This window comes from Palaemon carinicauda, chromosome 1, assembly GCF_036898095.1.
Source record: "Palaemon carinicauda isolate YSFRI2023 chromosome 1, ASM3689809v2, whole genome shotgun sequence".
Taxonomy (NCBI): Eukaryota; Metazoa; Arthropoda; class Malacostraca; order Decapoda; family Palaemonidae; genus Palaemon; species Palaemon carinicauda.
Window position 1 is genome coordinate 120,159,382 of NC_090725.1, and position 72,089 is coordinate 120,231,470.

The 72,089-nt window shown below is 41.6% G+C and overlaps 1 protein-coding gene across 5 annotated transcripts; it reads left to right on the forward strand.

The window, feature by feature from the left end:
• Positions 1 to 1,864: 1,864 nt before the first annotated feature.
• LOC137651306 (Y-box factor homolog) lies at positions 1,865 to 34,020 on the forward strand. 5 transcript variants are annotated; one of them, XM_068384579.1, is made up of 7 exons: positions 1,866 to 2,039; positions 15,129 to 15,364; positions 17,701 to 17,962; positions 27,296 to 27,543; positions 32,430 to 32,504; positions 32,547 to 32,654; positions 32,942 to 34,020. In XM_068384579.1, exons 1-7 carry the CDS (start codon positions 1,967 to 1,969, stop codon positions 33,029 to 33,031), a joined length of 1,092 nt encoding a protein of 363 aa, XP_068240680.1. In that variant the 5' UTR covers positions 1,866 to 1,966; the 3' UTR covers positions 33,032 to 34,020. The 5 variants fall into 5 exon arrangements, with proteins under 5 accessions (XP_068240698.1, XP_068240679.1, XP_068240680.1 ...); XM_068384597.1 differs by having other exon boundaries at positions 1,865 to 2,039; positions 32,430 to 32,654; XM_068384578.1 differs by having other exon boundaries at positions 1,865 to 2,039; positions 27,317 to 27,543; positions 32,430 to 32,654.
• Positions 34,021 to 72,089: the final 38,069 nt, after the last annotated feature.

The window sequence follows — 72,089 nt, forward strand, 5'->3', positions numbered from 1 at the left end:
TATATATATATATATATATATATATTATAAAATCTTCAAAATAACAAGAAGGGAAATAATATAAAAGAGTGTGCTCGAGTGTATCCTCAAGTAAGAGAATTCTACCCCAAGACAGTAGAAGATCATGGTACAGACTACAGAGGCTATGCCACTACGTGTGTGTATGTGTGTGCAGTATATAAGTAAACGTATAAAAAATTATTTTTTTAGAGTTAATTTCTTGTATGATGATAGAGTTCGCCAAACAAAAGGTTAATGGAAAGAAATTGTGTATTAAAGAAGCTCTAAATAATTATATATGCATGAGATGGTGTATTAAAGAAGCTCTAAATAATTATACAGTATATGCATGCATGTGTAATTGCAATGATATTGTTTATCAAGGCATACGCGCTGTGTTGGGTGATGTCTGCATCTTTAATGGATCTAGTTAGTCGTTTTCAATAAACATTTTAGTTTGGTAAGGGAAACGAATTTTCCATGGTACAATATTTAATTTTCCTTTCATCGGTTATTTGTGAAATGTGCAATGATTCCATTAGTAGAATTAAAGGTAATAGATATTATTAGTAGTATAATGAAAGCTTAAATCTTATCTTTAAAAATTGCTCAAAAGAGCTACGAACCCTAAGCAAGGGTACGACGACCCCCAGAATCACATGTCACGCATCGACCCTATGGATGCGTAACGGAAGACTGAATTCTATTTGTATGTCAATGCCTTTCTTTAGAAATTAGCTATTGTCTTTAGCTAAGTTAAAGGTTCATCCTAACGTACGGAACGGTTTTCAATGTGGGCTACTATGTAGTTACATGTTTCAGAGCTAATTTCTTGTATGGTGATAAAATTCATCAAAAAAGAAAAAAAATCACTGGAGGCAAATGTGGATTAAAACAACTTTACAAATTACACCCTTATGTAAGGTGTAGGCAAGATTCAAATTACAGAATTACAACGTCAGTGAACCCTTGCGTTTCTTGTCTCATACAATTCTAACCTTACTGTATCACTATTGCAAGATTTGTTTTTATATGCTTAGACGGTAGGGTACGCTGGATAGCACACGTACGGCTGCAGTGTTGCCAGAGGCTTAGTATTCTCGGATTTACGCTTATTTGCAATTGAATGATTAAACTGTACAATCTTGCCATTATATATTTTAATGAATAGTGTTAAGACCCGTGTGTTTATTGAGGAAGCTTATTTAAAAGCACCAGTTCTTTACACCTGTAAAAAAGCTGGTTTGTCGTACATCTGGAGTCTTTAATAGAATCGATATTTCTGAAGGAACATCATACAATAATGTACCTTTTTCCCTTAAAACGAATGAAAAACATTTTGTAAATAAATAGTCTTTCGGTACAAATATTAGTAAACACCAATTTAAACACCAATAAAATGTATAATATTTAAATACTGAAGCATCATATTTTGTAAATTCGTGATTTTGTTTACGTCAAGTAAAACTATTTTGTGTTCAGTCTTCAGTGTATACATTTTTTAAAACTCAAACTCTATTTGAAAGCATTTGTATTAGAGTACTAATTATTGAAGAACTTAGACCACGCCATTGGTTTAGATTATCCAACAAATTAAAATAACTAATAATGATTTTATTTATGATTATATATGATTCTCTTCTGAAGTTTAACCCTAATAAATATTAGCAATTATTTAAGAAGTTGATTTGGGAACCCGTACAATTTTGACTATCATCGAAAGCGAACATAGTACAATTTGATATACTAATGGAAACCCTTGATACATGTACATAAGGCAGTGAACCAATGGGAGTTCTCGTACTGTATCCCCTAGGGAGGGTGTGACCAATCAGGAGCCATCTTGACCGAGGTGTATTTGGGGCTCCCTCATGCCGTGTTGGCTGGAAGAGCAAGAGCCAGAGTTGGGAACATCAAGGAGAGGGGTTGCACCCAAATAACCACCCATTTTCCATCTTTTACCATCATGTCGGACCCGGAGAATACTGTAACGAGCCCAGAAGAACCTAAGGCACCCGCCAAAGAAAAGGAAGTCCTTGGTGAGATGCTATGTCTTTTATTTAAAGTTGAAATTGGAAATTAATGTTGGGAGGTCCTACCGGTAGGCGGCCATGCTAGCGTGAGAAGCACGTGGTGGATTTCTTAACTATATAATTTATGTCCTAAGTGTTTGTAGAAAATTAGCAATATACTATGGATGCACCGGAGAAAACATCGTCTTTATGGCTCCCTGTGTTGAAAGGAGGATTGAGGTAGGTTTAAAGTGTTGTGACTGGAGCATTGTCGTTTCATGTCAGCTGATGAGTTGTAGAGGATGATCACCTACTGCACCACCTTAATGGACAGATTAAATTTGTCCATATATATATCCGTGGTTCAAAGATGTTTTTTCCCCCTCTGGCTTTGATGATGGTTTTCTTACATATCTCTGTTTAACAAATCGAACCTACTTGCTAAGTTCTAATCATGTGCGGTAATTAAGGCGTAGCCTGTGAGTAGGTATGTGTAAGTCATATATACCGTATTTATGTAGACTGATTAATGCTGTTATTGAATCTATTTTGTCTTGAGGTAAATACCTACTTAATATCTGGGTACATCAGGTTTTTTGGTTGCATGTAATCCTAATTCTTAGTATTTGGTTAATGTTACCTTTAGGTAGAACTAAACTATACTGTATGTATTTGTGGCAGAATGGGACGAGGGAAGGACAAGGTAACATTTTCTATACCATGAAAGAAAAAATGTTGCAAACAATAGAATACCTTCATTGTTATGGCTTTACCCCTGTACATCCTGTTCTTAACAGCCGTTTTCTTATACATTATGCTGTTATTCCCAATTCATCACAGGCGACAGGTTAAGAAATGATATACAGTTAGTAACTATTCCTAACACTAGGTAATCTACAATTCATTGGTAATCTGAAGTTACTGCAAGTCTGAGATAGCAAAAGTACACTTAGCTTGTTTAGGAATCTTTTTTTATTTAGTAAAGTACCACACTGAAAATGACAATTAAATAGATCTAAAAAAGCCTGAAATTTTGAACATCGGTAGTGTAGTTTAATTCGTTTTGCACCTGTTTTCATCTTGACTGTTTTAAAAGTTCCTTACCGTTGAGAAAAAAATTCTAGTAGATGCTTCTGTTGAAATGCTTGTTCAGAGTCAAAGTTACTATCGTTCAAGTTTGTAACCTCTAGAGAGTCGTGTCGGTATGGACAACGTAAGGTATTTGTTTACGAGACCACGCTCTCCATTTTAACTCAAGTTATGATGCAGTCCTACAGCTTGCCGCCTCTTATAGTAATTAGGTGGTTTTTTAAATGCTTGAAAAGCAAAAAATTACAAGGTATGTTGAATTATCTGGAAGGAGTTATAAATAACTATCTTAATTTCCGCACTAAACGATCTGGAAGCGACATTGTCAACCTAACAGAAGTTTGCGATTCCCGCCTACATTTGATTTACTCTATATTCGAAATATATGATTAATAATGGAGCAATTGCTGTCACTATTTACTTGAATATACATCTAGTTTACGCTGGCATCACCAACATCTGTTTGTGTATGTCGCCCTCATGAACTTCTGTTAGGTTGAGTAATTCCTATGTTGACTGTTAGTTCCAGGTCGTTTAGTGAGGATTACCCCCCCTTGTTCAACATTTCTTGCCACTCTTTGCATTCCCAGCATTTAAAGACCCTCCTAATTATACTGTACAAAAAGAGGAGAGCTCCATGAATGCCTTTGTTGGGAGTAAATGGAGAACGTGGTCTGTAAATAAATACCCAACATAATGTCCTTTAGTTGTAGGATCAAAACCTTTTTGATATAATTTAGTGTTAATGAGGAAATGGCGGAAACATGCCAGGTATTGTAGTATTGTAATTGTGCTATTTTGTAGCCTGGAAGTTAGTCATTTTGTAAACTTAAGTAGGAGCTATCTATGACTGGTGTTTAGACCTAGGGTGAGCTTGGAAAATATTGCAGTGGTTAATGTAAATTAAGTCAATCGTGAAAATAACTTCATATAATGGTGTATCAGATCAATATAAAGAACATTTTACCTTAAAAGAAAAAATTAAGATCGCCTGTCAAGTACTACATTCACCTCACAAAACCTAAGAGATCAATTGTTAGTATAAATTTAGAATTACGAACTGAAGTTGACAAAAAATATATAAAAATCGGTGCATGCCTAGTTTAGGCATTTGTCAACAAAACTTAATTTTTAATCGAGGCAAAGTAGCAATTACTAAATAAATGAATATCAGGAACGTCAAACCTTGAAAACAAATTATGAAGCCTGTGTACATCAGCGGCCAGTTCCTCCCGCGTACGTAGAAAATTGGAATTTTCTTCCCTTTCTCTAGTCGTTCTTGAGTCTTCTGAAAAACCTACACCACTTGACTTTTAACTTCCCATACCTAAAAGTTGTACCCTTGCTTACTTGAAGGGGGAGCAACATCTTAGACTACTGTATTCTTTGTCGGCAGTTGTCGTACACACAAGTGGCCGCTATCGTACATGCAGCCCAAAACTGAAAGTTGAAAAATTTCCTATGGTACTGTAATTCTGTACAATAGCTCCGTTACTAGTAATTTTTTATTTTTTATTTCCCCGCCTGATGAGTTAGTGGTTTATCTAACGCTGGCTTTTGGGGGGAACCAGTATTTTTACCCTAATTGTTATCTTGTGTAAGGGGGGGGGGTGTAATACTATACAAGAGCTCCGCCACTAATAATTTTAAATTTTTTTTTTTTTGATGAATTACCTATAGTCTATTTTTTATAGCGGTGCATATTTGCACCCACTCACAGGGGTGCCCTTTTAGCTCGGAAAACTTAATACCTGATAGGTCGGAAGTATTTTTGTCCGAACACCTTCATTGTTCTCGAATAATTACCAAGTAATGAGAATCAAAACTTATTTATTAACCTATATTTCTCCATCAGATATGTTAAATAAAAAATGTGAAAGAATAAATATATTATAAAGAATTGTCTTGGTAAGTAAATTTAATAACACAGTCCCCCGAAGTCAACGACAGCAGCTTGTTTTCGGATGCAAGCTTTGTAATTTTGTAATTTTTCACATTTTAACGCAAATTGGGATAAATTACACTCGGCATAAGTTAAACTTATTATAAACTCTTTGAATACCAGAATTTACCAAAATCATGGAATTAATAAAACCCGATATTTGTGAAAACTTATGGGGAGGTAAAAGAACAGCCTGTAGCGTCCTGGCGGGAAAACGATCCCTTCTGACTTGTAGACGCAGTTTTTTTATTTCTTTCGTAATATAGTTCGGCCTATTCCTTTCAGTTTAAATAGTCTTGCATTGTTTCTCTTCGTATTATTTTGCTTATTATTTTCCCACATTCTTGTTCCTCTGGTTACGGTTCATTTTCCCTTTGCCTACATACACACTGAATAGTCTGGCATATTCTTTACATATTCTCCTCTATCCTCATACACCTGACAACACAGATTACCAAACAATTCTTCATCACCCAAGGGGTTACTGCACTGTAATTGTTCAGTGCCACTTTCCTCTTGGTAAGGGTAGAAGAGACTCTTTAGCTATGGTAAGCAGCTCTTCTAGGAGAAGGACACTCCAAAATCAAACCACTGTTCTCTAGTCTTGGGTAGTGCCATAGCCTCTGTACCATGGCCTTTCACTGTCTTGGGTTAGAGTTCTCTTGCTTGAGGGTACACTCGAGCACACACTCCTATCTTATTTCTCTTCCTCTTGTTTTGTTAAAGTTTTTATAGTTTATATAGGAGATATTTATTGTTGTTACTCTTCTTAGAATATTTTATTTTCCTTTTTTCCTTTCCGCACTGAGCTATTTTCCCTGTTGGAGCCCCTGGGCTTATAGCATACTGCTTTTCCAACTAGGGTTGTAGCTTAGTAAGTAATAATAATAATAATAATAATAATAACATGTTTAACTTATGCTGAGTGTAATTTATCCCAATTTGCGTTAAAATATGTGAAAAATTACAAAATTGCAAAGCGTGCATCCGAAAACAAGCTGCTGTCGTTGACTTCGGCTGATTGTGTTATCAAATTTAGACTTACCAAGACGATTCTTTATAATATATTTATTCTTTCACATTGTTTATTGACAAAACATATCTGATGGAGAAATATAGGTTAATAAATAAGTTTCGATTCACATTACTTGGTGATTATTCGAGAACAATGAAGGTGTTCGGACAAAAATACTTCACCAGGAACCTTTCCGAGCTAAAAGGGCACCCCTGTGAGTGGGTGCAAATATGCACCGCTATGAAAAATAGACTAAAGTGCTTTTTTTTTTTTTTTTTTTTACCGTATTTATTAACCTTAACAATCTTGGTTTTCTTTTTTATTTTAATTCTTTTTTTCTTTTTTTCCACATCTGATTAATACTGTATATTCTTTTCTTTTCTCTTCCTTCATTCTTAAACAGCACGTTTCCTATCTTTTCTTCTTCGTGCGGCTGCTATAATTCTAATATTTTCCTTCTCTCTTGGTTGGGGAATGAATTAAAGAATGTTGAACATACAACTAATGGCACGTAGAACTAGCAATGAACAAGGCTACCCAAGCAAACTACGCAAATTAACCTAACCTATAGTAGAACCTTTACTAGTGAACTTGTCACAGATGCAACAAAAATATAAAAAATAAATTGATTTTCAAGGAAGCAAAGGAATCTGGGGAAGAATTTAGGGAACCTGTTTTAGGGAAACGAAAAGATAAAGGTCGATAACTGTAAAAAATGTGGACGATTTTGGTTGTGGAGTTTTAGGACGTTAGATAACTAAACCTTTGTTGTAAAAACTTTGTCCATTAATTGAATAAATTCTACAATAATACTATCACCAATGTTAATATACTGTATTAGTTGATTAAATCCTTTGTATAGAATCCTGTATTTTAATCAATCTGAATTGATAAATTAATTTTATATCAAAATTAAGATTTTCTGTTAGTGGTAATTTTTAATAATTTGCTCATTGATAATCTAGAGTTTCAACTTATGTCACCACGTGATTGGAAAAAAAAAGTGAAGGAAACAATGTAGAGTATCAAATTAATGGATTATAATCTTACTGTTCAAATATGAGTAAATGGCTTGTTAGCTGACACTTCGGCTTTTATTGGCTCGCCCGTAGATTAAAGCGGTCAAGACGGGTGTCCTTGTGAAAATTACCCAAGAGAACTGGCAATGCCGCTAATGGGCTCAGAGTTCGCTCTAAATTTGTTTGACTATAGTAGCCGTATCCTTACCTAGCTGGGGCCTCTGTGACACCCCCCCCCCCCTTACACAGCTATATTAAATATGACAGCCTAGAACTTTTGCGTACTTAGTTTGGAGGGTAAAGGTGAGCTGCCCCTTTCAGACTCTATGCCCAAAGCACAATACCCTCACAAATTCATAGCACCAGTAAAAACTAGCTTTATTTTCACTTTTTTATTTCAATATGAAATGTGTCTTGTCACACTGAAATGCTTATTTGTTGATATAAAGTCGGCACTTGGAACCACATGTTGGGCAAGTAGTGTCACTTACACCTTTAATAGCACCATAATCTTGGCAGTATTTTACTGTATTCTTTCGTTGTTACCACAATAATGACAAAGTCTTCATAAATAATAATTGGGACAAGATCTTGGGAGAAAATCCACAGAACTTGATGTGAAAGATGGTAAATGAGAAACCGCACCACAAGTTGAAGGTTCACACACCTCCATAGCTCACAAGACTGAAAAATTAGCTGAGAAATTATGTGAAAACTCTTAAAGTGTCTGCTAGGAAAATTGTCACCTAATTGTATATTAGTCTGATAATTTTTTTAGTGAAAGTACTTTGAATTTAATAACTTGCTGGCAGAGCTATTGTATAGAATGACCTTGTCTATTAAGGCTGTCTACCGATATAAGTCACTGCTATGTGGGTGCCAAACTATGAAAAACCTTTGCTTATATTAACAGCTTCCTTAATTCAGTTTCTTATTTGACACTGGATTTACTTGGGTTCCAACAAACAAAACTTTGTTCATGAATTTTCAATATCATTAATCAACAAATCTCAAGTGCTTTTAGCGAATAAGTTACCTTTAATTTCACATTCACTGAGTGACTAGTAAATATGCTTATGTGGGCTTGGTATTGTCAGCATTAATCTGTGAATAACACACACACACACTCTCTATTTGTAAAAGTAATTGATAATCTAAATTATTGGGGTGTACTGTTTGTTCTTACACAGTCCTTTGGGCTCCGCATGGTGTTGTCCAACTATTGGTTTTCTTCATAATACAACAAAAGTGTACTTGCAAGTTGCCTTCTACATTAGAAAAGATTTTTTCACAATCGAACACAATTGTGGACTTGCTTGGTATCCCCTTAGAATTTTTCACAATTGGACACAAATGTTGACTTGCAAGTTAGTCTCCTAGTTTATAATAGATTCTTCAGTCAAACACAAATGTGGCCTTCCAAGTTGTCCACTTTAAAATAGATTGTTTACAATCAAACGTAAATGTCAACTTTCAAGTTTGTCTCCTACTTTAGAAACTATTCTTCAGTCGAACTCTGTGGACTTGTAAGTTGTCTCCTGCATAGATTTCATTTATTATCGATAAATATGTAGACTTTCATGTTGTCCTACTGTAGAATCTATTCCACATAATAGAACACTAATGTGAACTTGAATGTTTACTCCTACTTAAGAATAGATTCTTCACAAACAAGAATGTGTTCTTTCAAGTTTTCTTTCTCTAGATTCTGCTCAATTGATCACAAATGGGGACTTGCAAGTCGTCTCCTACTTTAGAACAGATTCTTTACATTCAAGCACTAATGATTTGCAAGTTCTAATTTAAAGTAGGTTCTTCACATTGACACAAATGTGGACTTGCAAGTTTTCTCTTTAAAATTTTTCTTCACATTCAGACAAATGTGGACTAGCAAGTTTTCTCTTACTTTAAAATTTTTCTTCACATTCAGACAAATGTGGACTTGCAAGTTTTCTCTTACTTTAAAATTTTTCTTCACATTCAGACAAATGTGGACTTGCAAGTTTTCTCTTACTTTAAAATTTTTCTTCACATTCAGACAAATGTGGACTTGCAAGTTTTCTCTTAGTTTAAAATTTTTCTTCACATTCAGACAAATGTGGACTTGCTAGTAGTCTCCTACTTAAGAACAAATTCTTTACAATTAAACAAAATTTTGACTTAAAAGTTGGGTCCTCCTTTAGAATATTCAGTCTAACACAAATGTGGACTAGCAAGTTTTCTCTTCACAATCAAACAAGAATGTGGACTAGCAGGTTCTACTTTAGAAACAATTCTTAACAATTGAACACAAATGTGGACTTAGGTTGTCTCTTTAAGAATCTAATTTACAATCTATCGCAAATGTGGACTAGCCAGTTGTCGCATACATTAGAAACTTTTTCACAATCTTAACACGAATCTGGACTTGCAAGTTGTCTCCTACTATTAGAATCAATTCTTCACTATCGAACACAAATGTGGACTTGAAAGTTGTCCTACTTTAGAATAGATTATTTACAATCAAACGTAATTGTGGACTTGCAAGTTGTCTCCTACATTAGAATATAGATTCCTCACAATCGGACACAAATATTGACTTGCAATTTTTTTCCTACTTTAGAATTTATTATTCATTATCGAACAAATGTTGACTTGCAAGTTTTCTCCTACATTGGAATTGATTCTTCAATCGAACACAAATGTAGTGTCCTACTTTGGAATAGATTCCACACAATTGAGTACATGTGGTCTTGAAAGTTCTCCCGCTGTAGAATTGTCACCTATTGTGGAATTATTCTTCACAATCGAACTTTGGAATCCATTCTTCACAATCGAACTTTGGAATCCATTCTTCACAATCGAACTTTGGAATCCATTCTTCACAATCGAACTTTGGAATCCATTCTTCACAATCGAACTTTGGAATCCATTCTTCACAATCGAACTTTGGAATCCATTCTTCACAATCGAACTTTGGAATCCATTCTTCACAATCGAACTTTGGAATCCATTCTTCACAATCGAATACAAATGTGGACTTGGAAGTTGTCTCCTACTTTAGAATGGAGTAGAAGGGTTCCATGGCGCGCTATTCGGGCACCAACGCCAAATACAGTACATCAGTCTCGAATCCACACAGATACTTTATATAGGCCAGCCAGATTGCAAGCCTGTAAATAAAGGGCATACTTATTGTATGAAAAAATACCCTGTAGAATAAGGTGTTCATTTGACATACGACATGAACTGAAGAAAAATATGCAAAACGAACGCAATTCTTATCTTCGCTATTTTGCGAGTCCAATAAATTACCATATGGCGTACTATTTACTCAATCTTTGTAATGCATGAACCCTACTAAAAACTCTCACCTACTGAAATATTACCGTACTGTATTTTTTTCATGTACATGTATTTTTAAGCTAATAATGCATATTGTTAATTGCATTGTTTGATAACCACAATAGAATCTTTGATTTTTAATGTTGTTGATTGCTAGGTCCTTAAACTCTTAGTCAGACCTTTGTTGATGAAATAGCTCTTTGTGTATTTACTAAAGGGTATTATTTTACTTATGGACATTAATTGCTTTCAACATAAAATATAGGTTTTTCTGTTGTATTATGTGATTTGAATGATTTTCAAGTTTATTTCCATCGGAGAATCTATTACAGTATAATAAAACACCACAGTAGAACTACAATAGCAAATATGCTTATCTTCCCTAAAAAGTAATGATTTCTGACACTTAGGACACTGAACACTCAAAGGTAACACAGAATGTTGACGGAAAAAATCATATGCATATTTTGCATGTTCGGCATATGCACCACCATGATATTTGCCTATTACCCAAAATTAATCGAGCTCACAAGAGTCTCGCAAATGCATTTCACTATCCATACCTTTAAACTGATGGCACAAAAGACAATCCTTGGTCTGTTGGAACCGTATTTTTGTCTGATTGGTTAACAATGATAAATAAATTGATAGCCAGTTACATAAAGTATGACAACTGACATCATCTCTTTACCGAGGACCAACCAAACCATAGTATTTTGGAGAGAATCGGGTATGTTTGTAGATGGCAGTTGTAGATTGGCTAATTGTCAAAACAGTGGCCTGAACCACCTGTCTTCGAATGGCAAAACGTCAAAAGTATTACGTAATTCCAAAAAAGATTGTTATTGGCTGAAATCAATAAGAGTTAAGCCACAAGAGATGAAACAGGTGATTTGAGTGGTTGTCGATAACAAACAAATGAACAAACTCAGGATACTGATGATTGGTGTAGAAGGAAAGTATTGACTTCATAAAATTATTTCCAATAACAGAAGTTGTAAGGTGGAGCCAACAACCAAAACAGATTGGTTCTATGCGTACGCATTGAGAAGACAAATTTACCACCTACTAGAATGAGATTTACGAACCTTCTACCCAGTAGAATGAGATTTACAGAGCTGCCTGTGCCCATGAAAAGAATAACATTGGACTTCAACTTTTTCAGGTGAACTCGCTAATGTTTTTCTTGATTTATATAAGAACTAGGCATTTGCGACAGATAATATTACACAAATACTTCGATAGACTTCCTTGACGTAGAGAACCAAGTTAAAATACGCTACATTATTAATGTCCATAAATAAAATAATACCACTAAAAGACTTAATCAGGTAATTGAACTAGTTATTAACAAAAATAGTCGGCTACTGTAAGTTGTCAATAATTATCACAAAGTAGCAAATGTTACCATATAACCTCACATGGTACTTAAGTAACTCGTCAGAACTAGAAGTTGGGTTGTAACAGTTATAACAGTTAATGACATTACAGTTCACCTCACTACTGCCAACTATCACCACCGACAACAAAGAACAATGAAACAAACCAATAAAAGAATTGCATATTAATGGGTTATGAAATGACTGAAATCTCTGCTACGAGACGCAATTTTACGAAACAACTAATGCTGATAGAACGAACGAAATTACCAAAATCTTATGAAGAGCAGTCTCAAAATTATTAGATGACCATACTAGATTGATAGGCTACAAATTCACCCTTAATTAAATGTATTTTAAAAGTACAGTGATCTCATTTAGGTCTGTACAGCAACAATTTGTAGTTAGTCCAATGAGTAATTTTTAGTAATAAGTTCATTAAGAATAAGTTTTAATCTAATTTATATCATATGTCTGGTGACTTCATATTACGGCGCAAAGTGGCAGGGCAATACTGTACATTGATATCCTTCCAATAGGCTTAAGATTAGTATTGGTATTTCCATTGCCTACCGATAAGCTTATTAGTATTCCCATTCTTAATATAAAGTGACCACACAGAGTATTTTGTGGGTCTGTCGGTTATGAGTATTACGTAAGTTTTACTCTGCGATAGTTTTATTTGATCTGATGATAGATCTAGAATTACTATAATAGGACAAATATTTTAAATATATTTCCTTTTACATTATGGAAATAAAATTAGTTTGCTTTGTAAGTTGGTATTTTCTTTAATTTCTTATAAGGAAAAAAGATGATTTACATAAATTGCAAGTCATTCTTTGCAGAGTTTGTCACACCTTGTGATTTCAGATTTATGGCGTGAGCGCTGGAAAACCTAATTAATTCGGTTTGGCGTGTTACCTAGTAATATTACAGTACAGTATTCCCATCAGTGAAATAGAGTAACGATATAAAGTTTGTGGTCTGTATCAGTAGTTATGAGAATAATACAGCAAGTGACAGTGATTTCCTTTCACTGTTACTAATATTCCCATAATCTAAACCTCTAGTAATGATACAAAGAAATTTTAATGTCCAAAGATGATGTAACTGAATAAAAAAATCAAAATATGGAGGGAGGAGAGAGCAATTTAATAATTGGCAATTACTTTCGATTTACTTTTGGTGAGTGGATAGTCTTTTGTGGTTGGCTTCGTGGAGGTGATATCTCTCCTCTCAGTGACGCTATTCCTGTAATAGCAGTGTTTTTATTTATCTTCAGGACGAAAAACTTTCGGTCTCGGCGGTGAAAAGCTCTGCCTTAAGCCTAGCCGTCAGATTGATTGGAGTGTACATTTCCTCTTTGTTGGAACTTCCCTTATCCTTGCAGTGTTATGAGATCTCTTGCCCCCAGTCGGAGGCAAGACCTCTTTGGATCGTGGTTCACATCTTGAGGTCCTTGAAACTACCTCCCTTAGAACCAGTATGCCATGCAACATGGTTGTTACTCTGAAGACACCGTTCCTACACGTTTTAGCATCAACTAAGAGAGTTTGTGAACTACATGGTGTCGTACATCGCCTATTCAAAGGGGTTGGGAAGTGACTCTGCTTCATCCCCGGGTTTGTTGCAAAGTCTCAAAATCCCCTGGGTGCTAGGCCCTAGATTTGGGCCCCTTCAGACTAGGAGTCTACGTGTGTAACCAAATATCCAGATCCGTTGTTATGCCAGTAAGGAGTTTGAGGTACTACCTTAAACGTAAAGCAGCAACTGGGTCCCGACTAACAATTATTTTTGTTATTTCTGGTAGAAGTAGGAGGATCACGGGAAGTGTTTTCAGCTTGAATACGCAAGGTCATTGACTATGCAATCGATCCTAAACATCATCCGGCTCGAAAAACTTGAACTGATGTCGGGTATCGGTACATCCCTGGCATTCAAACGCAACTTCTGTGTTGCTAATTTTACAAGCAGCTGTTTGGAAACTTCATACTACTTTTACAGCGCACTATCTACGACGTAACCCAAAGGAGAGGCTTGAAAGTTTTCTATCAGTCCTGTGGTGGCCGTTCAGCAAATTGTTTAAAATACCTCGGGCTCCTTATTGGACAGATAGCAGTTGGTTGAAGGCATTGGTTATTCGGGTTGAGTCTGGGATGGAAGTATGTCTGGCCTTTTCATATCATCATTTTCCCCTCTCGAGGTACAGCACCACAAGTCCCTTTGCAAGGTAGCTTGTACGGCAGGTAATAACCATTTCCCATGTGTAGCCTTGTACTATTTGTATTAATATACTCTTGCGTCCGCAACATTTCTTGCAAGGTAAAAATTGGGTAACAGCAAGATTTTTGTTTAGAACTTTCTTTCCTGGACGATCATATACTATATCTCGTGTCAATCATTCCCTTTCATTAATATGCAGGGTGGCAAGGTTTCCTTCTTATTACATTGTAATACTGTACTAGGCAAACCTGGATCAATGACTATGCCAGGAGTCTGACTAATCCACCCACCTAAGGATTAGTCATTCATATATATAGATAATGGAAGGTTTAAGTTATGTGAACAAAAGACAAATTCGTAGATAATTCATATTTTTCCCTAGCTAGTACAAGCCTGGAATTATTATACACAAGTGTCCCGCCATCACCTGTCCCCAATAAGTCCTACCTGCGAAGAAAGTCACTTGGTTTCACCACTCCAGGTATGTATTAGGGAAAAATACAAATGATCTATGAATCTTATTAACATCTTCGAAGGGAGGAGGTGAACTGGACTAGTTTTTAGTAATGCCAAAAAGAGAAAAAAATTAAACGTAGAATAATTAAACCAGAAAAACTGCTTTCTTCATTGTTACCAGACAAGTCTGCAACTGCCTGTTGTACAGTAGTTGGATTTTGGATTGGGAGCAATCGCTAACTGGCAGAATTTCAAAGTTTTCTTTTTTTTCTCTCTAAGAGAATACTTTATTTAAAATTTCTGCATTGGGGAGACTATGCTAAACTTCATTTTCCTTATTCCTTTCTTGATCTCTAATGCACAAACTAAACATTTTTGGAGAAACTGCAAATTCGCCATTGCAAATACTGTACTGCGCAGCCCACCACTCAAAAACTGACTGAACAGTTGGCTTCCAGATTTTACGGAACCAATTCTTAATCTTATAATTTTCGTGATGAAAATTAGGAAAATGAATTAGATAATAAATATCTCTGTCAAACATGGTAGTACTGTAATTGCTATTTATGGTAATGTTATTTTAGGGCCTTAACATTAACTTTAGGAACTTTATTCTACTATATTTCTTCTTGAAGAATTTTTGTTAAATTAAACTTTTCTTTTCAGCCACCAAGGTAACCGGAACAGTAAAATGGTTCAATGTGAAGTCTGGATATGGGTTCATAAATCGTCATGATACTAAAGAGGACGTATTCGTCCACCAGAGCGCTATCACTAAAAACAACCCAAGAAAGTATGTAAGAAGTGTTGGCGATGGCGAAGACGTTGAATTTGACGTTGTTGTTGGTGAGAAGGGCAATGAAGCTGCCAATGTCACAGGGCCCGGTGGTGAAGCAGTTAAGGTCAGTGTTTTCTCTATTGTTTATAGAATTTAATATAGGTACTGTATTACTTCGAGCCTGAAGACTAGATGAATGGAATCGTTGCCTAGAAGTCTTACTAGAGTCCTTAACGATTACATGGTTTTTATTTATAGGTGTTAACATTAAAGATCAAATATTAGGTATAACCTTATGTAACCTTCAAATCACAGACTGCATAGTTATTTCATGTATATTGTAATTTGTCAGAAACATGCTAACATTGAAAAGATAAAATGTAAGGTATGTGTAGCGTAAGTGGCTGTGCATGGGTTAAGTAAATATAACTTACAATTTTGTGTTAGGCATAGGGAAGGATGATTGAGACTGAAATTTTTTTCCTACAGACAAACCTTCATTATTTAGTGTTGGTATACTGCCCAAACTGGTACAGCCAATAAAGAATAATCAAGGATCTTGCAACCAATGTAGCATTCCCTACTTGTCCATGTGTCTTTTCGATAGGCTGTGGCTTTAAGCAGGAAACTCCTCAATCTGGCTGTGCTAGCGTTTAGGCATGGTAGAAGATGAGATTCTTCTGCCCACAAATAGCTGGGCACCACTCCAACTATAGCCATGCCAGCGCCTGCCTACTAAAAGCAGGGTACCACTCAAACTACAGTCGTGCTAGCATTCGGACATTCTGAAGACTTGGATTCTAATGCCCACTAAAAGCAGAGAACCGCTCCAACAACAACCGTGCTAGCGTCTGCCAACAAGAAATGGAACCACTCCAACTATAGCCATGCTAGTGCCTGCCCACTTAAAGCAGGGTACCAATCAAACTACAGCCGTGCTAGCGTTCGGACATTCTGAAGACTTGGACTCTATTGCCCACTAAAAGCAGAGAACCGCTCCAACAACAACCGTGCTAGCGTCTGCCAACAAGGAATGGAACCACTCCAACTATAGCCATGCTAGTGCCTGCCCACTTAAAGCAGGGTACCACTCAAACTACAGTCGGGCTAGCATTCGGACATTCTGAAGACTTGGACTCTATTGCCCACTAAAAGCAGAGAACCGCTCCAACAACAACCGTGCTAGCGTCTGCCAACAAGAAACGGAACCACTCCCAACTACAGCCTTGCTAGCAATCAGTCATCCTGAAGACTTTGATGATTCTGCCCACAAAAAGCTTGGCACCACTCCAACTACAGCCATGCTAGCATCTGCCAACGAGAAGCAAGAAACCACTCCCAACTACAGTACAGCCGTGCCAGCGTCAAGACGTTCTGGAGACTTTGATTCTAATGCCCACTAAAAGCAAGGAACCGCTCCAACTGCAGCTGTGCTAACGTTCAGACATCCTGAAGACTGATTCTATTGCCCACTATAATCAGGGCACCACTCCAACTCCAGCCTTGCTACCATTTTGACATTCTGAAGACTGATTCTAATGCCCACAAGAAGCAGGGAACCTCTCTTAACTCGAGCTGTCCTAGCCTTCAGACTTCCTGAAGACTGATTCTATTGCCCTCCAATGGGGAAGATGCCTCGCCACTCCTTTCTAGAGTCGTTGAGCGTGCACAGACTGATGCCTGCCTTGCGCCAGCTGGGAATTGCCGTCTACCATAATTCTCGCCACTCTTAATGCTGACTTGGGATCTCAGTCCTTATGTTATATACCTCTGGGTTTGCCTTTTGGGGTTTGTTGAGCAGGATCTTGACCTTTCTCATGAATGCATGCACAATCATACACCTGAACGAACGCAACCTTTACCACAACAGGTTTAATCGTGAACCTCGCCTGACATATTCCATTGCTTTTCTTGACATCATCCTTTAATATGATCTTGACACCACTCTAATGTGTGTTACGATGTCTAGCCTCACGCTTCCACCTCGTGGACCACTACCTTGTGACTATAAGGGCATGTCAACGAAATCTAATCTGTTAATGTCTTTGAGAGTAAGTCATTCTTTTGACTTCCCGCCGCCCTCAGCATGCAAGTCCCAACCGTATTTAGTGGGTTAGCCTTTTAAGGTAGAGCCTGTTGAACCAGCCCAGATGAATAGGGCATACTATGTTGGTTGCCAAATCCTCTGTGATTCTACATTGACTATACCAGTGTGCACATGGTCGTAAAGGTGAGAAAAAATAAATTTTGATATGTATGAGTGGCTAGGGCTTAATAATTTCCAGCTTTGGTAATGAATCTGTTATCTTTTATCATTGGTGAATGAGACTATTCATGTGCAACCCTGCAAGTTCCATGAAATGAACCATAGGCTTTTGTGATAGTTCTAACTGTAGTCAATTCTTGTTACATATTTGATATGCCGTTTAATTTTCTAATTTATAAATCATATCATTATAGGGTTCCCCTTATGCTGCTGATCGCCGTCGTGGCTACCGCCGTCGTTATTATCGCCGTGCTGCACCAGGCGAGGAAGGAGAGGGTGAGGGAGAAGGCGTTATGCCACCTCCCATGAGGGGCCGCGGAAGAGGGGGCGGTTTCCGTGGTCGTGGTCCAAGAAGATTCTATCGTGGCCGCTTCTTTGGACGTGGACGTGGCCGCGGTGGAAGAGGTGGCTATGATCAACCAGGATACATAAGTTATGGGGATGAGGGAATGGAAGGTTAGTAGAAACTCTGATTATGTTACAGTAGGGTAGTTGAATTTACAAATTTTGTTTGTCCAATATTTTTGGGGTCCTGGTATAAAACTTTCGTTAAATAGAAATATTAATTTCCATATAATTTTGGGGAAAAGACAAAGATGAATTTAATATTAGAGTAATTTAGTCATTTAACATCCTAGAGATGGAAAATGTGGAAATTAGTTACTTGGATAAAAACTTTAGAAATTATACTAATATAAAATTACAACTTTTATAGTAATATACTCAGAAATATTGATAGTAAAGTAAGTGTTAGTATATACTTGACAAGGTGCACAGATCTAAAATCTGTCTATATCATTAGTCAGCTGTAAACCCCTTAACACCAGCTTTAAATCCTTTTGCCATATAAGATACTGCAATAACAACCTGAAATTTGTATTAAGAATTAATGCTGGTAAGCAGAAGAACAACCCATATAGGTTTACAGAAAGATATTCTGTACTAAGCTAATGTTATGTTCACTTTCATTGTTAGTAATGCTGTCCTCGGCTGCCATTATTTTTTATATTGCCTATGGAAATTTTTGCCAATTTTTTTTTTTTTTTTTTATAAATTATTAGTGTATATTTAAAGTTCTTAGCGTCACATGCCTGGTAAAAGGGATATTTTTGTAGAAGGGGGTGCTATTCTAAAGCTTTTGGTTTTCCAAATCCTGCCGTGAAAATAGAGTATAGTTTTAATGAGTGTTGTTGCATAGGGTTTTGTAAAAATCCTTCTATTTTCTTGATAGCTTGACACAGCACATTTTAAACCTCTGGTAATTTTTGAGTAACAATGAAGTACCAGAATTTGATTAGCTTTACACTTGAACATTTTAAATTTCCTCCATTGTAGCATGTCGGAAGTTGTTAGGAAAGCTGCTCTTCCCACTAGTTTCGTGTGCTCCAAGTGTGTACAAAGATATTGGTTTTCAAGTATTTAATTACTGAACCATATCCTATTCAGTATTTTTCATGTAGGCATTTAAAGTTCATTACCATGGAGGGGTTGGTAGTTGGCCACTGTTTGTTATGAGAAAGGGCAAATGTGTGTAGACGTGCATTTGAAATTGATGAGCAAATGTAAAAAAAGAATAAATACCATGTACAGAGGTTCCTAAAGTTACAATTAGTTCTTGCAATGCATCTTGTGTTTATATACGTAAACATACCATGTTCATACATTTCATGCATACATAGTGTGGCTATTTACAGTTTTTTCCGGTCACGCTGAGCTCTCGTCTTCCCCTCGGTAGGTGGTAGTAGTGATATCCTGGTAATGGGTTTGTGTGTGCATATCTTTGCCAGATATTGTTGTTGGTATGTGTACATTAGTGCAGTGCTAATTAACAATTTATATCCTTGAAAAAAATTCCTTGGCTTTATTCCTGTGATGGGTATGCAAAATGAAAAGTTTGTACGCTGTTGAGAAACTGGGTTATTTAGAGAAAGAAAGTCTAAGGTGCTGAAGAGTTGGAGGTGGTGTTTGAGAAGTTTCAGGTACAGATACTTTTGTCTGGTGGGATTGCATCCTCTTCTCAAAGATCTTTATAATGCCATACAGCATCCATAACCCTACTTGATGACAACTTCATGAACCTTAACTTTCCGGTATCCTGTTCCTTTGTCATTGCTTCCTCAAATACGGCAAAACATTCTGCCAAGGCCATGGCTCTAAATTTCTTGGTCTTCAGCAGACAAATATGAAAAGCCAGGAGCTTGGTAACAAACATCCACCTCAATATCCAGCGGCTTACCAAAGTCATCGCCCTTCTAGGTAACAGACACTACTCTTCAAAGCCAAACTGGGGTCAAAGCTCTTTTTCCAGACTCTGTTCATGGTGCATTGTCCAGCACTAGTAGCCCTTTGAAGGGTAGGCTCCTGAAAGTACAATACCACCAGACCTCGGACATGAATTTACTGAAAAACCAGTCCTCAAATATCGATGCGGTCACCCAATCCTTCTCCTTTGACTTCCAGGTGATGGGATGCTGTCTTCCAACCTTTGTACTTAGAACAACAAACAAAATTTAATAACTCTGACTTCATATCCCAAATGCATGAATTGCTAGGACTAAGCTTAGATTTTTCTCCTCCTTGCCATCCTCTTTCCCACTTTCTTTCTATTCAGACATTGTTCTATGACTGGAGATTGTAGTCTACTTACGTTATATACAACTTATGACTGTTAGACTTATGATTTTTCACGGGGATGATGCCGCAAGTTTATCGGAAATAGTATGCTACGAGGACAAGTATTTCATTGGAAATATTCTATTTTCTTGTATACAAGTAAACTGATTTATCTTGGTAAATTAGTATTTTCTTTTATTGATAGTATAGCAGTATCCATTTTCAGTAAAGAGTACTTGAAGTTTTAATCTGTTGTTCGTAAGTCTGGTGACACTACCGTTGGAAAGTGATCGGGCAATATAGTGATTTCCTTCCAATAGGCTCACGATTAGTATTGGTATTCCCATTATCGAAATAAAAAGTAAGGATGCAAAATATTTTGTGGGTCTATCGGTTTTTATGAGTACTACGTAGCGTAAATTGGACTTTACGCTAGTTTAATTTAATCTCTGATAGATGAAAATTTATCCAGAGAAAGTACTCTTAATAGGACAAATATTTTCTTATTTGTATTTCCTTTTACATTATGAAAATTTAAATACTTTTGCTTGGTTAGTATTTTTTTCAATTCTTACTAAAAAAAAAAAAAGCATTTACATATTTTGCAAGTTATTCTTCGTCGAGTTCACGTTGCGTGTATTGATGCATTTGTGGCTGTGTATTGATGCATTTGTGGCTGAAGCGCTGGCGACCCGAATGACTTCCTTGTGGCGTGTTACCTAGTAATCTTGTTACAGTATTCCCATCTAAACGCAGAATAACGGAATTAAGGGTTTTAGTGGTCCATAACAGTAGTTATGAGAATAGTAATTTAAGTGATGTCATATTTCAGTTGGAGGGAGAGTGGCAAATAGTGATTTTCTGCGGTACTAATATTCCCATAATCGAAAGTTGGTAATAATACAAAGAATTTCAAATGTCCAAAGAAATTTGATGTAACAGTGGAATAAAAATGAGAATACGGTTAGAGGGAGAGAGAGAGAGAGTGTGAGTGAGTTCATATGGCAAATAATGCTAATGTAATATGCATTATGAAGATTTTTTGAAATATAAAACATGAAAACGCTGTGCGTTTAATATTGGTAGTAGGTTGGCCGGGACACCTGCCGCCCGTTGAGATACTACCGCTAGAGAGTTATGGTGTGTCCTTTGACTGGTCAGACAGTACTACAGTAGATCCTTCTCTCTGGTAACGGTTCTTTCCCTTTGCCTACACACACACACACACACACCGAATAGTCTGGCCTATTCTTTACTGATTCTCCTGTGTCCTTATACACTTGACAACATTGTGATTACCTAACAACTCTTCTTCACCCAAGGGGTTAACTACTGCACTATTAATTGTTCAGTGGCTACTTTCCTCTTGGTAAGGGTAGAAAAAGACTTTTAGCAAGGGTAAGCAGCTCTTCTAGGAGGACGACACTCAAAAATCAAACCATTGTTCTCTAGTCTTGGGTAGTGCCATAGCCTCTGTACCATGGTCTTCCACTGCCTTGGGGTTGAGTTCTCTTCCTTGAGGGTACTCGTGCACACTATTGTATCTAATTCCTCTTCCTCTTGTTTTGCAGTTTTCATAGTTTATATAGGAAATATTTATTTTAATGTTACTGTTCTTAAAATATTTTTTTTCTTTGTTTCCTTTCCTCACTGGGCTATTTTCCATGTTGGGGCCCGGGGCTTATAGCATTCTGCTTTTCCAACTAGGGTTGTAGCTTAGCAATTAATAATAATAATCGCATGGCTACCGAAGGTTAAACCAAATAAACTGTTGAATATTGAAATGCTCCCGAAATTGAAAAATAGCATTCAAATATGTTTAATAAACCACAAGCAATTTTTAGAGAAATGAATCCTTAATAAAAACGCGCGCACGCTCGCAGAAAGAAAATATATGATTAATAATAATGGCTATAAATGAACTATATGGAAACTATATCCTGTCGTATACTGTTGCTGACTTAATGTTGATGGTGAATATATTCCAAATAAATTGAGAAATTACATAAACAATACGCCATTTGTATGTGCGGTCTATCTCGATACGGTAGCTGAACCTTCAGATCAACAGCACAGCTGATCACTACCAAAGGTAGACATAAAAGTTGGTTATTGTCGGTTGCTAAAATATTTCTGAAATTGAAAAATTTAATGCAAAAATGCTGTATTAGAGCATATGATAACCTATGGAACAAGAAAATTGAATAATGTACATTAGGAAAATATTGATTTAATGACTTTGATTGCCGAATCATAGTGCAGCCTAATAACTACTTAAGCTACTTCGACATAAGTCAAGTACGACTTGTGATGCGTCTCGGTCCATATCTCCGTAAGTACTGTTCCCTGCATGTGTGAATGTACATACATATACCAAGGCATTTCCCCCAATTTTGGGGGGTAGCTGACTTTAAACAAATGAAACAAAAAGTGGACCTCTCCTTTACGTTCCTCCCATCCTGACAAGGGACTCGACCGAGTTCGGCTGGTACTGCTAGGGTGCCACAGCCCACCCTCCCCCGTTATCCACCACAGATGAAGCTTCATAATGCTAAATCCCCTACTGCTCCTACCTCCGCAGTCATCTAAGGCACCGTAGGAAGCAGCAGGGCCTACCGGAACTGCGTCACAATTGCTCGCCATTCATTCCTATTTCTAGCACGCTCTCTTGCTTCTCTCACATCTATCCTCCTATCACCCAGAGCTTCCTTCACTCCATCCATCCACCCAAACCTTGGCCTTCCTCTTGTACTTCTTCCATCAACTCTTGCATTCATCACCTTCTTTAGGAGACAGCCATTTTCCATTCTCTCAACATGGCCAAACCACCTCAACACATTCATATCCGCTCTAGCTGCTAACTCATTTCTTACACCCGTTTTCACCCTCGCTACTTATTTCCTAACCCTATCAACTCGAGATACACCATCCATACTCCTTAGACACTTCATCTCTTAAAACATTCAATTTCTGTCTCGGTCACTTTCATTCCCCACAACTCCGATCCATACATCACAGTTGGTACAATCACTTTCCCATACAGAACTCGCTTTACATTCACGTCCAACCCTCTATTGTTTACTACTCCCTTAACTGTCCCCAACACTGCATCCTTCATTCACTGACGTACATCTGCTTCCACTCTACCATTTGCTGCAACAACAGACCCCAATTACTTAAACTGATCCACCTCCTTGAGTAACTCTCCATTCAACATGACATTCAACCTCAGACCGCCTTCTCTTCTCGTATCTCTCATAACCTTACTCTTACCCACATTAATTCCACTTCCTTCTTTCACACACCCTTCCAAATTCTGTCGCTTATCGGCCAAGCTTCGCTTCTGCGTCCGCAACCAGTACAATATCATCCGCAAACAAAAACTGATTTTCCTCCCATTCAAGGTCATTCTCGTCTACCAGTTTCAATCCTCGTCCCAGCACTCAAACATTCCTCTCTCTCATCACTCCATCAACATACAAGTTAAAAAACCACGGCGACATCACACATCCCTGTCTCGGCCCCACTCTCGCCGGAAACTAATCGCTCTTCATTTCCTATCCTAATACATGCTTTACTACCTTTGTAGAAACTTTAAACTGCTTGCAACAACCTTCCACCAACTCCATATAACCTCAACATATTCCACATTGCTTCCCTATCGACTCTTATCATACGCTTTCTCCAGATACATAAACGCAGCATACACCACCTTACCTTTTGCTAAATATTTCTCTCATATCTGCCTCTGTAAAAATCTGATTCATACAACCCCTACCTCTTCTAAAACCTCCCTGTACTTCTAAGATTGCATTCTCTGTTTTATCCTTAATCCTATTAATCAGTACTCTACCATACACCTTTCCAACTACACTCAACAAATTAATACCCCTTGAACCCCTTGAATTACAACTCATGCACATCTCCCTTGCCCTTATATAGTGGTACAATACACGCACAAACCCAATCTACTGGTACCATTGACAACACAAAACACATATTAAACAATCTCACCAACCATTCAAGTACAGTCGCACCCCCTTCCTTCAACATCTCGGCTTTCACACCATCCATACCAGATGCTTTTCCTACTCTCGTTTCATCTAGTGCTCTCCTCACTTCCCCTCTTGTAATCTCTCTCATTCTAATCTCCCATCACGGGCACCTCAACACCTGCAACGTCAATTATATCTGCCTCCCTATTATCTTCAACATTCAGGAAACTTTCAAAATATTCCGTCCACCTTTTCCTTGCTTCCTCTGCTTTTAACAACTTTCCATTTCCATCTTTCACTCTCTTCAATTCTTGAACCAGCCTTCCTTAATCTCTTCACTTCTTCCCAAAACTTCTTATTCTCTTCATATGAATGACCCAGGTTATTAATATTTGAGTCTAGGTTGTTTATTCCTATTTGGGAATGTCAATCAATCTATTACAAATGTTTTCGTCACCCATAGACTCCCTGAATGATAAGTGTTGGCTTATTTCATTGAAAATGGAAAATAATTATGAAAATGAATCTTGGGTTATGAAAATTAGTCGACTAATTTCCATCTGCGGTTCTTGCGCGGTTTTTTATTTATGAGGATGGCTTTTCAATCTTTTTCTATCATTGTTTTTTAGCCACAATGTACACAATTGTCTCGTCAATTGCTTATGTCTTTTTTAGAAAATCTGGTGAAATACAGCTCGACGGTTATAGTTTCCGGTCGCGGTTTGTTACCTCAGACGTATTTTGAGACTGTCGCCCACGACTCTGCTACTTTACCAGTTGATTACTGAATATAGACTGTCCACTATTATATCTCTATAAGGTTGTTAGATACATTACTATGGTGGCTAAAGTTATTCGTTTAAGTATTTAATTTTTTTTATGTAAAAATTACTTAATTTTTCCATAATGATCTAGCTGGTATTTTGATGAGATATGGCATTGATTCTCTAAAATTGTTTAATGAACTGTAGCTTTTATTAAGTGTTTGTCTCGGGTACCTAGTCTTGTTACAAAATGGGAAGAATGTAAGAGTTGTCAGTTAGTGCCTTTTGAATGAAAATCCCTGAATGCAGATAGGATTTTTGTTTACTGTACAATGAAGTATTTAAACAGCAGTATAGCTAGGTAGTAAAACTTCATATCTTCTGGAAAGTGTGCTCTTGCTGATCATTAATGTATGCATCAATAGTCCAATAGGATGTTGAGCTATGTTAAAGATGCATATCTTTAGACTAGTTAACCATGATTTAATATTTATGGGGTCAGGGGAGTAAAATGGGGTCATTGTGGTACAACAAACTAAACTGCTGAGGTGCACCACAGGTGGTGGTACTATATTTTGAATAAGTTAGTATCCTTGTTTCATCCTTTACCGAGACAACTTTCTCGATTTTAACGTCTGTTTCGTGCCTTTGGTTGGCTGATAGAAATTTTGCTAAGCTAACATTATGGACTGACCGCTAGAATCAAACTAAAAAGCAGTATGAATCTAATCAGAGGGATGTATTCCATGTAGATGCCTGCTCAAGCAACTAGAAATCTTCACTTTATTATCTGAAAGTTTAGTCGCTAGGAAAGAACAGATGTCCCACACATTGGGAAGAAAGTTGAAATAAAAGTTTAGAAGCTCTCCAAACACTCGTTAGGCTTGCCTAATGAACGGCTCGCTAAACCCATCTCATTTGGCCAGTTAAGGACTGTATTGGTACTAGTAAAAGTCAATCAAGGTATTAGAACTAGGATTTAAGATGCAAATCCCTTCCAGATCATGTCTAGGTATTCACTCGGGTGCAGTTGTGCTGATTGGCCTAGTACTAGTAAAAGTCAATCAAGGTATTAGAACTAGGATTTAAGATGCAAATCCCTTCCAGATCATGTCTAGGTATTCACTCGGGTGCAGTTGTGCTGATTGGCCTACCTGTCCCACATATAAAAACATGAAATTCACATTAAATATATAAAACCTTTATAGTTCCCCATAAAACCTTTATAGTTTCCCCTGAAACTAAAGCCATGAGCCATAACCTGTGTGTGCCTATCCCTTACCAAAATAATTTGGCTAGTCTCAGGTCCTTTATTTGGACATTTTAACAAGAACTGTTAGAAATTGATATTCAACATTTTCTACTGTAGAGCAGAATATATTTAAAAATTAGTTTTCATACCTTCAAGTAATAAAAGAAATGGTAGGACATTTTGTCCAATGGCACCACATGATAAATTTATGTATGTATATAAAATCTAATGGGTCTAAAGTGATAAATCCATTAAAGACGTTTGAAACCATAGAACCAATCCCAGGATTCCTGGAAATTTGGCAGTTTCTTCAGTTTCATATTTTAATGGTCATATTTTGTCTTTGGCATAGTTACACCAACTAAATGCAGGTTTTCACATCACTGCCTTAATTACTTTTGTTGCCTGAGCATACCTTCCTCACCCATTTTGTATTCTAATTGCAATGAGAAGCCTTAGTTTTAGGCAAAAATAATTGAGTTTCATTGTAGTATAGTTTAAATTGTATTAATTCAGAAGTTTAAGTGGTGCACACAGTTAGAAATTATACATCTGCTACAAATTACCTTTTTTGCAAAACAGGTGTCCAAAATAACAGCAGCTTGTTCAGTAGGTTAGTTACTGTAAGAAGGCGTATTGTAATTTATGCCTAGTGCTATTATAACAAGCTTTAAAACTTGGAAAATCTAAGATCCCATCGAATTACTGCAGCTTGTGGAGATATGCACATGATGTAGCAACAAAGCCACTGAACACTTATTTTTACAAATTGAAACATTTTGGTATGTATTGTAGGGTGTACAGTTTTTTAAAAAGTCCATACGTGAACATCCATTAGATCAAAACTTTACAACATTGTGCAGTTTAGCAAACCAAATAAGAAACTTGAAAATGTTTTTTCCATTTAACTTGCTTGCTTCTCAGAAGTAATTCAAATAAAATTCATACTATGCAATGTTCTGATTATTATTTTGCGACTAAGTTGCCTTAGTTGTAACATTGCTGCATTGGTTGGTCCCTGTTGATGGTAGTGCTGTCAAGTGTAACGTGCACTGTGGATCTTGCGTGTGGGTCCTAGCTGCTGCCTTTAATCATCTGTTTTTCCCCAAACTCTGTACAAATACTGTTAATTAATTTCTTCAAAGAATGAATATTTTTTTTACAGGTGATGGAATGTCTTTTACAGGTGACGGAATGTCAATGAGAGGAAGAGGAAGAGGCCGCGGTCGCGGAAGGGGCCGTGGAGGTCGTGGTCCTCGTGGATATTTCCGCAGATATTATGCTGGCTCCCGTCCCCAACCTGAGGGCATGATGGGAGGGCCTTCAGAAGGTACACGCCGCAGGTTCCGCCGTGGTGCCGGAGGTGGCCGTGGTCGTGGTCGTGGCAGAATAGGTAGTGGACCAGAAACTAAAGTAAGTGTTATCTACTGGAGTGGTTGGTTTGGGTAATAGGTTATAAGGAGAGATCGTTTCATCAATTTGAAGGGGCGCAATCTGTTTTGGGGCCTAATACAGAGAATGGAAGCGACCTTTCCTTCTTCAGGCAGAAGTAGATGCACTATCCACACTGTGTAGATTATGTAGAAAATAACACAAGCATGTAATATCTGGAGTCCTTCCTTTCCCTAGACTAAAGCATGTCCTCATACTGCATGTTTGCCTTACAGACATCGGAAACGCAGACACAGGTAGCAGCAGCTGAAGGCCAGAAGGCAAGTTGATCCTTCCACCTTTCCCTTACAGCTGGGCTGCCAGGTTGTGCATGGCTGGCCATGGCTGGGGGTCTAGCAGTCTTCAATGCCAATGCATTTTTTTTCCTCATTTTTTGCCTGTCTGTACAGTACTGCACTTGATTGAAGTTTGCATGTTGTGTATGGGCATTAAATGTTTTACTTATGAAAATTTATTTCAGGTATTTTTCACATTTTAAAATAGCTTAGTATCAGTGTCTTAGGACCAACCATTTTAACAATTTTAATTAAGTTGAGTGCTAGGTTTTCTATTGGCAGTGAAGGTATAGGGTCAAATAGCCATTGAATACAAAAATTATGGCTGCTCTATGAATAGACTACGTGACCCATTGGCAGTCCTTTTTCCAAATCATGAAGCTAATCCTTTACATGCAGTAGCATTTTTTCACATTGTATTCGGAAACAATCTCTCGTGCTTGAGTAAAGTTAGTGTTGCTTCTAATGGCTTCATAGGTCTAAAGCTAGCCTGTGCAAGTTTTTTTGTGAATTCTTTATAGTATTGTGCTTTTGTGGAAGATATTTGAGCTGGTGTTTTCTTTAAAATGTGTCCTTATTCTTTGAACCTTCCTGATTTTCATATTGTCAATCTCTTAGCTTGGTTTATGTAGATGGTTACCCCAAATGTAGAAATGTTTTATTTTTTTCTTTCCTTTCAAAAGGCATAATCCTCTATAAAGTATTGACTAAATACTAAAGTGGTTCTTTGCAGTAACCACATAGTTACTTTACCTGCTTTTGATGTCTTGTAGGTCCTGTAACAGACATTTTGTACATGGCCATAATTTTGTATGTTAAGTGTCAGGTTAATGGTGGTCAGGGTACGTGTTCTGAAATTTTAGTAATTAGTGTACATTGTGCTAGTTATTCTTGCCAATCTTTAAGCATTGTTTTGTGGTTTAGGCAATGTTTTTGATAATACTTGTAATGCAAAGCCTTTCTGTTATGGTATAGTATGTTTGTATAGTTCCTGGTCAAGTATTTTAAAATTTTTATAACCTAATGTGGCCTTTTTCAAACCCTGGCCTAACCTCAAATTTAGCCAAATGGTTCTAGTGCACCAGTCAATAATGGTTCTGGTAGTGCAAAATAAGTGGGTTGATCACATTTCTTAGACCCTAGCACTAGCACTGTTACTTCCTTTTGCTGCGTCAGCTTACTCATCGCAGTAGTCTGTTCTTTTTAAACCATTATATTCAGAGGCAGAAGAGAGCTATAAATTCGAATTTCAGATTATCACTGGAATTGTGTACATCTGATGCAGTGTGGTCAAGTTAGTGGTTTTTTTTTTTTTTTTTTTTTTTTTTTTTTTTACTGAATGATTGTCCTGCAGGACTGGAGCGACGCTCGTCCTGTAAAAAATGCCCATACATGCTACAGACTAGCCTGCTTAGTTCAAGAGGATTGAGCACCCAGGATTATGCCTGCATGGTTGTTTTTGGTACAAGGTATCAAGTACAATTGGTAGCCTACATCTAATTTTGAAAATACCATATTTTGGTACTTTTACTTTCATTATTTTTTTTACATAATATAAACCCGAATTGAAATATGAAGGAACGTGGTAGAAATTGTCTGCTTCTACATGGTGGCGATTTGTCCACTACGGAGCTGAGGCTTGCTTCTTTGTCTTGAGTAATAGCACTACCTTTTCAGTTTATCCTTATTTATTAATCTAGGAACGTAGAGAGTAGAGGTCCCCTTTTTTGTTTTGTTTCATTTGTTGATGTCGGCTACCCCCCAAAATTGGGGGAAGTTCCTTGGTATATGTGTATGTATTAATCTGAGAGGTCAAATGTCTCGGAGAAATATACCTAAAGGATTTTTGGAGATTACCTCATGCTGAAGAACTACTGCACTTTTAATTAGGTGTACTTGTTTTCGCGTTGATCTATAGAAATTTGAAAAGAATTGTCTGTGCAGGGAAGGAAAATGAGGTAAACATGGGTAATAGAATTATCGGTAGCTACTTCATTTATCCTCTTTCCATATTTTACACCATTTTCCACGAAGGGAATTCATACACGTACTCTATGTTAATTTAATTTTTTCCCTTTGAATCGGTATCGGTTTATTATTATTAGAATACAAGATACTATTGGACTAATAAGGCAGAATACCATGTGGTTTTAAAAGTCAAAAAATACTTTAAAAAAAAAAAAGGAAAATTAAGGAAATCAAAACTTTGTTAGTGAAAAAATATTACAAACTTGGTTGGGAAATGGATAGTCTGGCAGATGGGGAAAAAAAATAAATAGAATCTACTTAGAAGATTATAATGAAATGTAAGGACACTGAATGGTAATGACTAATTTTCCATCACTATTAATGAAAAAAGATCATGAAATGTGTGATGTATGCAAAATTTAAAGATTGCCCTTATAACCATGAATAAATTCTCGAAAGTAATAATATACAACTTTAAAAATTGTTTTAATACAGTAACAAGTCAGAATATTGTGAAATGCAATCAGTGTATCAATATAATATAAAGTGCTTCGATCAAGGGACGATGTATGGAATAGTTGAAGTTTCAAAAAAGGAGTCGACCCAGTCGCCATGCAAGTCCGTGCCCACACGCCAATCGTGGTGGAATTAACATGTTCGGTCAAAAAGGATGAGAGGACAGAAGGCTAGTTGTGCTAGGTTTGTCCTGTTTACCCCCCTCTTAAACGTTAAGGATTGGTGCATTCGTGCCAATCACAGTGAAATCGGCACTACTGTTCTCTGCGTGTGTGGTCTGCTTAAAACGCAAGCCTGTGATCTGGCCCGGGTATCATACAATCTTCCCGTTATTTCAATGGCATGGCATATATTGTAAGGTTTCAGTAAGAGTGCTCCTTTATAAGATGAATTGGGTTTCAGTATAAGGGGATTGGTTGTATAATATATATTGGATTTTTTTTGTCTCTAGGGTTTGGGTGATCAGTTGAAGTTATTACAGTAATAGAAGGTTGGGTGATCAGTTGGTGAAGGGATTACACTAATAGAGGGTTGGGTGATCAGTTGAAGTTATTACAGTAATAGAAGGTTGGGTGATCAGTTGGTGAAGGGATTGTAGGAGTCTGTCGATATCAAAATTAGAATACAGTAGTCATGATCTCTGGAAAAGTTTCTAAGATTTCATTTTAATTCTTTTAGAAAAAGACTATATGATGAAACATTGTAAATTAAGGAAGGGGGGGGGGGGGCAAGTTTAGTAGATTATCTCTGGTATTTTTCTTGGTAGTTAGGGTATTAGACCTCTTAAATACAGTAATGGGAACAACCGTAGAGGTTTCAGTTAAAATAGGTCACGAAGCTTCTAGCAAAGTTATATCTCATTCAAGAACAGTCTGATATTAGGTGTGATAATCTCAAAATGTTATTGGAATGTCTTGGGAATTAGGGTTAGGGTTTGCGATGCAGTGTCCTGAAGAACTTTGGGTTGCCTGTAAAGAATGTAGGGCTTCAAAGGCTGGTGATGTTCTAATCGAACGTTTCATTGTGCAAGGTTAACTTTGAGATATAGGATGTCCTCTTAGATTGAAATTTCCTGTCTCCTTCATTGACCCACTTCCATTAGATTTGAACGAAAATTTATTATACTTCATGCTTACGCACATGATCACCTCTCTCCCCACTTGATTAGTGATGACAAGAAGATAGAGAGCTTGCTTTAGACTTTGAGATTGAAGGAAGAGTGCTGTTACTACAGCGTACAGATGCAGTGGTTATTGCTGTTTACTGATACTGTATGTTGTATCATGCAGTACTAAAGGCCAAGGTCTATAGAAGGAAGGGAAATTGCCAAATTTATTTTTGGGGAACCTATTATCAACCAGGCCTAGCAAGAGAAATAATATGAACATAGGTGAGTATAGAAGTTTTAATTCTTTAATTTTTCTGCTTACTGATAAGCACAGCTGATGTCAGGCTCTTCATCCAGCATAATATGTGTACCCTTTGTTGGTATAACATGAAAATTGTGAATAAACAAAACTCCTAGTTGTTACGAAGTATGTTTTAATGGAATTGAGTTTCTTTTAAGTTTTTTTATATGTATTGATTACCGTGAAGTTGTTGCTGATTTTAGGGAGAGTGGTGTGCTTACGTAATTTGCAAATTCAAATTGTGTAGTTATTACTAATATCCAAAGTTCTGATTTCTGATAAGTTTAACAGGTGGTCTCTTATCGGAGATGGGGATGTGTAGGTCCTTATTAATTGTTGATTGGTTGTTATATTAGCTTAAATTATTCATTGTATGTATCTCGTTGCTTTTATTAGATAGATATTAAATTAGAATTTAGTACCTTTTCTTTTACTATTGGATTCTGCATTATACCACCAATTTGTGTGCTTTGAATTTAATTTGATATTCTGAATAGTTGTGATTTATGGAAGAAACTTGGTTGTAATTTTGCTATGCCTATTGGATTTGCTAATGCTTGCGCTCTTGCTATTTGTGCATTGTTGCATGTCTTGTTGCTTTGCGATTTGTCACCTGTAATGGCTTATTTGCTGTTGGTGTTACTGACATTAGCTGCTTTTGCTTTTTGTGTGCTTTCAGCTTGGTACTGAGGAAGTAGACACACAAGTGAAAGTTGAGATTAATGATCAGCAGCATGAAGCTCGGGAAGAGCAGCATGAAGCTCGGGAAGAGCGACATGAAGCTCGGGAAGAGCGACATGAAGCTCGGGAAGAGCGACATGAAGCTCGGGAAGAGCGACATGAAGCTCGGGAAGAGCGACATGGAACTCTGGAAGAGCAGCATGAAGCTCAAACCAAGTATTTGGTAAGCATGTAGAATTGGCAGTGACAAGCTAGCTTTTCCCCCACCCATGTAATTGACCATTGACCATTTTTACTTTGAGCCCTTAGCCAGAAGTCCTTGGATGCAAGCTGTTAACTGAAAGATGCTGAAACCTGATTTTAAGTGTTAAATTTGGTTTTGTGGGTTAATTTTAAGATTTACACTAGGTTTAATTTCTAAATGCAGGTGCATGGTTTAATGATTTACCATAGTTCTAGTTATATTTTATATTTTTTAGTTTCCTAGTGTTTACACTCCTGCTGTTACAGGGTGATGGACAAGGCCAGGAGGGACAGTCTGCTGGCTCTGGTCAGGCCCAGCAGGCAGTGGAGAACACAACTGCTGAAAGTTCAGCATAAACTATCCTCATCCTCCCCTGCAATCAAGCCACCAAAGCTAACGAGGCCACTATTGAGGTTATCCAGATGAAATAACCTGAACAGTGTTCTTAATTTAAGGGTGGATAGGGCTGCTGCTGCTGCCGCCGTCATACCCCCTCCCAGCCCATTGGAAGCCCAGCAGGAGTTCTGTCCACCACTCGGAACTTCCAGTGACAAACAAACCACCGATACAAGAAAGGGACTGTAATGTAAGAGCATAAGCTTACAATAACCAGCTGTTGCTCCCGGTTACCAGAAAGTCGGCTCTGACCACCTCCAGAAGGAAGCTAATGTGTCCTCTCTCCGGGTCCGGTAACTAAGAGGTCACGCAATTTGTAAAGACGAACCCACGGTTAAGGGTTAGAGTCTATATGGCCCTTTCTTTGTCGCGCAACACCTGAACACACCATGAAACAAAGTTACATTTAGGGTGGGAAAGCACAGTTCATACATAAGATTAAAGATTTAAAACGTCACAATGGGTGGTAAAATAACAAAAGCCAAAAAAAAACAAAAAAAACGACAGCATTTATATCTGAACTTTAGAATTTTAAGTCCGTGGTGCTGAGGTGTGTTTGTTGCTGGTTTGTTTCCACCAAAAAAAGTGTAAAATCACAACTAAACCTAGTGCACATGATCATTACCCTGTTAGGCCCACATATCCAGCTAGAAGTTGCTGCATTCGTTCTAACCTAGACGTTGCAGTTGGTTACATTGCCATTCACAAGTTGAGAATGTAATGATGTGGGTGCCTCTGGTTAACTTTTTAGGTTATGAATGGAAATTTAGTAAATTTTTATTTGAAAGGGACATGCTGCATGTAGCATGGTTATAGGCAATACTAAAGTGAATTGATTATTTGATTGGCCAGTTTTTGATTACCTATTTTGACATTTTTCTACATAAAATTTTGTAGGAAATAATTGTGCCACAGACATGTGCATTGCAATAAAATCCATAAAAATGTACTATTGGTTATGACTGAATCCTTTACTTATTTTATAAGTTCTTCCCTACACTTACAACCATCACTAGTCTTTAACAGGACTAAGTAATATTCTATTAGCAACCAACTTTTAGTTAATGAAAATATAAATTTATAAGAATTTGTCCTGTTATTGTGCTTGTGAACTAAAAAGGGATTTTGACGAAGGAAAAATCTATTTCTGGGCGAGAGACCCGTGTCGCCCAGTGAAATGCTCCGTGAACTAAAATACCTGAACTGTTGGGATGGAAAATAATTTACCTCATGTCAGTCATTTTTCTATTGCAAGGTGAGGAAAATTGTGGTAGAATTAAAATTTTGAATAATTTACGTTGACTAGTTTCTCAACTCTAGATTCAGTATTTTGTTTTCCCGCATTAGTACTAAATGGACTTATAGGTCCCAGCACCAGTGAGTACCTAAAGTTCAATTCACATCCAATACAAGCCAGTTTTTGAAATGCTTCCACTAGTGTTATTGGATCCATAGACTGGCGAGACAGTAACAAGTTTGATACTTCTCAGGTTCCAGCTCATTTTTTCTTTGCCTACACATACACTGAATAGTCTGGCTCATTTTATATTCTTTCTTCTTACTCGAACACTAAGATTACCAAATAATTCTTTGCTCTAGGCGATTACTACTGCCGTGTACTGTAATTTTTAAGTGGCTACTTTAGTCTTGGTAAGAGTAAGAGAGAGCCAAACTATGGTAAGCATCTCTTGTAGGAGTTCAATAAAATCAAATTGTTTACTTCGTCATGAGGTGCGTTCACACGGTCGAACAATTGTTACCAGTTACCATTGTGAAAGAACCGTTAATTACATATACTGTATAACAAGTACCAAGTGGTGTGTCGGACAGTGCCTCTGTTCGTGGAGTCAGAGCTTCAGACTCCGGAGGCTAAGTTGCGCTGTGGATGGATTTCTTCTTTACCGGATTAACTTTTAAGAAGATTAGGTATCCCCATCCCTGTAAACATGACTAGTTATAATCCAGTTACGGAGGAAAGCTGACTTTGAGATATGAGATGCTCGGTTGCTAATCTAACAGTACTGGCAGAGCCCATGCTAATAAAACATCAAAGCAAATGTTTACAAAGACAGAAATTACCGTGTAGCAGCAATAAATAAAATAAGTAATACATTCCGAGGAGTGGAATGTGTCTAGCGGGTTAAAAAGTCTAAAAGAATATGGGATCCATAACTGGTCATTACAAGGAAGAGCTACGCAAAATGGAAAATTTAAGAGGTTGATACAGAAGACTTGCACAAACAAATTATGGCGTTAAGATGTACCAGTATAGCATAATAGAATCTGTTTCAATAATGGACACCGAAGTCTCTTATTTGCCCGAAGTAGTGTTTGATCGCGAGGAAAGAGCTTAATTCTCTCTCTACAAGAAAAGGGGAAACATTTTATTTTCATCACTGAAACTATTTGATTTAGTTAACACAATCCGAAGTATGACCAGTCTCAAACAGTTGGCTTAAGTGATGATGTCATGCCTCCACAAGTGCTTCTGGATAAATGCTTCCTCATAAAAGTGCCCTGCTTAGTTATAAAAGGTTTATTGGATTGTGCTTTTATTTTATGGTGCACTATGGTTATGATGATCCGTACTTGGAGCTGATAACTACTACTTGATTCTCGAGTACAGATTATAAGAGATGCCAGCGGACATTTCTTCCGGTCTGGGGTAAAAGGAGTAGAAATCCTAGCAGTCAACTTCATCTGGTACCACTGTTTGTTACCATATCAACTTCCCTCATTTCAACGCTTATGACATCATTTTCTTTCAATTTAGATATGGTAGAAGTGTCTGTCGGACAGACCCTGTTTGACCATGTGGACACACCTTTAGGTAGTGCCATAGTCTGTGTACCATTTATCTTCCACTGTCATGGGTTATATTTTTCTTCTTTGAGGGCACACACTGGCACTATTTTATCTTGTATTTTTTCCCGGGTTTTTTTCTTTGAAGTATTTGTAGTTCAAATATGAAATATTTTATTAAATGTGGCCACAGGCCCAAGGCAACGGCGTGGATGCTCCATAATGAAAACCACTAACACCAAGAGACACAAGGGAAAGGGGTAAGGATATGGGCACAGGAACCACTTATTAAACACAAAGGGTCGCACTGGGTAAGAGAGAGCGCGGCGGGATGTGAATCACGTCGCAACCAGAAACTTATTGAGGAGCACGACCTGAACTAGCACGCTCTCTGACCCCGGGTCGCCTCGGCGCGTATCACTCCGCCTTAGGTCACCCATAGAAAATGGGAATAGGGTAAACTACACAAAATTCTGGTCAGTTGTGAAGAGTTACCAGTAACTCCTAAGAAAGTAGTTCTAGGTAAGTATGTTAAGAAAAATACAAATTACTTAAAAATTTGTGATTTAAATGTTACTGTTCTTAAAATCTATTTCAATTATCACTTCTCTTGCAGTTTATTTTTCCTTTCTCCACTGGGTTATTTTTCCCTGGGCTTACAGCATCCTGCCTTTCCAATTACTGTTGTTATAGCCAAGCTTTTAGTGATAAGTTGAAAATTTGTTACTTATTCCTCCTTCAGTAGCCCTCACAGTGAGAAGCTAGTAAACTTCAGCACAATTGGCACATATTACTTTGACACCATTGTGCAGTTAGTATCTTACACAGATTTATTACCAATTTTTTTTTAAATTCTGGTTTGAAAATTTGGAAAATCTATACGGCGACCATGAAAATGGCTTTTGTGCCGAGGTTAGTTAAAAAATAAATCGGTTTAAATAACCTTTTACAAAACTTATATACAGTAAACGTGTACGTGATTTAGCGAAAATCTATTGGAATGAAATGGACTGTAAAGAATATTAACTATGTTGACCTTTAACATGATAATTTACTGTATTTTAAGAGGTCCACAGAATGCTCAGCACAGCAAATTGATGGTGATGTGCAAAAATTGTGTGGTGATGTAGGTCTCCTTTGTAAGGAAGACTAGAGAGAGATGGCGACAAAGCTAGACTCCTAAATTTGAAGGATTTCTTCAGGATGTTCTATGTATTATTAGTCAAGCTGAAATCCTAGTTGGGGAAAGCAAGATGCTGTAATCCTAAGGGCTCCAACAGGGAAAAATAGCCCACCGAGAAAAGGAAATGAGAAATAATTAACCATTGATAAGTTAATTTAATACAGTAGCAGCAACAAAACATATTTCATTTATAAACTATACAAAGACATGTCAACCTGTTCAACGTAACTTTCGCTGTAAGTGTGAATTTTTAAAATTTTACATATTCAGCTACCTGGTTAGGAAGATCATTCCACGACTTGCTCACGGCTGAAATAAAACGGAGTACTGTGTAGTATTTGCCCTCATGATGGAGAAGGCCTTGCTTAGAATTGACTGCATGCCTATTGTTGCGAACAGTATTAAACTGTCCGGGAAGATCGCAATGTAAAGGATTATCAGAATAAGGAACAATCTTACGTACATGCATAACGAACTAATTGAATGACAACCAGAGACGAGTAACTACATCAGGAATAAGAGATTTAGGACGAAGTTCCTGTCCAGCCAATTAAGAAGAGAATCAGCCACTGAAGACAGCTGACAAGGGAATAATACTTGAAACCATGTAGAATGTAATGATTAGAACACTTCATAATAAATGGATCACCAAAAATCTTGCTCTTAATAAGGCATTTTCTTTGTGCAGTTCAAGAAGACTGATCTAATGTGTTTTTCAAAAGTATATTTGTTGTCGAGAATCTCTCCTAATTACCTGTCCACACTATCGGGAATGCATGACGGGTAAACTGATGCCAGATCCCAAGGGGTAATGAGAATGACTGATGGCAGAAGCGGCGAAACCATAGGAAAGGATCTGGCAACAACTAATGCTACCAATTGGAGTAAAGCCTACAGTATCGCCTCATTCAGGCGGCATAGACTGGCCAGCAAAGAGAAATGCAATGAACATAATTTCATAAAGTAAAAATTTCCCGAGGATAATAATCATTAGGAGGTAATCGGATCAAAGAAAAGTGCAGTGGGCTTACGTGCTACCTTACAGGCATTAATTTACCACATTTTATATATTGTAAGCACCATTTCAAACCGTGATAATTTCTGCCAACATTATTTTTTATAAACTGATTGATACAATATTTACAGTTTTTTTCTGATATCTTAACACAGGGTACTTTCTTATTCAATTTAATTTCAACTTCCATAGATAGATTAATTGTAATTTGAGTAGCAAATCAAACCAGTAAAGGTGAGGACACAAAATCTCGACCAATAATGAAAACGCTAAACTAGTTTTCCAAACTAGTAAAGTTGGCAATAGGGAGCATTGCTTAAGCATCTTGAATTATTGTAATTTGTGGAGAACGAGAGAGATGTGAAGAATTTAGATAAGAAAATTACCAAAAAATCATGTGAATCTGACTCAAACTTAATAATTCTTAGATGAGTAGTAATCAATCAGAGGGTTTTTTTGAGATCTTGATACTGTCTTCGTCACAGAAGAAAGAAAGGTCATCAAAGGACCATAATTTGTGGTTGTAAACATTATCCGTCCTACCCTCAGACCTGATTAATTTTGCTAGTAGTGCATTCTGGGGCTTCATTCAAGTGCACTCCCAATCATCTGCCTGTTATGGATGCCTGTCGTTTAATTGCACCTGACATCACCTTTGTGCTTGCCACTTGCCCTCCTAGATTGTGTATTGCCATTATAGATCTGGTATCACTGTTTGTCTGCTGGGCATGCCCAATAGTGTGGACAAGCCTTAAGATTTAATAAGTCATATACAGAGCTAAAGAAACTTTATCAATGCTGAGATCTGGATGATGAGGAGCCACTGACCTTGATCTACTTATAATCGAAGAAACTACATACAAAGTAGGACGTTGCGAAGAAAAGAATAGTGTCGTCAGTGACGGACAGTACCATGAGGGGAGAGGATATGTAATGGCTCATCACCTATCCTTCTCCCTAGATTCCTAGACTGAGTTAAGTTTGTTATGGAAGCAGATATCTATGGTTATCTACAGATACGTCCCTTATTATACACGATATCTTAGGATAGTCATTCCAGGGGTTAGAAACCTGTGATACCCGACGGTAATTCTCTTGTAATATCACTCAAAGAAATATTATACTGTAGGAAGCTGCCGGAAGGACCTTCCATCAAGACGACATGGCTATCTCGCCCAAAAATAATTTTTCCTACGTCAAAGCGGATTTTGAGCCAAGCGAAAAATCTATTTTTGGGTGTGATAGCCATGTCGTCCTGATGGAAGGTTCCTTTAGGTAGCTTTCTAAAGGATATTTGCTACAGTGATACTCCCAGAGAATTAACCATAAGTCTCCAGAATTCTAACTCCTGGCGCGAGTAACCTTATAGCTTTAAGGATATCGCATAATATCATGGGATGTATTTTTTGATACGACACAGCAATCTTTACCCCGAATAGATTTAATTCTTTGAGGGGGAAGAGTGGCGAACGAAAGGGGAGCTGTTATGAAGGAATCTGGTGGACCTCTCCTTACTACTACGGCCCATCAGTCCGAACTTGCATTTAAGCTAGAACAGCCGCAGATAGAGTAGTTTCTGGTGGGGTCATTAAAGGAAGAAGGTTGGATCCATCAGGGCGACATGGCTATCTCGCCCTAAAATGGTCTATTTTTGGGTGAGAGAGCCATGTCGTTGTAGTGGTTTGCGGACTGTGGCCAGAGGTAACACCCGAACTGCCTATTGTCCGAATGCCGACCACAACCCGACGTTCACTACACAACAAATATACAACGGTGGAATACCCCAAAAAAACCTAAGTAACAGGTCAAGAGAACGAAGCTCTGGGCACCACCCCTTGATTTATACTTGGCAAGGGGACCCAGCTAGAATCTTGCTTTTTATCATACTTTTCATTGGGCTAGCTGGCTTATAAAAACTATTTATTTGAAAATTAAACTATTAAGAATACATTAATATATCAGTTAAGATAGTCAAAGGCAAAATTAACATCCCTTTTGCATATTGTACCAGCAAGAGAAAAAAATACTAAGCTGCATGCAAGATATATCACCACACAGTTACAAAACGGAACTTCAAAATCCTTACAAAACTATGACTGCAGAACCTGAGGATTTGAAAGACTTAGAAATATTAGGATTCTCAACATAGCCTCTAAAAACAAAAAAAAAAAAAAAAAGCATTTCGCCAGAACTAAGCTTAAAGGAGAACCCCGCAATACTATAGTTTTATAACATGGTAATGACCAGTAATAAACTTGAACACTTACTATCTAATGAGCCATCTATAAAGAACATATAACGGTGAAAAATACAGTACCACAATTTTCCCTAAATCAATACTGTTCTCATCAATCTCCCGTCCACCATTGGGATGCAAAGTCACTTAAACAGTCCTAATTTCTGATCAGTATAGCCGCATACTATGTCTTACAGGTCTCTGCGGGCCCACTATAACAATACTCGAACACCGTCATTCCCCGCCTAACATGAATTCACTCCTTGGGCCTCTGACCAGATACAGTATGCCATTTCAATAGCTCCTGTTAACTATTAATGTTTATGACACACTCTCAAATAGCAACACAGTAGCTTACTTCTAGTTCCAGGAAAGTTATATGAATATAGAACAGCATCACAGACTAGTACAGACTGGTAACAGGAAATATTCTACATTCATAATTGTTATGCGATACACTGGATTCCAGGGACGGATGTACTCACTCTTTTCTATATACCTACAGTAGTGAGCTAGATAATCTTCCCTTACACTCCCTACTGAGTGTAGGGGGCTGCTGTCAGTACCTTGATTATATAGCTATCAATACCTGGAGAGGAATAATAACAGATTAAGACATTTTTTTAATGAGAGGCTTGAGGGATATATTAACATCAAATATGTTAAATACACACAAACCATTAAAGTTTTCTTAGATACAAACATGGCTATCTCGCCCAAAAACGGTCTATTTTTGGGTGAGAGAGCCATTTTTGGGTGAGAGCGCCATGTCGTCCTGATGGAAGGTTCCTAATAGTAGCTTCCTAAGGGATATATGTACTACAGTGATATTCCCTGAGAATTTACCTTTAGGTCTCCAGAATTCTAACTCCTGGCGCGAATATCCTTAAAATTTCTCTCAAGGATATCGCATAATATCAGGGGACGTATTCTTGACACGCCACATAGCAATCTTCGCCCCGAATAGCGTTTACGCTTCGAGGGGGAAAGTGGCAAAATTAGAAGGGGAGCCGTATCAAGGTTACCCTACTTCCCATACTACTATTGAGTATCAAGACAGCGCCATATCCAAGATGGCAGACATTCCTTGTTGCATTGAGCAAGGTGCTACAGATACAGTAGTTTTGGGAGGGATTCTACGAAGATCTTTTTTATAGAAAAGGAGGGTGGGTCCATCAGGACGACATGGCTATCTCGCCCAAAAATAGATTTTTCGCCTCGCTCAAAATCCGTTTATCATGCTACATTCCTTTCACTTGTTATTTCATTTAGTCATTTATTAGAAATAAATATCTATTAGAATGTAATTGCGTTCTACAAACTGTCTCATGGTTTGTATATAATGTCGGAACAATATCAGTGTCCATTATATCCGTTGTTTGTAACCATACAGTGATATGAAGTTTACTTACATGAGTAAGTCAAAGAACTCTGGCATCTTAATTTTTCCTTTATGATTTCTGTAAATGTTGTATCCTATCGACATTGTATACTACGTACACACGGCACGAGTGTTATCTGTATAACTCCACACCTGAGATTTTGAACAGATTTAATGTTGCCATGGTAACACTCATTTAAAGGGTATCACACTGAAAGTGCTGACACCTCCTCCCTTTAATTGACAGTCCCAATCAATTAACTGTTCATCGCAGAACTAGACGACAGGTTTTGATACACTACCTGCCGCCACCACATAATGCTTCAGTACATGGACCTGCTTAGCATAGTGTTTGTAGAATACTCTGGGTGATTTCCATCCAGTATATGAGCAAAGACGCTCAAAAGTCCATATACTGAAAAAAGTTCAGTGATGAAGTAATTTTTCTCGGATCATGACCTGCGGGAGTACTGTCAGGATCCGGTCTGCGAATAAAGTAGGTGAACTTCGCCCTCAGTTGCTTTAGGGATAAGTTTGATCCAGAGGTTTCTCCTTTAAAGAGCTGTCCTCCCCCGAAGTCTGAAGTTCTACGAAGATAGACCTTTAGACACTCTACTTAGTGGGTAGCTCGTTCTTAGTTATAAAGGTTGGATCAGGAAAGAGATTCAGTTCTCTCGCCTCTGTGAACTGAATGTGGCCCTCATCTCTAGATAGGGCCACTAATTCACTAACTCTAGCCCCAGAGGCTATAGCGAACAGATGAGGCATAATGTAGGACCTTGTCCAGAGACCATGAGATGGGCTTTGGCGGTGCTGCAGGCCTAAGCCTTGTACATGCCTTCGGAATCTTATTAAAGATTTAATTCGCCAGATCCACTTGAAAGGCATATAGAAGAAGTCTAGTCAAAGCTGACTTGTCCGTAGTTATCGTGTTGGTCGCCAGACCTTGATTATGAAGGTGGACAAAGAAGGACAGGCAGAGGTTCATTGAAATTTCTTTCGGTCCTTTTGCTTTTGCAAAAGCAACCCACTTTTTCCAAGATGACTCATATTGTCTTCTAGTTGACTTAGACTTGTATTCTTCTAAGAATTCTATATTGCCTTCTGAGATCCCAAATCTTTTTCTAACCACTAGGGCAAGAAAATCATGGAATGAAGGGTTTGGGCTCTCTGTGATAAATCGAAGGCAATTAACTTCTGAACCTTCTGAGATAGTACTGGGTTCAGGACTAGGGCCAGCCTCAGCCTCAGTTCCTTCACTAAAGGGAACTGATTGCTCTTGGGCTACTTGGGAGCCAACAGAGCAATCCTCCCTGGAAGGATCTCAGCATGTTGAGGACCTTCAGCAGGAGATTGGATGGGATGAACAGGAATTCCTGAGTCCATCCCTTCCATACTAGAGACATGGTGTCTGTTATCTCCACTAGAGGATCCTCGTATGGGGCTACATATCAAGGTAGTTTTTTTATGACGCTCGTGACGAAGAGGTCGATCTGCAGCTTGGGGACTTGTTCCCATCTGGGAGAGAATAGGTCTGCGTCTGTGGGCCATTCTAACTCTATCGGCTTGAGCCCTAGTAGAGCATCCGCTGTCACATTGTGGATCGATTGTACATGAACTGCTGGTAGGTGCCATCCTTTTAGGCAAGGGATGGCTAACATCACCTAAACTATATGAGACGCTCTCTAGCCTTTGGTTCTGATGTCTCATTATCGCTTCAATGTCCCAGATCAGCCTGAGGAGGTCTGATCTGCGTGGAGAGAGTTTCCCTACCCTCAACAGGACTACCATGGCTTTGGGTAGAAATGACCGAATCCCTTGGATTTTCCTCTGATGGGAGTGAACACCCCATTCTTCCGACTAAGCATCCATGCGGATGATCTTCAATAGTCGGGGTAGTTGCAAGGGCCCGGTCTTCAATAGGCTTCTGGCCTTTGACCATTGTTAGGGAAGCGATTAAGGAAAGACCGATATCGGTCCTTTTAGATCTCTTCGAGCGTTTGATGCGTACCTTCTCCAGACTCTTAACCCATCTTTCAGCTGTGCTCTTAGAACTGGGTCTGTCACTATTGCGAATTGGAGAGAGTTCAGAACTCCACCCTGTTATCGTCTTGGAATCCTGACTGATTACCATAGTCTCTTGACCGACCCTGCGATCTCCTTTTACATCCCCAAGGGAAAGGAGAGCTGGTGTGACCACAGATTTCAATGGTTTTTTAACCATTGAAGCCTTTGAGCTGGAGAGAATCGAGACTTCTTGAAGCTTATCTTGCATCCCTCGATGTTCCGGGAACTGGAACACTTCCTTGGATGCTCACAGACCAGCCACTTTGGGTGCTGCCCACACCAGCCTTTCGTCCAGGTACTTTGTTACCTGAACCATTTCTAGGCTTGGTTTTTGCGTGACGGTGTCCGCCAATCCAGTGAAGATACTTAGGACTGTGTTTAGTACAACAAGTATCTTTACTAGGACATACGTTATCCTCTGTAACTTGAATCCTGGGTAGGTGGAGAGGGAGCGACTGACTGGAAGTTGCCAATAGGCATCTTTCAGGTCTGACAAGACTGTGAACACCCCTTTTTGAAATAGGGCCCTTATGTTCAGAAGGATTAACATTCTGAACTTGCTTTTTTATTTGAACTTGTTGAGTGGCGACAAGTCCAGAATGACTCTGAGTTTTCTTGAGTCCTTCTTTTGAACACCAAACAGCCTCTCCTGGAATTCGATGGACTATACTTTCCTTACCGCCTGTATGCTCTAGAGCTCTAAGGTATACTCATCCAGGACGGGGTTGGAGTGTAGGAAGAGTTGAGGAAATGATGGTGGAGGCCATCCTAGTCCCATCTTGATTAGGCCTTGGACACAAGGATCGAAGGTCCAGCGATCCTGAAGGAACCTCCCTCCTACCAGAAGCATCTCTTTGCTTCGCCTGATCAGAAGGTTTACATCTTCGACCGCCTGCCTGTGGCACCGCGGTCATCGAAACTGGGATGTTGTTGAACAGCCCGAGAAAAATTTCTAGACTTTTCCGTCTTCCTTTTAGGTTGGGGACCCACATCCGTGGAGGACTTTCTCTTTGAAAGGATGCCCCACTTCTGAAGAAGTCCTATGTTCTCCGTGGTGGCTTTCTTAATCACCTCTCTAACTACCTCGTTTGGAAAGAGGTCTCTACCCCAGATGTTAGAAGATATTAGCTTCCTGGTTTCGTGTTTCACTGTTGCTGCAGCGAATACAAACTCCCTACAGGCTCTCCTAGCCTTCATAAAGGCATAAAGGTCTTTTACTAAGGTGGCCATATGCATTTTGGCCAAGACCATGAGCATGTCTAGGGTACTTTGATGGGCTGAACACAACTCTATGCAGTTCTGTAGGGATAGGGAGGCTGCAAGTCTCTCCTTTGTCTCTTGTTCCTTGCACAAAAGAAACTTAGAAAATTTAGGGAGATTCTTGCTAAACTGTCGTCTAGCGACATCCGCATCTAGTTTTCCTACTGAAAAAGATTAAATGGACTTCCTTCCAATCCTTCTCCTGCCTGGGTAAGGCCGGTGACAGAGGCTTGCACTCCTCAATTGCAGGACATAGTTTACCTGCCTCCACTGCCTTGGCAACCGATTTAAATGCCTTCCACTTAAAGGGGAATGATATTGAAGCAGGAGAAAGAAAGGTAGGGTGTCTGTTACTTAGTGTGAACACTTTCGACACCGAGTAACCCACCTTTCTCAGGCTACTTGACAACATAGCCTGTGCCTTATCATGGTCGAGAATCATGATCTTCAGTTCTGTTTCTTTTCCTGACGTTGGTTCATGCTTCAGTCGAATGAAGCAATTAGGGAAAACGTCAAAGCTTGACTAAAACTGGATTTCGTCTAAAGGAACAGCTCCCATCTTCTCCGAGATGTAGAGTTTGCCGTTTAAAATCGGCATAAGCTCCGCATACCTCCAGGGATTGGTTTTGGAGCATGTCGGAAGGTCTTGGTGTCTGGGTCGTTTTTATGACCCTTGGGAGTGACAAGTGGAGCTTCACAGAGCTCTATCTTGAATTTCGCTCCCTCCTTTTTGCCTTGTTTGCAAAATTTTTCTATTGGACCTTTCATATGGGCCAGTAATTGGTCCATTTTGTCAAATAGAGGGGTAGAAGGTGAAGATGTCGATGTTAACAGCTCTAGAGCCGGCACAGACGGAAGCAATTTCAACACGACATTCTCCACCTCTTCCCGTGGGGGCTTCCTGCCCTCCGTTCCAAAGACTATCTGGACGCAGAGAGGTCCGAATCGTGCCTGGGCCACCACTATTTCCCTACTTGCTTTCAGGAATAGTAAGCTACGCATCCTATCATTAGGTAGGTATGGTCCCGGAGAGATTTCCTGAAATCCTCCTACCCATTTGCATAGTTTCTTACGAGCAGCATCCCTAGACTCCATCTACTTGGGATTATCGAAACCCTCGGACATTAAGGTCCGACATATATTGCAAACTTGGGGGTTCCAATAATGAAGGGATTCGGAAATAATATCGCAAGGGGCATGAAACCTGCATATATTATGACCGTAAAAGTACTTACTCTTGATATTGCAGAAGACTGCAACACAACAATCTGGGGTTCCTCCTGTAAAGAAAGGAAAGTAGGATTAATATACAATTGATTATCTCACTGATAAGCAATATGTAAAAGTCATCTTTTAACTAAAATAGCTTAGGATAGTAAGCCAGAAAGGGATAGTGGGAGACACATACTTGTGTATCCCTAGCAAGCAAATGCTGTTACCTCCCCTCAGTATTAACTATAGGAGATTCCTTTATCAAGGCAACTCTAACTAAAGGGTTCTAACCCCTAGGGGTAGAAAAGTGTACAATGCCGCTGCCCCTTTTTATTATTTAACACCGTGGGGATAAGGATGACTGATTTCTAATCAGAGTATTGAAGGAATTCTATTCTTTCAATATAGGAACAGTCACAGCAGAAGCCCGCACAAGGGTACCCAAGATATGTTAGAAATTAACTACTGTATAATCATACTATAGTTTTCTGTTTGCAGTATATACTATATTGCAAAATATCGACTACTGTATAATTATATATATTGTAGTTCAGCCAGTGTGCTGCCATTATGGCTAGCATCTGACGGCACGGTCCAGCCGGCATGACGCCGACTGGAATAGGAAATATAAAAGACATATTTGTGTATCCTACCCAGCCCATTTGCTGTGACCTTCCCTTCCAATATTAAAATCATAGTTTCCTGATCAGGGATACTCAAGGATAAGGGTTCTAACCTTTTAAGGATAGAAGGGCACTACCACCAGCCCTTTAATTTATTTAATATTGCAGGGTAAAACGTAAACTGATTTCTAATCAGAATATTGAAGAAATTCTATTCTTTCAATATAGGATTGGTCTCAGCAAACACCTGGGCAAGGATACTCAAGATATATTGGAAAATAACTACTAGTATAATATATACAATAGTTTTCTATCTGCAGTATATCCTATACGGCAAATATACTGTACTGTATCTGTATAAATATATACTGTAATTCAGTCGGCATATAGCCGGCATAGCTAGTCCCTTCCGGCGCAGCCAGCATGCTAGCTAAAAGAGGGAGAGACAGCATGGAGTGAAGGCTGCCTTATTTCTGTGTATGCATACACTAATTAACGGATTTTGAGCGAAGCGAAAAATCTATTTTTCAATATTTAACTTAGCCGGTGATTATATAGCTGCAACTCTGTTGCTCGACAGAAAACTCTAAGGTAAAACTCGCCAGCGATCGCTACACAGGTTGCGGGTGTGCCCAACAGCGCCATCTGTCGACCAGATACCCAGTTCTCAGTGTAAACAAAGACTCAATTTTCTCTCTGTCGTGCTATCGACAAGACGTACTTACTCGCTGTTGCTAAACTGGAGTTTTTTCACAACTATTTGGTGAAGTACTTTATTCTAGTTTTGAGCTTTCGCTGTGCAGGGTTTCTCTTCACACAAATCCTTGAACTCTTTTTGATAACGGATTTTTGTTGATGACTTTTTGATAGTTTTTGAATTTCCCTTTGACCAATTCAAAATGGCTGACCCTTCACAAGTCCCAAAATTTAGGAAGTGCAATGCTAGGGACTGTTCAAGGCGTCTTCCGAAGGCTTCTATCGACCCTCACACTGTTTGTTCCAATTGTCGGGAGAAAACCTGTCAATTAGAAGATCGGTGTGAGGAGTGCGTTGGGCTTTCGGAATTCGATTTTATCGAATTCCAAAAGTATACACGTAGGCTAGAGAGAGATAGAGTTAGGAGAAGTTCCTCTCATTCTATTGATATTTCCTCTCCTCATGCCCCACAACCTATTCCTTCCCCTGTAGTGGTTGCTCCTAATCCCCCTCCTGGCACTCAGGAACCTTCGATGGCTGATATGATGCGTGCCATCCAAGCTCTGGGTGAGAGAGTTGAGTCCCTTGCTAGTGACCGTAATCAGCTCATGGCGGATGTGAAGGAGCTGAAGTGCAAAAGTGCAGTGGGAAGTGATAAAGTGCCGAGTGATAGTGTTGTGGATAGTGTTACGCTTGAGGGTTCGTCTGTTCGTGCCTGTCGTCCTCCTAGTCCGGGACCTCTTGCAAGCTCCCAAGTCCAGGGGAGAAGCAATGTCGTACGACAAATGGGTTCGAGAGGCTTTAATCAGCGAACAGACGTTCCCTCCGTGGTATCGGGCGTATCTACCCAAGATCGCCCCAGCCTAACTAAGACGAGAGAGCCCATTTATACCTCGTCTTCGGAAGGTGTTTCTCGCAAGAAACCCTGGACCAAGGTCTCACGACCGTTAAAGCGCAAGTCGGTCCCTTCCGCACAAGTCCAACGGCCCAGTTGTAGCCACTGGGTCAGTTCGGACTCGCTGCCGTCGTCCGATGACTGCTCACCGCCTAAGAGAGGCAAAGCGGTACCGCTTCAGACAGTTACACCGTCTGTCGCCGCACCTGCTCCTGTAGACCCTAAGTGGTCTCTACTGCAAGACATGCAGTCTAAACTAACGTCTCTTATGCAGGACTTTCGTGCGGAGAAGGTTGCTGCCGCACCAGCTAGTGCAGCTCCTTGCCTACAACATCCCACACGATCGGTTGTGCGTCCTGTGGACGCTGAGGTAACCTTCTCACGCACACCAGTTGAGAGAGTTCCGCCACCCATGCGTTCCAGTGTGATCTGCCAGCCGCATGTTGACGTTCAGCGACGCACGGAGGTCTCCGTTGACGTTCGTGAGGTTCAACAACCGTCAGAGTTGTTTTGTTTTGACGCGGTGCGTCAACCTCCGCAACCCAGTGTGGTTGCCACTGCTCACCCACATCAGTCCAGACAGTCTGGAGTAGACGCTGTGCGTCCCCGCGCTGCTATGGTTGTTGCCAGCTCACAGACTGGGCAGCAGTTCCATGACGTTGCGTCCGGCTCAGTCACGCATGCACCCGTGCGACCGGACTCAGCTAACCAGCCGTTACCCACTCCGTTGCCGTTCCCTCATCAGTTATCGGATGAGGGACTTTCTGATAATGATGTTGCTGCACACGTAGATGAACCGCATTCAGAACTGGACGAGCCTAAGTCTACGCAACCCTCTTTGGACTTTAGGAAAGTTTTGGCCCTTTTCAAAGAGATGTTTCCGGACCAGTTTGTTTCTGTGGCTCCGCGTTCTCCTCCGTCAGAGTTTGTGTTAGGCATGCCGTCAACCACTCCTGCCTTTACTAGACTCGTCCTCGCACGCTCGTCCAAGAGAGCTTTGCGGGTGATAGGAGAATGGCTGCAGTCCAAGAAGAGTTTAGGGAAGACAGCTTTTACGTTTCCCCCTGCTAGACTCTCTTCTAGATCGAGCGTCTGGTATGCCACGGGAGAAGTTCTCGGCTTGGGAGTTCCTGCCTCTGCCCAGGGCGACTTCTCAAGTCTTGTAGACTCTCCCCGCCGCCTTGCCATGAGACGCTCAAAGATATGTTGGTCATCTTCGGACCTGGACCACCTTTTGAAAGGTATCTTTAGAGCCTTCGAAGTTTTTAACTTCTTAGACTGGTGTCTAGGAGCTCTAAGCAGAAAGATCTCTCCGACAGAGAAGGAGACTTCCTTGCTCATTATGTCCTGCATGGACAAGGCCGTACGTGATGGGTCTAATGAGCTTGCTGCATCATTTGTGTCCGGAGTCCTTAAGAAGCGTGAAAACCTGTGTTCATTCCTTTCAGCTGGAGTTACACCATGCCAGAGATCCGAACTTCTGTTTGCTCCTCTTTCCAAGTGCCTTTTTCCAGAAGACCTGATTAAGGAAATTGCCGCTTCTTTGATACAGAAGGACACTCACGATCTTGTTGCGTCCTCCGCTCGCAAAGCCACCCCTTTGCCTACCTTGTCAGCTAGACCAAGGATGGACACTCCAGCGTCCCGTTTTATTCCGCCCTTTCGTGGCAGAGCCTCCAGCAGAGGAGGTGCTCGTGCCGAAGGGAAACGAGGAAAGAAGAAAGGAACCAAGTCCTTTAAGGGCAGAGTCTGACTGCCAGCTTCTTCAGACAGCAGTGGGAGCCAGACTCAAGAACTTCTGGCAGACCTGGGAAAAGAGAGGCGCAGATGCGCAATCTGTGAAGTTGCTCAGAGAGGGGTACAAGATCCCTTTTGTACGGAAACCCCCTCTAGCAACGTCCCCCATCGATCTCTCTCCCAGGTACAGAGAGGAAGACAAGAGACGAGCCTTGAAACGGGAAGTGTCTCTTTTACTAGAGAAGGGAGCAGTGGTCAGAGTCTCGGACCTTCAATCTCCGGGATTCTACAACCGACTCTTCTTGGTGTCAAAGAAGACAGGAGGGTGGAGGCCGGTGCTAGACGTCAGTGCTCTGAATGTCTTTGTCACAAAGCAGACGTTCTCCATGGAGACCACGAAGTCAGTCTTAGCAGTGGTCAGAAGGGAAGACTGGATGGTCTCTTTAGACCTAAGGGACGCCTACTTCCACGTCCCCATCCACCCGGACTCCCAACCTTTTCTGAGATTCGTTTTCGAAAAGGTTGTCTTCCAGTTTCAAGCCCTGTGCTTTGGCCTAAGCACAGCTCCTCTTGTGTTTACGAGGCTGATGAGGAATGTAGCCAAATTCCTTCATTTAGCGGACATCCGAGCCTCCCTCTATTTGGACGACTGGCTTCTCAGAGCTTCTTCCAGTCGTCGCTGTCTGAAGGATCTAAAGTGGACTCTAGATCTGACCAAGGAATTGGGTCTCCTGGTCAATATGGAAAAGTCACAACTGGTCCCATCCCAAACTATCGTGTATTTAGGGATGGAGATTCACAGTCTAGCTTTTCGGGCTTTTCCGTCGGCCCCCAGAACAAGCCAAGCCCAGTTATGCATCCAGAACATGCTGAAGAAGGAACAATGTTCAGTCAGGAAGTGGATGAGTCTGATAGGGACGCTATCATCCCTGGAACAGTTCGTGTCATTAGGAAGACTACACCTCCGTCCTCTTCAATACCATCTAGCATTTCATTGGAAAAAGGACAAGACGCTAGAAGCGGTCTCGATCCCCATTTCCGAGAAGGTGAAGTCTTGCCTGACTTGGTGGAAGGACAGTATCAGCCTAAGAGAGGGTCTTCCCCTGGCTGTTCAGACTCCCAACCACGTTCTCTTCTCGGACGCATCGGACGTAGGCTGGGGCGCACATTAGACGGTCGGGAATGTTCGGGAATATGGAACTCGAGTCAAAGGACAATGCATATCAACTGCAAGGAGCTACTGGCAGTACATCTGGCCTTGAAAAGCTTCAGGTCTCTCCTTCAAGGCAAAGTGGTGGAGGTGAACTCGGACAACACCACTGCTTTGGCGTACATCTCCAAGCAAGGAGGGACCCACTCACTGACGTTGTACGAGATCGCAAGGGACCTGCTCATCTGGTCAAAAGGTCAAAACATATCGCTAGTAACGAGGTTCATCCAAGGCAACTTGAATGTCATGGCAGATTGTCTCAGTCGGAAGGGGCAAGTAATTCCAACATAATGGACCCTCCACAAGGATGTATGCAAGAGACTTTGGGCCACTTGGGGCCAACCAACCATAGATCTCTTTGCAACCTCGATGACCAAGAGGCTCCCAATATATTGCTCACCAATCCCGGACCCAGCAGCAATTCATATAGATGCCTTTCTCCTAGATTGGTCACATCTAGATCTATACGCATTCCCACCGTTCAAGATTGTCAACAAGGTACTGCAGAAGTTCGCCTCTCACGAAGGGACAAGGTTGACGCTAGTTGCTCCCCTCTGGCCCGCGAGAGAATGGTTCACCGAGGTACTTCGATGGCTAGTAGACGTTCCCAGAACTCTTCCTCTAAGGGTGGACCTTCTACGTCAGCCACACGTAAAGAAGGTACACCAAAGCCTCCACGCTCTTCGTCTGACTGCCTTCAGACTATCGAAAGACTCTCGAGAGCTAGAGGCTTTTCGAAGGAGGCAGCCAGGGCGATTGCTAGAGCAAGGAGAACATCCACCCTTAGAGTCTACCAATCGAAGTGGGAAGTCTTCCAAAACTGGTGCAAGTCAGTATCTGTATCCTCGACCAGTACCTCTGTAACTCAAATAGCTGACTTCCTCTTATACCTGAGGAAAGAACGATCACTTTCAGCTCCCACTATCAAGGGTTACAGAAGCATGTTGGCATCAGTCTTCCGTCACAGAGGCTTAGATCTTTCCAACAATAAAGATCTACAGGACCTCCTTAAGTCTTTTGAGACCACGAAGGAGCGTCGTTTGGTTACGCCTGGTTGGAATTTAGACGTGGTACTAAGATTCCTCATGTCAGACAGGTTCGAGCCGCTACAATCAGCCTCCCTGAAAGATCTCACCTTAAAAACTCTTTTCCTGGTATGCTTAGCCACAGCTAAAAGAGTCAGTGAGATTCATGCCTTCAGCAAGAACATCGGATTTTCGTCAGAAAAGGCTACATGTTCACTACAACTTGGTTTTCTAGCCAAAAACGAGCTGCCTTCTCGACCTTGGCCGAAATCGTTCGATATTCCCAGCTTATCGAATATGGTAGGCAATGAACTAGAAAGAGTCTTATGCCCTGTGAGAGCTCTTAAGTTCTATTTAAAACGAACTAAACCTTTACGAGGCCTTTCTGAAGCTTTATGGTGTTCAGTTAAGAAACCATCTTTGCCTATGTCAAAGAATGCTTTATCCTATTTTATCAGACTGTTAATACGAGAAGCTCATTCCCATCTGAGTGAGGAAGACCAAGCATTGCTGAAGGTAAGGACACACGAAGTTAGAGCTGTCGCAACTTCCGTGGCCTTTAAACAAAATAGATCTCTGCGAAGTATAATGGACGCAACCTATTGGAGAAGCAAGTCAGTGTTCGCGTCTTTTTATCTTAAGGATGTCCAGTCTCTTTACGAGAACTGCTACACACTGGGACCATTCGTAGCAGCGAGTGCAGTAGTGGGTGAGGGCTCAACCACTACAATTCCCTAATTCCATAACCTTTCAATCTTTCTCTTGAAATGTTTTTATTGTTGTTTTTTGGGTTGTCCGGAAGGCTAAGAAGCCTTTCGCATCCTGGTTGATTTGGCGGGTGGTCAAAGTCATTTCTTGAGAGCGCCTAGATTAGGGGTTTTGATGAGGTCCTGTTGTATGGGTTGCAACCCTTGATACTTCAGATCCTAGGGGTCGATCAGCATCCTAAGAGGATCGCGAGGCTCCGTAAGGAAGACGTACTTAAAAAGGCAGAGTAATTGTTCAAGTCGACTTCCTTACCAGGTACCTATTTATTTTGTTTTTGTTATTTTGATAACTTCTAAAATGAAATAAAACTCTTAGCTCATAAAAGTGTAAACTTATATTGCTGGTCTCTACCCACCCCCCTGGGTGTGAATCAGCTATATAATCACCGGCTAAGTTAAATATTGAAAAATGTTATTTTGATTATAAAATAAATTTTTGAATATACTTACCCGGTGATTATAAATTAAAGGACCCTCCCTTCCTCCCCAATAGAGACGCAGTGGGACGAGGAGAAAATTGAGTCTTTGTTTACACTGAGAACTGGGTATCTGGTCGACAGATGGCGCTGTTGGGCACACCCGCAACCTGTGTAGCGATCGCTGGCGAGTTTTACCTTAGAGTTTTCTGTCGAGCAACAGAGTTGCAGCTATATAATCACCGGGTAAGTATATTCAAAAATTTATTTTATAATCAAAATAACATATTATATACTACAGTGATATTCCCAGAGAATTACCCTTCGGGTCCCAGAATTCTAACTCCTGGAGCGAATATCCTTAAAATTTTCTCAAGGATATCGCATAATATCAGAAGACGCATTCTTGACACGTCACATAGCAATCTCTACCCCAAATAGCGTTAACGCTTCGAGGGGCACGTGGCAAAAAAATAGAAGGGGCCGTAACAAGGTTACCCCCGTTCCCGTACTACTATTGACCACCACCCCAGCGCCATTCCCAGGATTGCGGACATTCCTAATTTTGTAGCGATATCGCTTAGTGGTGTTCCCCATTGATCTAACTTTTCGATCGATTTTCAAGGATTATGCATTCTCCGACTTCTTTCACCTTCGGAAAGTTGAGTATTGGGTCTTTACAATGAATAGTTTTTTAGCTCCCTTTTCACAGTGAAATTTGAGTAATTTATTGTGTTTAGAGCTAGCCTGTACAGGAGGCGCTATGAGCGCTGTCGTTCGTTGGGCATGTTATTTAGTTAGTAGAACGACTTCCCGGTTTTTAAATAGCTTCATATATCATTAATTACTTATTTTATTATGTTAGCTATTTATGCAATATATTCTTGTAAAGATATTTACATTGTGCATATTTTTCCTTTCCATGTCGATCGTATAGTTAGAGTCTTGGTGAGTGAGGTAACCGAGATCTCGTCTCGCCTAGGTTCCTAACCTAGGCGTGTTATTATACGTTAGACACTCTCCGGTTACCCTTGTGTACGGTGATTTCAATTATGCAGAGATAGATATCTCTTTTAATTGAATGAACTTTACCCCTCTCAAAAAAGGGAGTTTGAGGGTAATCCCTCTTCCCTCTGAGTGTAGCCTCAGGCTACAACCTTAGCGGGTCGGCCTCGAATTTTTAATTCAGGCATGACTTTCCTACGTTTTTTTCTGCCCTAACTCCGTAACCGCAGATGCAGGTTTTTGGGGTTTTGGCCAGAATCTCAGAGTTTTTAGTCTGTGGTCGGTAGCTACCTGGCAAGATGAATAGAATTCTTTTGCTACGTTAGGCTACCGACATAGGAGGCTAGACCTCCCTAGGCCACTCGGCACTCCTGAAGGGTCTGTACGATATGACCCTTCTTCCTGTGACCTAGCAGACTAGTCCTGTGTTAGTGGACCCTAGGCTGAGGAATAGAATTCTTCTTATGCTTAGGGGACACTGGCACTGCAACCCCGTTTCCTTTCCTTTTGAGGTGGTGGCGAGGGTGCTACCAACCTCTTATTTGTATTAATCTAACCCTAGGCTAAGGAATAGAATTCTTTAGCCGCCTGGGATAGTTCTAATACAGGAACGGAGTTGTTAGGTGGGGCAGGACAGGCTAAGGCCGGCTCCTGCTGTACCTTTCACAGGACCCTCTTTCCCTTCCCTTCTATCCCTTTATGTAGGCGATCCCGGCAACCTTACTGTTGCCAGTGGGTTGCCAGGATCGACCAGTTGATAGCTGCCGGCCGGCAGTCTTAACATCTGTCGGCCGGCAGTAATGACAGCTGTGAGCTGCCGGCCATTTTGTTTGCCGGCCGGCAGTAAAGACTACTGCCGGCCGGCAATCATGGCTGCTGCCGGCCGGCAATCATGGCTGCTGCCGGCCGGCAATCATGGCTGCTGCCGGCCGGCAGTCATGGTGACTGCTGGCCGGCAGTCATGGTGACTGCTGGCAGGCAACTAGGGCAGCTGCTGGCCATGTTGGCTGTAAGTGGGAAGTCCCTTCTGTTTATAAAGGTTCTTCAGTTCTTTCTTGAACTGCTAGCAACAGTGGCTACTGCCGGGGTGCTGCCTGCCAGGCCAGCACAGAATGGTGCCTGCTCAACCGGCAGCACGCCGACTGTACTAGTACTGCCGGCCGGCAGTACTGGCCAGCGGTGCCGGCCGGCAAGGTTCAGACAGATCCTTGCCGGCGACAGTACTGTAGCTGGATGGAAGCTTGAATTTTATATTCTCCCCTTCCATTTGAACCTTCTTTCTGGAGAAGGTAGTAATAGTAGACTTCTACATCCCTTTTACTGTATATATATACAGTATTAGATAGCCTGTTCTCCATGCTATCTCTTTTCTTTTAGCTAGCAGGCTAGATGTGCTAGCATTAGCTAGCTATGCCGACGACATGCTGGCTGTACTACAGTCTATGTGTATACGGGTAGTTAGTATTTCTGCAGTATAGGATATACTGCAAATAGAAAGCTTCTGTATATTTTATGCTGGTAGTGCTTTTCCAATATATTTGAAAATCCTACCCAAATATTTGTGGAACCCAATCTCATATTGAAAGAATTTAATTCTTCAATATTCTGATTAGTAACCAGTCTTCAGATTACCCTGCAATATTAAAATTTTAAGGACTGGAGATTACACTCCTAACCCTTAAAGGGCAGAGCCCTTATCCTTGAGTCTCCATGATTAGGAAACTCTATGTTTTAATTTTGTAAGGGGGGTCACAGCAAATAAGTTGGGTGGGATATATACAAATATAGGTCTTTCCTTTCCATACTATATATAATTATACATTAGCCAGTATATTGCAATATAGTGCATACTGCAAATAGAAAACTACGGTATGATTATACAGTAACTATTTCTAGCATATCTTGGGTATCCTCATGTGAGCTTATGCTGCAGCCGCTCTTACATTGAAGGAATAGTGTTTCTTCGTTAAGCTGACTGAGAAATTGGTCTTCCGTACCCCACAGTATTTAGTATGAAAGGGACAGTAAAGTATACACTTCCCTATCCCTAGGGGTTAGAAAACCCCTTTTCAGTTGGAATTCCTTCGAAAGGAAATTCCTATCACTTAATACTAAGGGGAGGTACCAGCATTTGCTTGCAAGGGATACACAAGTATGTGTCTCCTACTATCCCTTTATAGCTTGCTATCCTAAGCTATTCTGTCAAGATATGACTTTTGTTTTATTGATTATCAGTGAGATAATCAATCATATACTCATTTTGTTTTTCTTTCTTTACAGGAGGAGCGCCAGATGTCATGTGTTGCAGTCTTCTGCAAAACTAAGAGTAAGTGTTTTTTCGGACATAATGCATGCAGGTTTTATGCCCCCTGCAATATTATTTCCGATTACTTGCAGTATTGGAACCCGCAGGCCTGCAAAGTATGTCGGGCCCTATTGTCCGAAGGTTTCAAGAATCCCAAGTCGGTAGAGACTAGGGATGCAGCTCGTTTCAAACTACGCAACTGGGTGAGAGGCTTTCAGAAAATCTCTCCGGGACCTTACTGCCTAATGACAAGATGCGTAGGGTACTATTTCCAACAGCGAGTAAGGAAATAGTGGTACCCCAGACACGAGGTACGTTTCCCGATGGCCAGATAACCTTCGGGAAGGAGGGCAAAAAGTGCCCACGGGAAGAAGGGGAGAATGTTGGGTTGGAATTGTCTCCATCCCAACAGGCTCATGAGCCAATGACATTGATATCTCTGCCTTCTATCCCTCTTTTAGATGGAATGAACCAGTTATGGGCCCAAGTCAAGAATCTAGTAGAAAATTTGTGCAAACAGAGCACAAAGCAGGAAGCGAAATGCAAGGTAGAGCTTGGCAAAGCTCCACTTGTCGCTCCTAAAGGGTCGTACAAAAGACTCGTAGATCAAGACCTTCTGACATGCTCCACAACCAATCCCTGGAGGTTTGCGGAGCTAATGCCGATTTTAAACGGCAAACTCTACATCTCGGAGAAGATGGGTGCTGCTCCTTTGGACAAAATCCAGTTCCGGCCAAGCTTTGACGCCTTCCCGAACTGTTTCATCAGACTGAAGGATGAACCAACATCAGAAAAAGGAACGGAATCAAAGGAGGTTATGATTCTTGACAATGATAAAGCACAGGCTATCCTATCAAGCAGCATAGAAAAGGCGGGTTACTCGGTGTCGAAGGTATCCACACCGGGTAACAAGCACTCTTCCTTTCTTGCTCCTGTTTCAATTTCATTCCCCTTTACGGAGAAGGCTTTTAAATATGTCACTGAGGCAATAGAGACAGGTAAACCGTGTCCTACACTCAAAGAGTGCGAGCCACTGTCACTAGCATTTCGTAATATCAAATGTACTGCCTTTCTCCAGAAAGAAGGTTCAAATGGAATGGGAGAATGTAACATTCAAGCTTCCATCCAGCCACCAGTACCATCGTTGACAGGGTCGAATCGGCACATAGCCGGCAGGCTAGCACCCGGCAGCACTAGTACAGTCGGCATACTGCCGGCTGAGTCAGCACCTGTCTGTGCTGGTCTGGCCGGCGGTATAATAGCACTTGTGGCCGGCAGTCCAAGGGAGGACTGAAGAACCTTGGTGATAGAAGAGACTTCCCGCCAGCAGCCGCAAGCCGCCGCCAGCCATCATGGCCGCCGGCAGATGACATGGCTGCCAGCAGCCTGCATAGCCGCCGCCAGCCGTCATAGCCGCTGGCAGTCGTCGTGGCTGCCAGCAGCCGGCATAGCTGCAGGCAGTCAGACAACAGCTGTTGAGTAGGAGTCTGGCCGGCCCCACAATCCACCGGCAAATGGTGAGATTGCACGACGACGGCCCAAAGAGATACGATGGCTAGGCTATCACAAAAGAACAGAGGGAGAGGGAAAAGGGTCCTGTATAAGGTGTGGAAGGAGCCGGCAAGGTTGCCGGTCCTACACACCCTCAAGAAACTGTTTCAGTATTGGCGGCAGGAAAATTTCTATTCTCCAACCTAGGGTCTGCCAATACAGTTAAGGAGACAGCAGCAGTGCCGCCTCCTCTCAACAAAGGAGAAACAGAGTTCCAGTGCCGGCGCCATCCTAGGCATCAGAAGAATGACAATTCTTCAGCCTAGGGTCTGCGAGCACAGGACTAGTCTTCTAGACTACAGGAAGAAGGTGGCGGCATCATGCAACCACTTCAAGTGCGGCCTAGGGAGGGTTAGTCTCCTATGCCGGCAGGGGAATGACTATTCACCCTGCCGGCCGGCTGCCAGCACAAGACTAAACACTCTGAGGTTCTGACTGAATCCCAAAACCTGCTATCTGCGGTTAAGGGAGGGGATAGAGAACCCTAGGCTAGTCATGTCTGAATGAAAACTCGAGGCACGACCCACGAGGGTTGTAGCCTAAGGCTACACTCAGAGGGAAGGAGAGATCACCCTTAAATCTCACTAGAGACGAGTATCGGTTTATAGTATATAATAATTCTAGGAGATATCTATCACCATCTGAATTGATAAACCAATACACGAGGGTAACCGGGGAAATGTCGAAAGTATACTATATCGCCTAGGTTAGGTTACCTAGGCGAGACGAGATCTCGGTTACCTAAATCACCGAAACTCTGACTTATACGATCAACATAGAAAAAGGAAAATTATGCATATTATAAAACGGATTTTGAGCGAAGCGAAAAATCTATTTTTGGGTGAGATAGCCATGGCGTCCTGATGGAAGGTTCCTTTTTGGTAGCTTCCTTGGGTAAATAACTACTAAGATATTCCCAGAGAATTTAACCACAGGTTATCACAGAATTCTAACTTCTGGAGCGAGTATCCTAAAGGTTTCCCTTTTAAGACATCGTATATCAACAGGGGACGCATGTATTAACGCGCCACATAGCTATCTACACCCCGAACAGAGTTAAGGCTTCGGTGTGTAAAGGCAGAGAATAGCTGGGAGCCGTTCCATAGCTAATCTCATCCGTGGCTACTTTTGGTACTCGAGACGTAAACAAACGGGCGCCATTGCATGAATGACGTCACGTTCGTCTTCATCCTGAAGCCAGTTGCTTGCCGATCACCATGATACAGCAGAGCAGGGTGGGACCTAAAAACTGGACGAAGTAGCAGGGAGGGTCCATCAGGACGCCATGGCTATCTCACCCAAAAATAGATTTTTCGCTTCGCTCAAAATCCGTTTTTTGGGCTCAAGCCATGGCGTCCTGATGGAAGAATACCAGAGAATCAATGTATCGTGGTAGATTTTCCCCTATTGGTAAGTGCCAAGGGCTTTGAACAAATTAGCATAGTAATCTTAATAAAGAACCGTAGGGAAGAATCTTCCTGCCCCCCTTGGCAGTGAAGTTCCCACGGGCCATGCCGAGGTCAAAGTGGTTATTGAAGGGCTATTCACCTTGTTAGAAGAACCTGAAGAACTTGGAGACGAGACTGAATGGTTGGCATTCGTATCGGAACATTCTGGAAGGCAGACAGGTGGTGGTTGGACACTGTGTGCTGAGAAGGTTGGTTTCGTCTCCAGGGTATGAAGAGTAAGTATTCGTATTGGAATATTACTTTGTAAGAGTGAATATAAAATAAGGGTTAGGACCTTAAAATCTCCATGAACCATGAGGAAAGGGGATAATAAAACTATGACAGGCATGTATTTCATAGTAAGTAGGAGCGGATTGAGACGCACAAGTAATAAAATAGAAATTTTATTTCACAGTTGCAGAAATTAAATGAATTACAGCAATAAGTAAAGTTAATTTACAGAAATTATAATGTACATAGTAATAAAGACTTGCTCTTGAATCTGAAAGGGAATTTCAAATTTATTAGTAGGCACTCGTCCTCGAGGAACGTTAGTCTTTAATTAAAACACATCATGCTCTAGGCATGCGGCACTTGTGTGACAACTATGACATTTCACCTGGGATAAGAACAGTTATAAGAAAGCACTAAGTGTTTTCGACATCACTATATATCGCTCGAGGGTCAACATAGGCACCCGAAGAGTTAGAGTCCCAAGTAACTCACTGTTCTATGCAGTTAGGTGCAGGTTTCATAACACTACCTGCGGCTACCACAAAATGTTTGACTTCGTGCACTTGTTTCGCATAATGTTTGAAGAAAACACGCGAGGACTTCCAGCCTGTGAAACTTTTAAGGCTTTCGAAGTCCATACTCTGAAAGAAATTCAGAGACGATGCAACTTTTCTAGGATCGTGACCAGCGGGTGTACTGTCGGGATCCGCTCTGCGAATGAAGTAGGTGATTTTCGCTCTTAATTGTTTCAGTGACAGGTCGCTGCCCGATGTTTCTCCTTTGAAGAGTTGGCCTCCACCAAAGTTCGAAGTTCTGCGAAGATAGACCTTGAGGCTCTCTACTGGGCATAAAGAGGCATCTTCCTTCAGGGGGCATATTCTCCAGGGGCCCCATCTTTTGGTGGGTAATTCATTTTTGGCGAGAAACGTCGGATCCGGGGAGAGGGTAATGTCTCCTGAATCAGTAAACAGGATATGACCCTCTTCTCTTGATAATGCCACTATTTCGCTGACTCGGGCTCCTGAGGCAAGAGCAAAGAGAAATATAACTTTCTGAGTCAGATCCTTGAGAGGGCATGAATCATTATCTAAGTTGGAGGCGAAATGGAGCACCTTGTCCAATGACCAGGAGATCGGTTTCGGTGGGGGTGCTGGGCGTAGACGAGCGCATGCTTTCGGCAGTTTATTGAAGATGTCGCTGGACAGATCAATTTGGAAGGCATAAAATATTGGTCTAGTCAAGGCCGATTTGCAAGTTGAAATCGTATTGGCTGCTAATCCCTATCCATGAAGGTGAATGAAGAAGGACATGCAGAAATCAATTGTGATTTCCTTAGGATTTTTTGTCTTGACGAAAGAGACCCATTTTCTCCAAGATGATTCGTATTGCCGTCTTGTGGATTCGGTCTTGTATTCCTCGAGGAAGTCTAGACTTTTCTTCGAGATCCCAAACCTCTTCTTTGCGGCTAGGGAGAGAAAATCATGAGATGAAGGTCCTTGATTTTCGATGATGAAGCGAAGACAGTCGACTTCTGTACTTGTTGGGAGAGAACTGGGCCCGGGAGAGGGATCAGCTTGGGCTGCAGCTCCAGGACCAGGGGGTACCAGTTGCTCCGGGGCCACTTGGGAGCCACTAGGGCCGCTGTCCCTTTGAAGGTTCTCAGTTTGGAGAGGACTTTCAGCAGAAGGTTGGTGGGAGGGAACAGGTAGATCTTGGACCATCTGTTCCAGTCCAGTGACATGGCATCCACTGCTTCTGCCTTGGGGTCCTCGTACGGGGCCACGTACCGAGGAAGTTGATTGTTGTCGCTCGTTGCGAAGAGATCTATCTGAAGTTCTGGGACTTGGTGGGAGATGAAGGAGAATGATCTTGCGTCTAGAGACCATTCCGACTCTATCGGGTTTGTCCAAGATAGAGCGTCCGCTGTCACGTTGCGGAATCCTTGTAGGTGAACTGCAGACAGGTGCCATTTCTTCTTCTCTGCCAGACGGAAGATTGGGAGAAGCACCTGATTTATCTGGGGCGATCTTGAGCCTTGGCGATTGAGACATCGAACTACCACCGAGTTGTCTAGGGTTAGACGAATATGGATCGAGGGAGGCGGGGAGAGTTTCTTCAGAGTTAGAAGGACCGCCATGGCCTCCAAGATGTTGATGTGGAACGTCTTGAACAGGGGAGACCATGTGCCTTGAGCCTGTTTTTGGTGGGAGTGACCTCCCCAACCCTCCAGCGAAGCGTCCGTGTGGATGTTGAGTGATGGAGGTGGGTGTTGGAGAGGAATGGACCTTTTCAGGGCCTTTGCTTCCGACCACGGCTTGAGGAGAAGTCGAAGTCTGTTTGGGAGCCGTCTCTTGAGGTCTCTTCGAGCGATGGATGCAGAACGTCTCCAGACTCCCGCGGCATCCTTTAGCTGTGCACGAAGCACTGGGTTTGTTACTGAGGCGAACTGTAGAGAGTCTAGAACTCGTTCCTGCTGGCGTCTTGAGATCCGCTTGGATTTCAGTAGTCGCTTGACAGACCCTGCTATTTCCTTCCTTTTCTTCTGGGGAATGGAAAGGCGGTGTGACTGAAGGTTCCAATGGATTCCTAACCATTGGAACTTCTGAGCTGGAGAGAGGCGAGATTTCTTCGCGTTTATCTTGAATCCCAGGTGTTCTAGGTACTGGGTGACTTTGCTGCAGGATTTTACACAATCCTCGGGCGATGGAGCCCAAACTAGCCAATCGTCGAGGTAGGCCATCACCTGGACGTCTCGGAGGCGGAGCTGTTGTACTATGGCGTCCGCCAGCTTTGTGAAGATCCGAGGGGCCACATGAGGCCGAAGGGCATGGCCCTGAAGGCGTAGCTTTTCCTTTGGAGTCGAAATCCTAGGTAGGAGGAAGCGTGATGGTTCATCGGAATGTGCCAGTAGGCATCCGCCAGGTCTATGGAGACCGTGTAAGAACCTCGAGGCAGAAGGGTCCTTATCTGTTGAAGAGTCAGCATCTTGAACTTGTCGTTCGCTATGAACTTGTTGAGGGGGGATAAGGTCAGAATGACTCTGAGTTTGTCGGAGTCTTTCTTGGGGACACAAAACAGTCTCCCTTGGAACCTGGTGGACTTTACCTTCCTTATCACCTTCTTGTTCAAGAGATCTAGGACATATTCTTCCAGAAGGGGGGTTGATTGTTGGAAGAATTGCTGGAATGTTGGGGGTGGTTGAGTCCAACTCCAGCCTAGACCCTTCTTGACGATGCTGTGTGCCCAGGGATCGAAGGTCCAACGATCCTGGAATTGGCGGAGTCTTCCTCCCACCGGAAGCACTTCATTGCTTCTGGTGTCCCGAGGGCTTGCTGCCTCGGCCGCTAGCTCCCTTTCCTCCTCTGCCTCGGGAGGGACGGCGAGACGCGTCTCTGCCTGCACCTCTGCTTGAGCCTCTACCTTTGGGACGAAAGGTAGTCGTCTGTTGCTCGAAAGCAGGGGTGAAAACCGGTGACTGTAACAAGACCGGTTGGGTGACCAGCTGAAAGGTCTGCTGTGGCTGAGCTGCCACTTGGGAGGTAGCGGGTCCCGGAAACTGACGTCTTGGTTGACGTTGCTGGGGTTTCTGTTTGGAAGATTTCCTCTTAGGTTGAGGTCCGTCGTCCTGAGAGGATTTCCTCTTCTTTGACATGCCCCACTTGTGGAGAAGGTTCCTATTCTCCGTGGCGGCTTTGTCGGTGATTTCCTTCACAAGGTCAGAAGGAAAGAGGTGTTTGCCCCAGATATTGGAGGAAATCAGCCTCCGGGGTTCATGTTTCACAGTGGCACCTGCGAACACGAATTCACGACAGGCTCTCCGAGCCTTCATGAAGTGGTACATGTCCTTCACCAGGGTTGCCATGTGGGATTTGGCAAGTACCATGTAGTGGTCTGGTACTCTGGTGTCACAGGCCATGATGTCCAGTTGGACCTGGTGGGACATGGATGCTGCGAGCCTCTCCTTCGTATCTTGTTCCCGACGAAGGAGGTGATCGTTGAGTTTCGGGAGGTCTTCATTAAACTGACGTCCGGCGACGTCAGGATCTAGCTTTCCCACCACGAAAGTATGCTGGATGTCCTTTCAGTGTCGAGCGTCGGGGGGAGTGACTATGGAGAAGGGTCTGCACTCCTCCAGTGCAGGGCAGGCTTTTCCCTCTTCCACAGCCTTGAGGCACGCAGCGAAGGCCTTTTCCATGAATGGAAGGACTGCATTCTCAGGTGCAACGTAGGTAGGGTGCTTCTTGCTCAGGGCCGGAAGCTTAGAGCAGGTAAAACCCCTACTTTTAAACGTGTTGGCTAGCATAGCCTGGGCCTTCGCGAGATCGAACACTATCTCCTCTTTCGGTTCGGTCTCTTCTTTAGAGGCAGGTTCAGAGCGAAGTCGGACGTAACAGTCCGGGTAGGCCTCGAAATTTGGGAAGAACTCCACGTCTGCCAGGGGGACCGTGCCGATCTTGTCACTGACGAAGATCCTGCCGGTCGCTATAAACCATATGCTCAGCATACCTCCATGGGTTGGCATGTGAGCAAGCGGGGAGATCCTTAACCGAGATCTTCTTCGGTTCTTTGGATCCTATCATAGACCTGATGAACTCCTGATTCTCCTTCAGCCTGTCGTCCATGATGGCTTTAATCATCCGGAGCATCTCTTGGGTGGATGGCAAGGGTTCCGGGGTAGTGGAGGTAGACGGGAGAGACACTTCCGTCGGTGTAGGAGTAGGGGCGGTGATGGAAGGAGGAGCGACCTCTTGCTCCGACTCGGCGTACTCCACCTGGTCTTCATCATCTTCAGCCCCTTGAGCCATAAGGGTCTTCTCCGTGTCTTCCGAGACATCCGACATGTGTTCATCATCTTCGGAATCCAGGCGGCACTCGTGCATGGACTGGGCCATGACTACATCAGGTTCCACTGTAATTTGGACAGTGGGGATCGAATCCTTGGGTACCACAGAATCAGGGGAGGCCTTAGGGAACAGAAGTGACCTCAATTCTTCAGTGGCCAGGTACGGTCCGGTGGCATTCTTCTGGAAGCCACGCACCCACTTGCGTAGCTTCTCCCGAGAAGTGTCCCTGACCTCCGCTGAGGGAGGGTTATGGAAGGCATCAACTAGGTGAGCCTGGCAGACCGTACAATTCAGTGGGTCCCAGAATTTCAAATCCCCTTTCTTGTTAGCACAAGGGGCGTGAGTCCTGCAAGCCGTATGCCCGTAGAAGTGCGGGCGTTTCACAGCGCAGAAGTCGAAGTCACACTTCATCTGCTCCTCCTGTGGAAGAAAGAGAAAATGAGTATGGGGGGAGTCATAAGAATGGCTCTTAAGCTAAGTTAATATTAATCATTAATTTTAACTTGATAAAGGGTGTGATGCACAGAGGATTGAGAGAGTAAAGAAACATACTCCATGCATCTCGCCCAGCTGGCTACCGTAAGCTTCATCCTTGGATAATCCGAGGTGGCCGAAGGCACAGGATAGAATTCCCTCAGAATCCATAGGGTAATGGAATTCCATGGAAATTACCAAGGATAAGTTTGGGACTGAGGTCACTCAGTCCCAAATTAGGGGGCTAAAGGATCCCCAAGGGTAACTGCTTCTGGCAACCAGCCGCGCTAAGATACACGCAGCATGCTGGAAATCTGAAGAATGCAAAAGGACAGCATGATTACTAATAGAACAGTATCAAGGTACTGATCCACTAACGTAAACAGGCCATCTGGTTGCAGTGTAGGGCTATCAGTATGAGGTGATAGCTAGTAGAAGGGGGTGCAAGTCGTCTTGACGCCTCCGGGGGGGTCCGGCAGACCTCCGGCACGCCGGAGGCCGCTCCAGCAGAGTTTCTGGCATTAGTACAGACAGTATAAGTCAAGAGTAATACCAGGGTGGCGGCGGGTGGCGCGCCGGCAGGGGGAGCGGCGGCTCCGGCAGCTGGAGGATGCCAGAGTGGTGACAGGATCAAGGTTAGTTATAGTGGATGCCGGCACTCCGGTGGCCGGCCGGCGGGCGGACGGCCAAGCTATGAGGGAGGTGAAGAGCCATCGGCTGGAAGCCGGCGGCAGGCGGCAGTCCCCCGGCACATGGAGGACTGGCGGCCATGAGGGTATTGAGGGAGTCACCAAGGTAGGAGGTGGGTATCACCGACAGTGGAGGGGGCAAGGGACCGGCACCCGGATAGTGAAAGAGACAGGGGGAGGGATGTAAGGAGTCCAGTCATGGACTCCCAGACATCCCCCCCTGAGAGGGTGTACCCATGATGGAGGCTGGCTCTATCACCCAGAAGCAGGGGCCGCAGAGGACCGGGAGCTAGGGTAGCCCAAGGGAGGGCTAGGGAACACCCAAAGAGGGGGAGACCCCTGTATACAGAACACATCCAGTGGCTAACCCCATAGGACACTATGAAGGGTATATGTACCAGAGCGGACTGTACGCAGAAGCTCCAGGTTGCCCTATCACTCCACCCTAAGGAGGAGTTGTAGGACAGGGGACAGATGGGTATAGACTAACCTAAGTATAGGCTAGGCTATACAAGAGATAGGTGGGGAGGGGAGAAGAGAAGAGTCTTCCATGAAAGGGGTTCTGTACCAGAGCGGCCACTAAGGAAGGGAGGACACTCCCTAACCTAAGGTAAGGCAGCCTGACTGAAACGGTGCATGGGTACAGTTTCAGCAATGGACAGAATTACCCTTCCAAAACCTAACCTAGAGCAGGGCTGAGCGTCCTGAACTAGGAAGGATAGAAGACATATCGCTATCGCAGGACAGTCGTAGACTAGTCCTAGCCATAGAGGAAAGATTAGCCGTTCCTCACTCTCAGGCGCAACCCTAAGGGGGTTTCATTCCCTTAGGGAGGACTGAGAGGCGATAAAATACTCTGGTAAGAGCTTGATCCTTTTACGTGGTAAGGGGAGCAAGGCTACGCAGAGGGAATGCCAAGGGCAGGGGGATGAAGGGAGCATATAGGGGTCCTACATGTAGGTTAGGTTAGGAAGGTACACTAACTAACCTATCCCCTATATGGTCCCTGAAGGCGAAAACACTTGCATCACAGTCAATAGTATTGTAAAATAATGCCACTATCTTCATAAATAAGCCTAGGATCACTGATAAATCATGCATGAACACTGATATATAGGCGCACTGGCCTGGGGGCTATAGTAGCCAACTGGTATAGGGTCAATCGATGACCGGTAAAAAAGCGTCAAAACACGATATAAAAGTTCCTAGCTATGAAGACTAAATAAACTAATGTTATCGATTAGTAATTGAGGCCGGGAGCGTTGTTGTGGCTAACTAAATAAGGCACGCAGAACAACAACGACGCCATAAAATGGCGGGTCCGGTAGAGGCACAGCTCTGCCACAAAACAACAATTATCTCGAAAAGTAATATTTACTTTACGGTCAGAGCTTAACTAAACAATACTGGAACCTTGTACTCAACTTTCCAGAAGAAGGCGAGGCCGAAGGTAGCGACATAATAAGGATGCAAGGCGATAAAGATAGCACAGGGAAAATCCGTCTAAGTAAGGCAAGCTACTAGCAGAAGGATGAAGACGAACGTGACGTCATTCAAGCATTGGCGCCCGTTTGTTTACGTCTCGAGTACCAAAAGCAGCCACGGATGAGATTAGCTATGGAACGGCTCCCAGCTATTCTCTGCCTTTACACACCGAAGCCTTAACTCTGTTCGGGGTGTAGATAGCTATGTGGCGCGTTAATACATGCGTCCCCTGTTGATATACGATGTCTTAAAAGGGAAACCTTTAGGATACTCGCTCCAGAAGTTAGAATTCTGTGATAACCTGTGGTTAAATTCTCTGGGAGTATCTTAGTAGTTATTTACCCAAGGAAGCTACCAAAAAGGAACCTTCCATCAGGACGCCATGGCTTGAGCCCAAAAATATCTCTACAAGTATAAAATGTCTAAATAACTTTCATAATTAATTAATTAATGCTATTTCTTCCGGGAATGTCGTTCTACTAACTAAATAACACATGCCTAATGAACGACAGCGGCCATGGCGCCTCCGGTAACAGGCCTAGCTCCTAATCACAATAAAATACTCTAATTTCACTGTGAGACAGGAGCTAAAATACACACATTGTAAAGAATCAATACTCAACTTTCCAGAGGCGAAAGAAGCTGGAGATTGCATAATAATCCTTGTAAATCAATCAAAAAAGTTAGATCAACAGAGAACACCACCGTGCGAATTCGCTACAAAATTAGGAATGTCTGCCATTTTGGATATGGCGCTGTCTTGATACTCAATAGTAGTATGGGAACTAGGGTAACCTTGATACGGCTCCCCTTCTAATTCTGCCACTTTCCCCCACAAAGCGTAAACGCTATTCGTGGCGAAGATTGCTGTGTGGCGTGTCAAGAATACGGCCCTTGATATTATGCGATATCCTTGAGAGAAATTTTAAGGATATTCGCGCCAGGAGTTAGAATTCTGGAGACCTAAAGGTAAATTTGCCTATCAGTGAGATAATCAATTGTATACTCATTCTGTTTTCCTTTCATTACAGGAGGAACCCCAGATAACATGTGTTGCGGTCTTCTGCAATATCAAGAGTTAGTACTTTTATGGTCATAATACATGCAGGTTTCATGCCCCCTGCAATATTATTTCCGAATCCCTGCATTATTGGAACCCTCAAGTTTGCAATGTATGTCGGACCTTAATGTCCGAAGGTTTCGAGAATCCTAAGTCGATGGGGTCTAGGGATGCAGCTCGTAACAAACTACGCAACTGGGTGAGAGGTTTCCAGAAAATCTCTCCGGGACCATACCTACCTAATGATAGGATGCGTAACCTACTATTCCTGAAAGCAAGTAAGGAAATAGTGGTGCCCCAGGCACGATTCACACCTCCCTGCGGCCAGGTAGCCTTGGGACGGAGGGCAGGAAGCCCCCACGGGAAGAGGTGGAGAATGTCGTGTTGGAATTGCTTCTGTCCATGCCGGCTCTAGAGCCATTAACATCGACATCTTCACCTTCTACCCCTCTATTTGACAAAATGGACCAATTGTGGGCCCATATGAAAGGTCTAATAGAAAACTTTGGCAAACAAGGCGAAAAGGGGGAAGCGAAATGCAATATAGAGGTTTGTGAAGCTCCACTTGTCGCTCCCCAAGGGTCATACAAACGACCCAGAGACCAAGACCTTCCGACATGCTCCAAAACCAATCCCTGAAGGTTTGCGGAGCTTATCCCGATTTTAAACGGCAAACTCTACATCTATCTCGGAGAAGATGAGTTCTGTTCCTTTGAACAAAATCCAGTTTGGACCAAGCTTTGACGTTTTCCCTAATTGCTTCATTCGACTGAGACATGAACCAACATCAAGAAAAGAAACGGAACTGAAGGAGGTCATGATTCTCGACCATGATAAGGCACAGGCTATCTTGTCGAGTAGCCTAAGAAAGGTGGGTTACTCAGTGTCGAAAGTATTCACACTAAGTAACAGACACCCTTCCCTTCTTGCTCCTGCTTCAATATCATTCCCCTTTATGTGGAAGGCATTTAAATCTGTTGTCAAGACAGTGGAGGCAGGTAGACCATGTCCTGCACTCGAGGAGTGCAAGGCTCTGTCACTAGCCTTTCCCAGGCAGGAGAAGGATTGGAAGGAAGTCCACTTAACCTTTTCAGTAGGAAGAGTAGACGCGGATGTCGCTAGACGACAGTTTAGCGAGAATCTCCCTAAACTATCTGAGTTTGTTTTGAGTAAGGAACAAGAAACAAAGGAGACTTGCAGCCTCCCTATCCCTACAGAACTGCATAGAGTTGTGTTCAGCCCACCAAAGTACCCCAGACATGCTCATGGTCTTGGCCAAAATGCATATGGCCACCTTAGTAAAAGACCTTTATGCCTTTATGAAGGCTAGGAGAGCCTGTAGGGAGTTTGTGTTCGCTGCAGCAACAGTGAAACACGAAACCAGAAAGCTAATATCTTCTAATATCTGGGGTAGAGACCTCTTTACAAACGAGGTAGAAAGGTGATTAGGAAGGCCACCACAGAGAACATAGGACTTCTTCAAAAGTGGGGCATCCTTTCAAAAAGAAAGTCTTCCACGGTTGTGGATCCCCAACCTAGAAGGAAGACGGAAAAGTCTAGAAATATTCCTTAGGCTGTTCAACAACATCCCACAGTTTCGATGACCGCGGTGCCCCAGGCAGGCGGTCGAAGATGTAAACCTTCTGATCAGGCGAAGCAAAGAGACGCTTCTGGTAGGAGAGAGATTCCTTCAGGATCGCTGGACCTTCGATCCTTGTGTCCAAGGCCTAATCAAGATGGAACTAGGATGGGAAGTAGACATGCCTCCCCCATCATTTCCTCAACTCTTCCTACACTCCAAAACCCTCCTGGAAGAGTATACCTTAGAGCTCTAGAGCTTACAGGCGGTAAGGAAAGTATAGTCCATCGAATTCCAAGGAAGGCTGTTTGGTGTTCATGAGAAGGACTCAAGAAAAATCGGAGTCATTCTGGACTTGTCGCCACTCAACAAGTTCAAATAAAACAGCAAGTTCAGAATGTAAATCCTTCTGAACATGTGGACCCTGTTTCAAAAAGGGGTGTTCGCTGTCTTGTCAGACCTGAAAGATGTCTTTTGGCAACTTCCAGTCAGTCACCCCCTCCCCTCCTACCTAGGATTCAAGTTACAGAGGATAACGTATGTCCTAGTAAAGATACTTGTCGTACTAAACACAGTCCTAAGTATCTTCACGGGATTGGCAGACACAGTCACGCAATAACCAACCCTAGGAATGGTTCAGGCAAAAATGTACCTGGACGTAAGGCTGGTGTGGGCAGCACCCAAAGTGGCTGGTCTATGAGCATCCAAGGAAGTGTTCCAGTTCCCGGAACATCGGGGATGCAAGATAAGCTTCAAGAAGTCTCAATTCTCTCCAGCTCAAAGGCTTCAATGGTTAAAAAACCATTGAAACCTGTGGTCACACCAACTCTCCTTTCCCTTGGGGATGTAAAAGTAGATCGCAGGGTTGGTCAAGAGACTATGGTAATCAGTCAGGATTTCAAGACGCTAACAGAGAGGAGTTCTGAACTCTCTCCAGTTCGCATAGTGACAGACCCAGTGCTAAGAACACAGCTAAAAGATGCGTTAAGAGTCTGGAGAAGGTACGCATCAAACGCTCGAAGAGATCTAAAATGACCGATACCGGTCTTTCCTTGATCGCTTCCCAACCATTGATCAAAGGCTAGAAGCCTATTGAGGACCGTGCCCTTGCAACTACCTCGGCTGTCGAAGATCATCCGCAAGGATGCCTAGTCGGAAGAATGGGGTGTTCACTCCCATCAGAGGAAAGTCCAAGCGGCTCGGTCATTTCTACCCAAGGCCATGGTAGTCCTGTTGAGGGTAGGGAAACTCTCTCCACGTAGATCAGACCTCCTCAGGCTGATCTGGGACATTGAAGTGATAATGAGACATCAGAACCAAAGGCTAGAGAGCGTCTCATACAGTCTAGGTGACGTTAACCATCCCTTACCTAAAGGGATGGCACCTATCAGCAGTTCATGTACAATCGATCCGCAATGTGACAGCGGATGCTCTAATCGGGCTCGAGCCGATAGAGTTAGAATGGTCCACAGACGCAGACCTATTCTCTCCCAGATGGGAACAAGTCCCCAAGCTGCAGATCGACCTCTTCGTCACGAGCGTCATAAAAAAACTACCTTGATATGTAGCCCCATACGAGGATCCTCTAGTGGAGATAACAGACATCATGTCTTTTGTATAGAAGGGATGGACTCAGGAATTCCTGTTCATCCCATACAATCTCCTGCTGAAGGTCCTCAACATGCTGAGATCCTTCCAGGGAGGAGTGGCTCTGTTGGCTCCCAAGTAGCCCAAGAGCAATCTGTTCCCTTTAGTGAAGGAACTGAAGCTGAGGCTGGCCCTAGTTCTGAACCCACGACTATCTCAGAAGGTTCAGAAG

What these genes read in the sequence shown, in the direction of transcription:
- LOC137651306 (XM_068384597.1), top strand. Translation starts at nt 1,967, where the DNA reads ATGTCGGACCCGGAGAATACTGTAACGAGCCCAGAAGAACCTAAGGCA. An exon ending in GTAGTGGACCAGAAACTAAA is followed by an intron (nt 27,544 to 32,429) that starts GTAAGTGTTATC and finishes GTGTGCTTTCAG; the next exon opens with CTTGGTACTGAGGAAGTAGA. An exon ending in AAGCTCAAACCAAGTATTTG is followed by an intron (nt 32,655 to 32,941) that starts GTAAGCATGTAG and finishes CTGCTGTTACAG; the next exon opens with GGTGATGGACAAGGCCAGGA.